This window comes from Oncorhynchus gorbuscha, linkage group LG10 (assembly GCF_021184085.1).
Source record: "Oncorhynchus gorbuscha isolate QuinsamMale2020 ecotype Even-year linkage group LG10, OgorEven_v1.0, whole genome shotgun sequence".
Classification (NCBI taxonomy): Eukaryota; Metazoa; Chordata; class Actinopteri; order Salmoniformes; family Salmonidae; genus Oncorhynchus; species Oncorhynchus gorbuscha.
In genome coordinates this window covers 59,364,801-59,436,889 of record NC_060182.1, presented here as the reverse complement: position 1 = coordinate 59,436,889, position 72,089 = coordinate 59,364,801, and the positions used below count along the sequence as shown (strand labels likewise).

Sequence of the window (72,089 nt, the reverse complement as noted above, 5' to 3'; positions counted from 1 at the left end):
TACATTACACCCTTATTGTTAAAACTGTATAATATATATATATAGATTTTTCAAATCTATCTACACACAATATCCCATAATGACAAAGCAAAAAACTTATGAAATAAAAAATACCTTATTTACATAAGCAAATCAAATCCAATTTTATTTATATAGCCCTTCGTACATCAGCTGATATCTCAAAGTGCTGTACAGAAACCCAGCCTAAAACCCCAAACAGCAAGCAATGCAGGTGAAGAAGCACGGTGGCTCGGAAAAACTCCCTAGAAAGGCCAAAACCTAGGAAGAAACCTAGAGAGGAACCAGGCTATGTGGGGTGGCCAGTCCTCTTCTGGCTGTGCCGGGTGGAGATTATAAGCATTCAAACCCTTTTATATGAGACTCAAAATTGAGCTCAGGTACATCCTGTTTCCATTGATCATCCTTGAGATGTTTCTACAACTTGATTGGAGTCCAGCTGTGGTAAATTCAAATGATTGGACATGATTTGGAAAGGCACACACCTGTCTATATAAGGTCCCACAGTTGACCGTGCATGTCAGAGCAAAAACGAAGCGAGGAGGTCGAAGGTATTGTCCGTAGATCTCAGAGACAGGATTGTGTGTATGACTTTGGCAAGTTCAAGGTTGAGATATAAAATGATGCTTTTATTTTCCTGACATTCCATTTCACACATTCTATTTTCATACAACTGTGAGATGTACTGTGTGATAATCATCAAAAATCAAACTTCTCCCATCTTTCCATATTATGAGGAACACAAAATGAGCAAACTGCAAAATGTGGCTTGAATGAGCTGCAGGTGGGGCGGAAAAAACATGGAAAAAGCTGACACGTTAATACAGGATCCAAAAGGAGAGCGCAACCTGGCAGTCACTCAAATTCTGCACCTGCACCTATCCAAAACAAGCTCTCCTGTGTGATTCTCTGGCTCCCTTTCCCATTTCCATTCGCTTCCGTGTTCGAAGGCTAGGGAAATTGTCATATTTTATGTGTGTTTTTTTGGGGGGCGTTGCACTCCATGTGTGTTAATTGTGCCCTCCCTTATGAAGAGGACATGTTCGAGAGCAGTCGTGCCAGGTTCTATCGATGACACAGCATGGAGCTACAGACACCTGGTCTGCCTGAAGGGCAAGCGGAAGACTTCCTCCCTCTCCTCTCCTCTCTTGCTCTCTATTCTCTCCCTTTCTCACTCCTGCTCTCTTTCACTCTTTTCGCTTGGAGAAAACAGCTGCTGTTCAGCCGCTCACACACAGCTATTCCACCATACCAGCCTAACCCATCCCATCAATCACCACACCGCTGTGTAGAATGGGTGTGTGTGTGAGAGAGAGTATGTGTACCCCGCGCTTTGTGTCAGATCAAATAAAACTTGGGTGAAAAGTTAATCCATTAACTAATATACAGAGAACTATTCCAGTACATTCAATTATTTTTGTGTTCGAAGTTGAAAAGCCATGAGCAGATAGGTACAGTGGTGAGTATTCATGAACGCCAAGGGAATCCAGGCTACCCCCAAAAATTGACCAAGAAAAAAAAAACATACTAAATTTGTCATCTCTCTGTGTTTCATACATTCAGCCTTTTGCAAACTCAAGGAAATGTATCTCTTGCATATTGCCTCGTTATTGTTATGTTATTGTGTCACTATTTTCCTTTAGTTTATTGAGCACATTTTTATTACTTTTTAAAACTCTTCATTGTTGGCTATGGGCTCTTAAGTAAGCATTTCACAGTAAGGTTGTATTCGGTGCACGTGACAAATAAAATGTGATTTGATTTGATTGATTTGATCTCCCCGGAGAAAGTATCCAAGAGAACTAAACAGCGCCCCTCTGTCTCAGAATGTGCGGTGTATCTATCTGATGCTATCTGGTCAAAAAGCGCATGACATTGTTTTTGCCCGTGGCATTGAATGCAAGGGAAGCCAGCGAGCTTTGGCCTTCCTTTAATTAAAAAAAATAAAAAAATAAAACAGTAGCAAATAAGCATTGAGCTAAACTGAGTGAGCTCAGCTGTGAATGGTCCTGGGTGCACTGAAGAAAAAAACATCTCAAGGGAAGCCAGTTTGGATTTGGCTTAAGACCAATCACATCAGAAGCTAAACGTTATTGACATACTTTTTTTAATGGTTGCTTCTCGTTGTGTCATTGTCCTCTGGTGGCTAGCTATCTAGCTAAAATCAGCCCTTTCCTAGATTAGCCATGGATGGAGATGGAGATAGAGATTTGGACTTCTGGTTTTACGTAATGTTCCATACTGGCCAGTGATTATAATGGGGATTCGGATTCAAAAAACTGTACTGTATGACAGAGTCCTAGGCCATTTAGGTAACATGAAAAAGAGGATGATGGCATTGGTGTTTCTCTACAAGCGGTATGATTCAACATGTTTTTTTCTACTTGCGCGCACACACACACACACAAAAGTCTCTCTCTCTCACACACACACACACACACACACACACACACACACACACACACACACACACACACACACACACACACACACACACACACACACACACACACACACACACACACACACACACACACACACACACACACACACACACACACATCATACTTAGTTTACGTTGATTGGACTAAATACGTTTAGTTGTAACCGTATTAGACTAATCCTAGGTGATTTGGTGATGTTGACTGTTTTAAGATGAAATGGTGCTGGAAGAGTGGAGGGATGTGGTTCAAACACAATAGTTGTTTAGTGGTCCGTCCGGAGATATTGGAAACATTTCCATGTTTGACCGTGCTGTTGGTCATGCAACTGTTTGTTACATGCAATATGCTTTGTGGACTTCACCGGACGGATGTTGCTCTCCTGTTTTGTAATGAAACAAAAGGAGTGGTTGAATTTATTCTGCCACCGTCTACTTACGGTCTTACTGTCTCGGCCTTAGGCCTATACAGAAATCACAGTATGAACTAACAGGTTATGGAGCAAACAAAGTCATTATCAAAACAAATACAGTATGGTAGATTGTAATATGGCAGTTTGCTTCCCCATATTTCAAATCTAATTTTACTGGTCATGATTAGTAGATTGTAATGCAGTAATATCTTATTTTTATACTGGCCCTTTGCTTCCCCAGTGAAAATAGTATAGAAAAGAGTACATACACATGAGAGGAGTAATGCCAGACATGTAAACAGTAAGTGACTAAGATACAGTAGCATAGTATAGAATACAGTATAAACAGTTGACATCGGAAGTTTACATACACCTTAGCCAAATACATGTAAACTCAGTTTTCACATTTCCTGACATTTAACCCTGTTTAATCCATTTAATTCCCTGTTTTAAGTCATTTAGGATCACCACTTTATTTTAAGAATGTGAAATGTCAGAATAATAGTAGAGAGAATGATTTATTTCAGCTTTTATTTCTTTCATCACATTCCCAGTGGGTCAGAAGTTTACATACACTCAATTAGTATTTGGTAGTATTGCCTTACAATTGTTTAACTTGGGTCAAACGTTTTGGGAAGCCTTCCAAAATACCCACAATAAGTTGGGTGAATGTTGGCCCATTCCTCCTGACAGAACTGGTGTAACTGAGTCAGGTTTGTAGGCCTCCTTGCTCGCACACGCTTTTCACTTCTGCCCACACATTTTCTATAGAATTGAGGTCAGGGCTTTGTGATGGCCACTCCAATACCTTGACTTTGTTTTACTTAAGCCATTTTGCCATAACTTTGGAAGTATGCTTGGGGTCATTGTTCATTTGGGCCATGCTTTAACTTCCCGACTGATGTCTTGAGATGTTGCTTCAATATATCCACATAATATTCTCCCCTCATGATGCCATCTATTTTGTGAAGTGCACCAGTCCCTCCTGCAGCAAAGCACCCCCACAACATGATGATGCCACCCCCGTGCTTCACGGTTGGGATGGTGTTCTTTGGCTTGCAAGCCTCCCCCTTTTTCCTCCAAACATAACGATGGTCATTATTTTTATTTTTTTTAAATTTATTTTACCTTTATTTTACTAGGCAAGTCAGTTAAGAACAAATTCTTATATTCAATGACGGCCTAGGAACAGTGGGTTAACTGCCTGTTCAGGGGAAGAACGACAGATTTGTACCTTGTCAGCTCGGGGATTTGAACTTGCAACCTTTCGGTTACTAGTCCAACGCTCTAACCACTAGGCTACCCTGCCGCCCCATTATGGCCAAACAGTTATATTTTTGTTTCATCAGACCAGAGGACATTTCTCCAAAAAGTACGATCTTTGTCCCTATGTGCAGTTGCAAACCATAGTCTGACTTTTTTATGGCGGTTTTGGAGCAGTGGCTTGTTTCTTGCTAAGTGGTCGATATAAGACTCATTTTACTGTGGATATAGATACTTTTGTACCTGTTTCCTCCAGCATCTTCACAAGGTCCTTTGCTGTTGTTCTGGGATTGATTTGCACTTTTCGCACCATAGTACATTCATCTCTAGGAGACAGAACGTGTCTCCTTCCTGAGCGGCATGACGGCTGCGTCGTCCCATGGTGTTTATACTTGCGTACTATTGTTTGTACAGATGAACATGGTACCGTCAGACGTTTGGAAATTGCTCCCAAGGATGAACCAGACATGTGGAGGTCTGGAGACTTGTCTGAGTCCTTGAAATACATCCACAGGTACACCTCCAATTGACTCAAATTATGTCAATTAGCTTATCAGAAGCTTCTAAAGCCATTACACCATTTTCTGGAATTTTCCAAGCTGTTTAAAGGCACAGTCAACTTAGTGCATGTAAACTTCTGAACCACTGGAATTGTGATACAGTGAATTATAAGTGAAATAATCTCTGTAAACAATTGTTGGAAAAATTCTTTGTCATGCACAAAGTAGATATCCTAACCGACTAACAAGAAATGTGTCGAGTGGTTGAAAAACAAGTTAATGATTCCAACCCAATTTTATGTAAACTTCTGACTTCAACTGCACATACGAGATGAGTAATGCAAGATATGTAAACATTATGAAGTGACTAAGATAATGTAGAACAGTACAGAATACAGTATATACATATGAGATGAGATGAGTAATGCCAGATATGTAAACATTATTAAAATGGGGTGGCAGATAGACTAGTGTTTCGAGTATTGAGCCAGTAACCAAAAGGTTGCTAGATCGAATCCCCGAGCTGACAAGGTAAAAATCTGTCATTCTGCCCCTGAACAAGACAGTTAACCCACAGTTCCTAGTTTGTCATTGTAAATAAGAATCTGTTCTTAACTGACTGGTCTAGTTAAATAAAGGATAAAACAAATGTAAGTGACTAGTCTTCCATTCCTTAAAGTGGCCAGTGATGCCTAGTCTATGCCTATAGGCAGCAGCCTCTAATGTGCTAGTGATGGCTGTTTAACAGTCTGATGGCCTTTATAGAAGCTGTTTTTCAGTCTCTCGGTCCCTGCTTGGGTGCTTGATGTCCTTGATGTTCTTTTTGGCGGTAGGTGCTGTAGGTATCCTGTAGGGTGGGTAGTTTGCCCCCTGTGATGCGTTGTGCAGACCGGACCACCCTCTGGAGAGCCTTGCGGTTGCGGGCGTTGCAGTTGCTATACCAGGCGGTGATACAGCCCGACAGGATGCTTTTAATTGTGCATCTGTAAAAATGTGTGGCAGTTTCAGGTGACAGGCCAAATTTCTTTAGCCTCTGTTGTGCCTTCATCACCACACTGTCTGTGTGGGTGGTCCATTTCAGTTTGTCAGTGATTTGTACGCCACGGAACTTGAAGCTTTCCATCTTCTCCACTCCGGTCCCGTCGATGTAGATAGACGGGTGCATCCTCTGTTGTTTCCCGAAGTCCACGATCTTCTCCTTTGTTTTGTTGACGTTGAGTGAGTGGTTGTTTTCCAGGCACCACACTCCCAGAGCCCTCACCTCCTCCCTGTATGCCGTCTCGTCATCGTTGGTAATGAAGTCTACTACGGTTGTGTCGTCTGCAAACTTGATGAGAGCTAGTGTGGAGGTAGTGGCGGAAGGACAGTGCATAGTCGTCATAACCGTCTCATCTGAACTGAGGCAGGTGTGTCTCTTCCCATCATCCCAGATCACCGAATCTAGGATCAGCCATCCTTCCCCATATCCCAACCACAACCATTAGGTGAAAAGACTCTAAACTGACCTAAGATCAGTGTCTCAAGGCAACTTCATCCAACCTCATCAGACAAACATTCAGACTCAAGTCAAACGCAACAGCTTGTCTCCTACTTTCAACTCCTACCTATTTTCCTCCAAAGCACATGGCCTTTCCAGATCAACTCCCGCCCATATGTGCACATGGAGGTTGAGCTCTGAGGAAAGTTGGACGTTACATATTCTGACATATTGAATAATGAAAAGTTGCTTGTGGAGTACTTGTGGGCAGAGCCAGTGACATACGGGCACAGGCACGTACACACACACACAACTTGGTCAGCACAGATGAGTTCTGGGAAAACAAGCAGCTGCAGGAGGAAGAATGGACCATAAGGCTGGACCGCTTGCCAAATTCCATCATCTATTATGGATTGCCTGAGAAGCACACTCCTCTGCGACCGGGGGCATGTTTCTGAATCACATGCAATCTCAAATTTGCATACTTCACGCAGACACCAAACCTTTTTGGAACAAAATAATCCATTTTATTGTATTGCATTTCATGTTGTGTTGTTTTATAAAGGAAGTATTATGATGGATAAGTGGATTGCCAATCAAAAAGAAATGACAGGGTATAAAACTGTGATAAAATTCGACCATTATAATCATAATGGGACGATGAATCACAAATGTCAATTGGAGTGTATCATATTGAAAAAATAACAATCATAATGAGACCACGAATTCCCAACACAGATCACTTACAACACAATGCCAATTCAGGAATGAACACCATTTCCGAGCCTAATATCAGGAGAAAGTTCATGGTCGACTCGGCGATAGGCAGAAAGCAAAAAACGGCAGAGTGCGTCAATTACGGCGAGGCTCAACTTCTCCTCCGTTTTGGTGACCTGGCTTACAACGCTGTGAACAGCGTGACGCGAACCCGTGCACACGAGCAGATACTGTGTGTGCCTGTGTGATGGTGGCCTTTGTACTGGGTGTACCTTCACGATGGAAAAAGACGTCGAAAAGTAGGTCCCAGGTAAGAAAAAAACGCCAGAAGTGATACCTCTTATGTCCAGGATGACGACACTCCAGCTATGATACAGTAGATTCAAAGCATTCTTCTGAATAGGAGCAGAAGACAAACCCCAGTGTTTCTTGGGTTTGTAACATGTTTTCGGAGGAGAGCCTCTTTGGCAGGCACCATTACCACTCAGCAGTCAATTGCCTTGTAAATTACAGGGCCCGGGTAATAAAACCAGATTTGTACATCACCAGGAGTGGAGACTGTGTCTGTCTTGTAAATTTAATTAAACAGCAGGTGCAAAAATCAGGTCATATGGCTTTGATGTGCCCCATGTGAGAATGACAAGCAGACAAAGATTCTAATATGGGCAGCATTTACATATTTTTGCATGCACACGCTTGTACGTGGGGAGCTGCTATCACCTTGTAGAGTATTCAATTGCACCCAAATTAAAAGATGATTCAAATTAGCTGTCACCTTCAATTTTAATAGATTGGCGCCAAAATAAACGGTTAAGCTCTTCAAAAACAACCCCTGCTCGTTTAATGTGGCGTAAACGCCCCTATTACCAACAGCTTGCGGAGACGGGAAGGTTCGCACTAATTGCGTCTTAGCAATGTGCCCGTCTACTGTACATGACAAAACCTACCTCTAAAATGCATTCAGAGTACTCCTTCAAAGTCCCGTAGACAACACTTGTCAACTAATGCCTACAGTACAGTATAATCACATTCCATATTTTCGAAGCTATTACAGTCAGCCCTTAATATAGACTTCCACTGGGGAAGGAAGTGATGCGCAGTGAAGCTAGAAATCATCCTCTTACGGACGCGCATGACCCGTGACACCATTCGCTCGCCATCTCCGCGCGGCAGAAGGCCGCCATCGATTGGAGTTGACTAGCGAAATGTGTCAACCACCTGACCTGATGGCAACACCTTCACTTGTTTTTGGAAGGAAGTGGTTGATAATTACCACCTAGGATGTAGCCATCTGTGCTGCTCTTTCACGGCCTGTTAAACTTGCTTTTCAAAAAGTTTACTGGCGACAGAGGGCACGCCGTCGAAAAAGAAAGAGTGTACACTCAAGCATTATTAAAGCCAGAGCTAAGGAGCTCGTAGAAACATGGATTTACTGTAGTGGCTATATACAGTAGACTGCTCTGAGAAACGTGAAATTACTCATAGGGAAATAGGAAGGCTGAAGAGAAAACATGTTACTTCTTAAAAAGGTGAATATTAATTTAGAGTAAAATGCTTACAAGTATAAGGATCTAATTTGCTTGAACAGAACAAAGTACTCACCCAAAGCCAACAACCTCGTGTCACCATGACATGACAACAAGAGTTCATCATTGTTTCCTTCATACGTCTCCCACGCATTGCCATTAGATTGACATCTACCCTGATTCCAGAAAAACAGGCAGTGACTATCAGCGTTGTCAATTTACATCTGAGATTTTTGTCCCTAGCCTGAGACACCGGTGTTTTCACAATAAGGCACCAGCTACCAACAGCAAGCTGCTGGGTGTCATCTGTCTGTCAGTTTGAGAGTCTTTGTGGGAAGCGTCACTCGTCGGGAACTATTTCGGTCAACTTTCGTCAGAGTTTTTAATGAGAAGCGTCGAGCAAAATCCACAAGCAACACGAGAGCAGGAGGAAGGAACAGGTGCATGGCTGAGAGCGCTGGTATAACTGAACATCCATCGGAGAGCTGTGCCTACACATCTCTTCTGATTCCTGCCACATCCAATCACACGAGTCAAACACACATAAAAGAGAAGAAGTGATACAGATGTAGGATCTTACTTGGAGCCAGTTCGCTACAGCAGGAAAACAATCATCGCAGCAACAGGAAATGTGAATTATTATGTGGGTTATAATTATTGGACATGTTTGTAGGGGTTGATACATTTTTCCGAACGGGAAAATCAAGACATTTCAAATTGGAAATGACAAACTTTAGAAGCCTTTTCAAACCTCAAATAAACCCCAAGGTTTCGTGTTTCCTGCAATTCCACGACAATTCTCCTGCAACAGGGTGATCCTACAACTGCAGAGAGATGACTGAGTGACACAACTTAAAGACGGGTGCGGTTGCGAAATCTGCCAAGTCTATAGCCCTGGTGGTTTCAAAACAATGTGCCAAACTCATGTGAATCCAGGTTCTCTCTACTTCTGCCCAAGAGCTGTGCAGCAGTTTGAAGTCTAAAGACAAAATGGTACACTTTGAACACTTGCAAATTCTTGGCAAACTGGAGGCCAATCTACTTAGATCCATAACCAGGGGTGGGGTATTGTGGAGTTCAGGGAAAGTGGAAGGCAGATAAATCCAATTAGCTTTTTTGTGCCTATGAACCTCAATATGTAATTGAGCTCGAAACTGTCATTTGACACCTATATAAAGGAAAACTATGCAAAGAATGAGAACTTAAGTCACACAAAATTCTCATCATGTCAGTCATTTCCCCTTATGACACATCCCGTCGCGTGTCCTGTGTTCTTACATAATCAATCTTCCCGAGACATAGATACGGGCGTTTGCAGATTGACTCGGTGCACTCCATTTCAAACATGTTTGTGCATCTGCATTTGCCTGCATTCACCACCAACAAATTCCTCTGGCATGCTCCGATCTGAGGGCGCGTCAGAACAGACACAGAGAAACAGGGCTGTTTGCCCGCGCGGCACGGAACAACATTTCCACGGAAGCCGGCAGATATGTCAAAGAGAGAGAACGGCTGAGAAGTCTCAGGTGAATGACTGCAGGCGGCCTCAGAGGGAGGAGGAGGAGGAGGGTGGAGCCCTGACGGAGAAGAGACATGCCAACACTATTGGCAGTTGTTACATAACAGCTTCTACTGTAGGTCCTACCTTTGGTATCATAACATTCACTGGAATGATTCTTCAATAAACACACTGTAAAACAATACTTACTGTATGTTGATATGAGGTTATTTGGGTGATTCGGTGCAATAAACTCGTAGGAAAAAGGGTTCCAAAAGGATTATGCGGCTGAGAACCCTTTTCGGAGTCAGGTAGAACCCTTTTCGGAGTCAGGTAGAACCCTTTTCGGAGTCAGGTAGAACCCTTTTCGGAGTCAGGTAGAACCCTTTTCGGAGTCAGGTAGAACCCTTTTTGTTTCCAGCTCTTTTGGGTTCCCTGTGTGGAAAGGGTTCTACATTGAACCCAAAAGAGTTCTTATGTGGAACCAAAAGGAGTTATTCAAAGGGTTCTCCTATGGGGACAGAGTGTACATAAAGCAATGACTTGGAATGAAATGTATTCTGCCCTGGTATCCGAATGTTTATGGTCATCAATCAATCAAATGTATTTATAAAGCCCTTCTCACATCAGCTGATGTCACAAAGTGCTGTAAAAGAAACTCAGCCTAAAACCCCAAACAGCAAGCAATGCAGGTGTGGAAGCACAGTGGCTAGGAAAATCTACCTAGAAAGGCCAGGACCTAGGAAGAAACCTAGAGAGGAACCAGGCTATGAGGGGTGGCCAGTCCTCTTCTGGCTGTGCCGTCAGGAATATGGTGAGTTTAGAATGACTTCCATCTGTCAGAATTACTTCCATTGGAGTACGATGGTAATTTGCCTTATGCTATTCATTGATCTCAGAATGGATTTTATTGCCTCCCATATGTGTGACATCATGGGCAGAAAATCTTGTCAAAGGCGCGAGAAGACCTTTGGAAAGCCACCAATAAGGGCATCCTTTGTTGGTCGGAGGCCAACAAGCCTTTTCTTCTTCTGCTAATGTCACACAGCGCGAGAGGACCAAGGCCACGCCGAACCACAGGAAGTTAATAGGTGTCATGGGTGACATGGACAAAGAGCAGCACTGTAGCATGCTGGGAGAAAACTGATCAACATGTCATCTGATGGCAGTCACATGGCCTCCGGTCACAGCTTGAGTCACATCACCCTGCTCATTATTAACCTTTGACCTTTCGGGGGCGTGCCCAATGGCAACCTGTGTTTACTCCATTCATCTGTGTGTGGGAAACAAACAACCCCTGTCAACAGATCATAGCAGGCATGTGTGCCTTCACTGACCTCACAACAATCAACACTGTCAGCTATGGATATGATGCAATATATGGGCTACATTCAGGAAGGTTGAAGCGTTACATAATGTTTAAGAAAAAGAGGAATATGGTATAGAAAAGACAGCACTGTCATGCAACCTATACGTTCCTGGTCCATATGCAACACTACATGTTGTTAAACTCTACTAAATAATTCACTTGAAGCACAACTTGTCATCATGTTGTGGCCAGAATGTGACATACTCTAGGTTAGGTTAGCTCTATATTCAGGTTATCAGTCACATAATGTGTGTGTGTGTGTGTGGGGGGGGGGGGGGGGGGGCATGCCGTCTGTGTTGTAGATGTTAGCACTCTAGTTCCCTCTTCTGGCAAACTGATCTATAGCATTCACCTTGGCATTCTACATGGCATCCCTTACACTGCTCATATCCCTTGAATTAAGCCCCCCAAAGATCATAGAAGCAAAGACATTCGCAAAAAAAAAGTACAGTATTTACTGATTTAGTTAACATCCTAGCACATTTATGAGGACTCGTGAGTTTAAAGGAAATAACAGGAGATTAATATCGCACATTTAAATCCGGGTAGATAAAAACAACCAGGTCACTGGGCCAGTAAAATTGTGAAATTCAACACCATACATTTTCCAGGTGATTGCGCGACACAGTTGATCAACAGGAAGTGATAATCATATTCTATTCATATTGTATGCATTCCTTACAAATCACTGCTGTGAATCTAATGTGTTGTAGGTGGTGGTAAGAAGAACAGATACATGCTAACTGAAGCAAATTAGTTGGTGATAATGATACTATTCAAAGTTGAATACTTGAACTAAAAGGACTTTTAATTGCCACAGTGCTGCACTCCTTCCATGTTTTTAAGTGAAAGTAGGAAGGACCAAAATAACCGCTTGCTACGTGTTAATCATATTATCATCTCAATTCAACACACATTATTGACAATTAACAAAAACTAAGAGCCAAAAATGGAACACCACCGACACCTTAAAAAGTTTGAACTTTTCAATATTGGCTAATTCATCTAACCATATGTGCCGTGTATATGAGGTGTGTGAAATGATTAACTACTTACATTGCAAAAGGTTAAGTCGGAGCTTTACTGACACTGAAACAGAAACCACTACATGAAGTTAAGGCATGAGAAAGTAATGAAACCAATAAACTGTGGTCTGTGTCACTCATCACTGAAATACATTGTGTGACACTGGGTTGAACTGGCATTTGTCGATATCAATGCCACACACTTATCTCAAGTTCCAACACAACTCCATCACTGATGGACCAAAAAGAGCTCTTCGCTTGCAGCATTATCAAAGCAAAGATGTGCATTTTCCCGTAACGCGAATCAACGAAGCCCCGTTCATTTTCAATGGAGGGGAGTGAAGTGGGCGGGACCAAACTTGGGGAAAGCTGAACTTTATGCAAGTACACAGAAATATCGCGACGCTACTGATCAGTCGAAGCTCACTATAGCTCACTGAATTAGCTGTTGATACCGAGCCCTCCCTAGCCTGCTTGCTATCTCGCTTAGCACCCACATGAGGGAAAAGGTGTGTGGCTATCCAAATGATTGTGTTATGTGGATAGGATCGGTCCAATACCGGCTGGGCCGCACCTGGGGCCTATTTTACAGTACCAAAATCGCTTTGAGACATTTTATGGGCTATCCATCAAGTTGCCACTTAGAGATGATGAGAAATTCTAACCACATACCATCACCAGTCCAGTCCAGCCCAGTCTCTCCACAGCCAAGTTTACAGCTGCCTCCCAGCTCCTAGAAGCTTGTTACAAACCACAGAGACAGGAAGAGGACCTCTGAAAGAACAGGTAGGGTCTGCAGATATAGAACAGAGCAGAGTCCTATCTAAGGTAATACACAATTGTGACATTTTATCTACAGTACCAGTCTAAAGTTTGGACACACCTACTCATTTCAGGGTTTTTCTTTATTTAAAAAATATATATGTTTTTTCTACATTGTAGAATAATACTAAAGACATCAAAACTATGAGATAACCGATGGTATCATGTAACCAAAAAAGTGATCAACAAATTCAAATATATGTTAGGTTCTTCAACGTAACCACCCTTTGCCTTGATGACAGCTTTGCACACTGGCATTTCAATTAACTGGTGTGCCTTGATAATTTGTGGAATTTCTTTCCTTCTTAAAGCATTTGAGCCAATCAGCTGTGTTGTGACAAGGTAGGGTTGGTATACAGAAGATAGCCCTATTTGGTAAGAGACCAACTCCATATTATGGCAAGAACAGCTCAAATAATCAAAGCGAAATGACAGTCCGTCATTACTTTAAGACATGAAGGTCAGTCAATACGGAAAATGTCAAGAACTTTGAAAGTTTCTTCAAGTGCAGTCGCAAAAAAAATCAAGCGCTATGATGAAACTGGCTCTCATGAGGACCGCCACAGGACAGGAAGACCCAGACCTCTGCTGCAGAGGATGCAGAGGATACGTTCATTATCCTCTGCACCTCAGATTGCAGCCCAAATAAATGCTTCACAGAGATCAAGTAACAGACACATCTCAACATCAACTGTTCAGAGGAGACAACGTGAAGCAGGCCTTCAGGGTCGAATTGCTGCAAAGAAACCACGACTAAAGGACACCAATAATAATAAGAGACTTGCTTGGGCCAAGAAACACGAGCAATTGACATTAGGCTGGTGGAAATCTGTGGTCTAATGAGTCCAAATTTGAGATTTTTGGTTCCAACCGCCGTGTCTTTGTGAGACAAAGAGTAGGTGAACGGATGATCTCTACATGTGTGGTTCCCACGTGAAGCATGGAGGAGGAGGTGTGATGGTGCTTTGCTGGTGACACTGATTTATTTAGAATTCAAGGCACACTTAACCAGCATGGTTACCACAGCATTCTGCAATGATACTCCATCCCATCTGGTTTGCACTTAGTGAGACTATCATTTGTTTTTCAACAGGACAATGACCCCAAAACACACCTCCATGTTGTGTAAGGGCTATTTGACCAAGAAGGAGAGTAATGGAGTGCTGTATCAGATGACATGGCCTCCTCAATCAGTCAACCTCAACACAATTGAGACGGTTTGAGATGAGTTGGAACGTAGAGTGAAGGAAAAGCAGACAACAAATGCTCAGCATATGTGGAAACTCCTTCAAGACGGTTGGAAAAGCATTCCGCATGAAGCTGGTTGAGAGAATGCCAAGAGTGTGCAAAGCTGTCAGCAAGGCAAAGGGTGGCTACTTTGAAGAAACTCAAATATATTTTGATGTTTAACACTTTTTTGTTTAATACATGATTCCGTGTTATTTCATAGTTTTAATGTCTTCACTATTATTGTACATTGTAGAAAATAGTACAAAATAAAGAAAAACCCTTGAATGAGTAGGTGTGTCCAAACTTTTGACTGGTACTGTGTGTATATCATGCGTATGAAGAGGGCGTGTTTGGGTAAGTACAGATAGACCTAAATCATGTGTGTACATGAAAGATCAACCTAAAAGAAATGATGACCTCCTCATGAACCTGTATATTTGCACAATCCAATTACTATGCAGGTCCACTCTAGAGACAGTACAGCAATTAGTGTGTGTAACACTTCACAGAAATACACCCTGGAAGACACAAGGAGAAAGAAGTAACCAAAGTATAAAGTACACTCTTTAACCCAATGGGTAAAGTACACGAGAGAGCAAAGGAAGGATTTGGCAGAGCAGTGGGTAAACCCAGCCCTGCGGCCGGGCACCCACACACACGTGTGATTTCAGGACTTTGTGTACCCTACAGTGCAGGTGTGAGGGCCTGGTGCTGGCTTCCTATCCACTCTCCTTGCTTAATTCGCTCCAGATAACCCATCAGCCTCAGCACCCGCAACCCTGTCGCCATGGCGCCCACAGATGGCGCTTTCTGCGGCCGGGCCCTGCGATTGGTGGGGGCCTTCCAAACAGAGAACAGCTGCTGGGGGATGATATATCACGGAGTTGTTATTTGGCGTTAGCAATTGCATTTCAGGCTCGTCTGCTTGACACTTCCAGACCCACATCTGGCAGGAAATAGAAGCACAATGAAAGAAAGAGGGAGAGAAAAGAGAGAGTGATTAACAAAGGGCTGAAGAGCAGGTGTTGGTTTGACAGGGCCACACAGGACTACAATGTATGAGGAGAAATGGAGGTTGCTCGCAGAAGGCTTTTCAATAGCTTTAGTGAGCATGTATTCTATAGCTTCTTGATACTCAAAAATGACTAGAGCTGCTACAGAGAGCACCCTGAACGGTTGCATCGCCGCCTGGTATGGCAACTGCTCGGCATCTGACCAGAAGGCGCTACAGAGGGTGGTGCGTATGGCCCAGTACATCACTGGGGCCAAGCTTCCTACCATCCAGGACCTATATACTAGGCGGTGTCAGAGGAAGGCCCAAAACATTGTCAAAGACTCCAGTCACCCTAGTCATAGACTGTTCTCTCTGCTACCACACGGGAATCGGTACCAGAGCACCAAGTCTAGGACCAAAAGACCCCTTAACAGCTTCTACCCCCAAGCCATAAAACTGTTGAGCAATTAATCAAATGCCCCCCCCCCTTTGTTTTTACACTGCTGCTATTGAATTGCTGAATTTGTACATTTGCCCACTGACAAAGAAATTAACAGTCTATAATATTAAATGGTAGGTTTATTTGAAGTGAGAGACAGAATAACAAAAAAATCCAGAAAAACACATGTCAAAAATGTTATAAATTGATTTGCATTTTAATGAGGGAAATAAGTATTTGATCCCCTCTGCAAAACATGAGTTAGTACTTGGTGGCAAAACCCTTGTTGGCAATCAGAGGTCAGACGTTTCTTGTAGTTGGCCACCAGGTTTGCACACATCTCAGGAGGGATTTTGTCCCACTCCTCTTTGCAGATCTTCTCCAAGTCATTCAGGTTTCGAGGCTGACGTTTGGCAACTCGAACCTTCAGCTCCCTCCACAAATTTTCTATGGGATTAAGGTCTGGAGACTGGCTAGGCCACTCCAGGACCTTAATGTGCTTCTTTTGAGCTACTCCTTTGATGCCTTGGCTGTGTGTTTTGGGTCATTGTCATGCCGGGATACCCATCACGTCCCATTTTCAATGCCCTGGCTGAGGGAAGGAGGTTCTCACTCAAGATTTGACGGTACATGGCCCCGTCCATCGTCCCTTTGATGCGGTGAAGTTGTCCTGTCCTCTTAGCAGAAAAACACCCTTAAAGCATAATGTTTCCACCTCCATGTTTGACGGTGGGGATGGTGTTCTTGGGGTCATAGGCAGCATTCCTCCTCATCCAAACACGGTGAGTTGAGTTGATGCCAAAGAGCTCCATGTTGGTCTCATCTGACCGCAACACTTTCACCCAGTTGTCCTATGAATCATTCAGATGTTCATTGGCAAACTTCAGACGGGCATGTATGTGTGCTTTCTTGAACAGGGGGACCTTGCGGGCGCTGCAGGATTTCAGTCCTTCATGGCGTAGTGTGTTACCAATTGTTTTCTTGGTGACTATGGTCTCAGCTGCCTTGAGATCATTGACAAGATCCTCTCGTGTAGTTCTGGGCTGATTCCTCACCGTTCTCATGATCATTGCAACTCCACGAGGTGAGATCTTAATAATCTTGTCACTGACATCCTTGGAGAGCTCTTTGGTCTTGGCCATGGTGGAGAGTTTGGAATCTGATTGATTGTTTGCTTCTGTGGACAGGTTTCTTTTATACAGGTAACAAACTGAGATTAGGAGCACTCCCTTTAAGAGTGTGCTCCTAATCTCAGCTCGTTACCTGCATAAAAAGACACCTGGGAGCCAGAAATCTTTCTGATTGAGAGGGGGTCAAATACTTATTTCCCTGATTAAAATGCAAATCAATTAATAGCATTTTTGACATGGATGTTTTTGTTATTCTGTCTCTCACTGTTCAAATACCATTAAAATTATAGACGGATCATTTCTTTGTCAGTGGGCAAACGTACAAAATCAGCAGGGGATCAAATACTCCCCCCCCCCTCACTGTATGTAGTCACTTTACCCCTACCTACATGTACAAAATACTGTAACCTGACTAACCAGTACCCCCATACATTGACTACCACCTGTATATAACCTCGTTATTTCCATTTGTACTTTTTAGTCTTTGCTTATTCTGAGAATCTGTCTCTGTGCAAAGATGATAACAGGAAGAAAAGAAAGGTCATCAGCTACACTATAAATAGACTTGAATGTCTCCATTTCTTTCTCGCTCTCAAAAAAAGATCCGTTGGAAGCGTAGCAACATTTGATTAGAGCCCCGACCGATATGATCTACCTATATATTTGCCTTTTAACACTACATCGGTATCGGCCGATAACTCCACTGATAACCGATATTCCAAAAATAGGAGGGGGAAAAAAAAGGGAATTGTTCTCATGGTGTCATTGTCACAATGTAGGAAATCGACATTTGAAGCAATTTATGAGAATTCAGTGTGGAAAAATGTCACTTTAGCGATTTCACTTTAACGTGTTGGTAGGCATGCCTTCAAATAAGACAAGTACATTGATGGCTCTTGCTCACCTACTCAAAACGAATCTATATTCAGTGGCCTTTACATGACCCGAGCGCTGACTGGAAAGACAATGAGATATGATGAGATATGAACATACCATCTTCCAACACCAGAGGGCGCACTTGAACACAAGACTGCCAATGTGTTTGGAACTGATGACGGGGACCAGTGAGACATGTATTCCCTTATTCACGCCATACGGCGAAATCAGAGCCAAGCTGTACTGGGTCTGGTTACACATCCACCATAGTTGCTGGGAAACGTGCCGGAGAGGACAAAGCGAAAAGAAAACCTGCGCCAGCACGGTACGATTCAGCTCGACCGATAGCGTGAACTAATGTCAATATGCTTGCAGCGTTTATGTCCAGAGGAGAGGCAAGTCACAAAAAAAAACACATTTATTCCATTTCACAGTGTCAGTGGAACAGTAGATACATGGGAGAAGCACAATGTGTTTATCCAATGCTGTCCACACATGCCAATTTACAAGGTTACATCTTTTGAAAAGTTGGAAATATGAATCCTTCCACAGTTAACACAAATACAAGTCATTACAGTTACAGCTTTACGGCATCAAAGCCAACGGAACAAGTATAACACAAAAGGCAAGTACGGTACGTGTGACAGTCAAACTTAAAATCCAGGATAAAGGGTACGTCATGACCGAAACCGTGGAACGTTCTGTGTTGTTTCGGACTCCCTAAAATTAAGAGGCAGAGTTTGACCTCTTTTAAAAAATATATATATATATATAGCAAATGGTAGAGAGTAGAACATGCAATGTTAAAAACAAGAGCTGTGTCATCATCTGATATAACAGGTTGAAATATAGTTTAGAAGCCCAAAAGTGTGAACAAAGAGAAAAATAGGTTTGAAGCCAAAGAATATAATTGTGCAACAGGCTTTGGTCTCACCTCGAGGTGAATGGGATTTATTCAATGTTTTGTGTCCCTTTGCTGCATAATGCCGAAAGAAACCAGATGATAACACTAATGACTGTACGAGTCATCGGCGTTTGATTGGCATACTGGAAAAATCTCTTGAGTCAGAGGACTTTGTGACAAGCCTTCAAGATTCTCTCAGCTCAAAGCCCCTCTAAACCAAATTGGATGACGAGAACTTGTTTCCACTTCCCTTGAATGTACATTCTCCTATAGTCACGCAATGCCATCCTCCCAAGTCTCGGAGTTATGAGGAAGCCTGAAAATAGAGGCTACAATTTCTTAAAATTACAATCCCCGAACCCCTTTAATAAGGACATCAAAAAGTGTCTGTGACAGCTTTACACATTTCTAGAGAGAACGGCAATATTTAATGAACATACTGCATCTTGAAAACAAAAACAATAGTACACCGTCATACTGTACAGTATTCAAAAACTTCCAACATTAACATCCCCCTGCCATCGGCAGGGACGGCTCTAGCCGTTTGGGGCCCTAAACGAGATTTGGTTGAGGGACCAAATCCACCAAGCGGAAAAAAACAAACATTTTAGTGGCCCCCATCTTGACGATGGGGAATTTCCTGCAGTTCTATACATTTTCCAAGGGGTGTAGAATTGCCCAGTGCAGTCAACAACAAAAAAATCCTCTCTGCACGCAGCTTTGAGCAACAATTGAAGGATACCGTACAGAAAGTCGAACTATACACACATCACCAAGGCGTTTTTCTTTTAGATAACAGTTGTTCCCGTTATGCTAATGTTAGCTAGCAAGCTGAATGCCTGTGACTGAATACCTCGATATAACTGCCGATTAATCACCATTCATTATCTTCATTGTTTGACAGACCTCATTTCCACACTATGGAGGTTAGAATAACACTGTGAAATTGTGAACATGATAATTCCCTTTTAGTGTTTAAGCTGTTTGAAAAGACTGACTGAACTTTCATCCTGTTTTCATGGAATGTTGTTCTGGCCTTCCATGGTGACAACACCAGACGGTAAATTAGTTAATAGACCAACAAGACAGAGAGTTACAAACCTTTTTGACAATAACAGCTACTTTTCAGTTTCCCCTCTCCCCACTCAGACTACTCCCGAACAAAAAGTGTTGCCTGAGACATTGCTCTTAGCTAAGCCATCTCTGTTTATTTTTTACTATTTTAATTTAAAACAAAATCACATAAATTATTTGATCTTGAGATTAAAATGGCTGCATTGGACCTTTAAAGCATGTGTTTTTTTTCTTCAGCAATTCTACATACTTTGCCATGAGGTGGAGATAAAAACATTTTACAGCCAATTTACTGCAATTCTACACATTTTCTAATGACTTATGCCATGTTTATATGATATCGGAGTGAGAATGACCAACAAAATAAAAAACGGGGGCCCCCTGGAGGTCAGGGCCCCTGGGCACGTGCCATGCATGCCCGGTCGGTATGCGGCCATGAACACTACGAGTTCAGATAGATGGCTAGACTAACTACCACTCTGAAAATTGTTAACTGACATCGCTAATTGACTGTCAGTGAGTGACATGAAGAGAAAAACTGCTAATGCACAACCAAATTCCAAAATGGCACCTTGGTGTACTCTACTATTCTTACTCTCAATAGTAGGTTGAGACCCTGATTGGATTATGCCTGCAACTGGCACTGGCCATACAGACATAAGATATATATATATATATATCTCCACTTTTACTTTACAAACCTTAAAATGCTTGAAACTAGTCACTTACTCTCTAATCGCCACCCACAAGACTTGCTTGGCATGATTGTCACACAAAGACACGGTCAGCTCAGTGGTCCACATGTTCAGTTGGGACCTTCGTATTCCCTACTGCCAGAAAATGAGGGTAAATTAGCTCAGCTGAAATGTTGATTTTATTTTTTTACTCAAGTCTTTGACAACTTGCATGCATCAAGGGTTAGCAAAAAAGTATGAGGCTAAAAGGTACGAGGTACTTACAAGTTAAGGCTAATGTTTTCTTTGTGTGTGGTGGCTACCATGAGCTAGAGGTGGATGGCTAATGCTAGTTCCAGTAACTGCCATACCCACTCTTTGAATGCTACGTGGAGCCCAATATGGAAGAGCAAAATGTAAAAAAAATCTGGGATTTCTGAGAAGAGTATCTCAGTATTCTGCATGTTGTCTACAGTAGTCCCGGTTTTGTTTGTGCTTTCCCCTAATCCATTGTCAAGACAGTTTTGCATGACAATTTCATACGGAGTTGGCAAGAGAGCAGAAACAGACTGGCACCCAGGATTTCCTGTATGTGTTCCAAAGTGGCTTATTGATGGCGGAACGCCAATGACTGATCTCTTGAGTTTAAATGTGTTTCAGAGTGAGAAATGGTGTAGCTACAGTAAATGCCCCCTCACCACAAGTTCTGAGGGAACAACTTAAGGGAAAATAATGATAGATTTAAACACATTTTTTTTTTTAAAATCACACACAAAAAAAAAAGAAACTATCAGTACGTCTGATGTAAGTCAACCACCCTTTTGTGAAATTCTACTGTGTGACGTGATAATGGCACATGGAATCTGGTATAACATACTGGACCACTTGACATGACCACACTGTTAGCAAGACTAAGATACTAAAAGATAGGAAATGTACAAACTTGCATAGATACAGTCATGTGTAGAGCAGTCTTCAGATGTGTCTAAAACAGTCCAGTGAAGTTCTTGACATGTTATATCCCTGCAAAGGTTGCAGTAGCTGCAGGTAGTGAGAGCTCTCGACTTGCTCCCAACAAAAACGCTGACAACAATACCACTAACATTATGCAAGTTTGCCACGGACTCACACCATTAAAAAAAATAATAAACATTGTATAGGATTATTGTTCATTACAGTTCATTGGATATATGACCAACATCAGTGTAATATAGATCATATGAAGGGACATCTTTGTATCAGAGAGACAATTTCATTTCCTATGTTCCACCTGAAAATAGACAGATTTCAATGAATGACTGACGCATTGAACAAATTCATTATTTAAGTGTGCTTTCACGAGGACGGAATTGGACAATGGCCATGTGTTTTTCCCCCCTTCATCAGAATACTGGGAGGTGGCTTTTTTGGCTTCGTTTCTTATTCATTTAAGGCCATTTGTTGCTATGTGGCTAAATAGGATTCTTATTTGAGTTGAGAGGAACTCAGAATGAACACCATGACATCTATATTAATGTATTCCATTCGACAACACAAGTCAGAACCAGTTCCAGACGGTTTGTTCACGTCTGTGTGGACGGGGAGACGAATGTTCAGGGCCCATGTTCACAAAGTGTCTTGAAGTAGGAGTACTGATATTGGATCAGTTTTGTCTTGGCTAGATGAGCACTCCTACTCTGAGACTCTTTGTAAACACAGGACCAGGAGTCCTCTTTTTGGGCTGTGAGAAGAGGTTTGGGACACCCTCTCAAAAAGACACGTAGACCTCCCGGGTGACGCAGTGGTCTAAGGTCACCAGAGACTGTGGGTTCGAGCCCAGGCACTGTCGCAGCAGGCCGCGACCGGGAGGTCCATCGGGCGACGCACAATTGGGCTAGCGTCGTCCGGGTAAGGGAGGGTTTGGTCAGTAGGGATATCCTTGTCTCATCGTGCCGTAGCGACTCCTGTGGCGGGCCGGGCACAGTGCACACTGATCAGGTCGCTAGGTGTACGGCGTTTCCTCCGACACATTGGTGCGGCTGGCTTCCCGGGTCGGATGCGCGCTGTGTTAAAGAAGCAGTGCAGCTTGGTTGGGTTGTGTTTCAGAGGATGCATGGCTCTCGACCTTCGTCTCTCCGAGTCCGTACGGAATTTGTAGTGATGAGACAAGACAGTATCTACTAACAATTGGATACTACGAAATTGGGGAGTAAAAGGGGGTAAGAATATATATATATATATACTTTTTTTAAAGACAGAAATAAGAGTTCAAATCGATTTTGTAAAAACAATAACTTCTTGCTGATAGTGGGAACAGAGCAAAAGATGACAGAAACACAGACATCACCAAGAGAACGTGCTGTACAGGGGAGTGAGAGACAGAAAACATCCCAACTCCCGCCCTGGTTCTTAAAGCGACAAACGGAGGGTCTTTAATGTGCAAACAGAGTAAACACAAAACGTTTGTAAAAACGTAACTCCAGTGGTATTTCCTGTATGTTGAGAGATAAAAAGCGAGAATAGAGGGGTGGGGGGAAAGCTTTGTGTTTGACAAACCAACAAAAACAAGAAACTCGACTGAAACGAGTTAAGGTGAAGGTCCTCCGATAGTAGCAGCTCCTGCATGAAACTGTCTCCAACAAGAGGATCCAGACATCACGTCTTTATCCCTCTTCTCTTGATAAAACATCCTCTTCGGTTCTGTACTACACCACTGCCTGTAGCTCACCTCAAGGCCTCAGCGTGGCCCTGCTACAGTAAACGGACACATGGCCCCCAAGCCCACAGAGAGGCACGTCGTTGTCGTCCACAAAGTCTGACCTCTGTGAACCCATCTTCCACCAGGCCAGGGAGCACAGGGTCAACACAACTCCTCCTCTCCCACCATGACACTGCGAGCGAGATGGATCGGGACGCGGCTGGGCCGAGACGGTGCAGCTCGGCCCCAGACCCGTTAAATGAAGCACCGCCAGAAGCGTGGAGGGAGAAAACGGAAGGGACGAAAAATAAATATGGCCGCCTGCTTAGCGAGGCGGGGTTTAGGTGGGCAGGGGGTCGTCGTCCCCTTTGCTGCACTTGCACTTACAGCAGAGGACAAAGGGCGTGGCCAGGAGGAGAAAGGGAGAGGCCACCAGCAGGAGAAGGCCGAAGCCAGCGAAGATCCCCACCACCTTGGAGAAAGAGAGAGAGGAGAGAATGTAAGAGACTGCAAACAAGGCAGAGGCACCAGCAAATAAGACACCGTTTGTTTAGCTACACTGCAAAAATATATCAGGAAGAACACAATTGGCACTATATAGAAAATACTTTGAAAAAAACAAGACTAGCTTCTCAAAACGTGCTCTCTTGTTTGACGTGGTCATAACCCACCATGCAAGTTATTAATTTCAATCTTTGTAGTGCAAGTCTCCCATCTCACCACATGGGGGCATCAGATACGAGCAGAAACATCTCCTCAGCTACAAAACGGCCTTCGAAAGTAGCAATTACACGCAAACCTGCCTTCTTAGAATAGCCTAATGGACTTCTGCCGGTGTCAGAGTAGGAGAGACATTTTGAGGATCACCCAGGGCGGGCCAATGAAGGACAAGACAGCAGAGAGTGGCACCCTATGACAAAGACCTTTCGATAAAATAGCTCCATGCGTGTATATACATTGCTGTTGCGATCCCTTCTCGTGTATTTCTCTCCACTTCCCTCTTTTCGGAGGTCTCCGTAATCACATTATTTACCCAGACGAGCACCCCCACGAACCTATAGTTACACCGGCATACCGGTGTTAACGTGATATCCTATTCGCTCAGATCAACCAAACCCTTGACAAAGCTACCGTATACAATAGACCATGTCGGGTCTGAGAACAGTAAGCGTCGAGAGAGGTGACCTTCATTCCTTCTATGGCGTCCCTAGCGGATGCAACACCCTCAGCTCAAATCTCAAAACGGATTTGAAAATCAGACACAGAGGCGAAAGCAGAGAGGCTGATCTTTCTTTATAAAAAAAGGCAGGATATATTAGGGCCTTAATTCGGAAAATGTCTGAGTAGGAGTGCTGATCTAGGATCTGTTTTTGCCATAATGAATAAGATGACATTGACAGGGAGGACCTCATCCTAGATCAGCACTTCTTTTGTGAATAAGGGCCCCCGGGGTCCTTTCTGTATGTGTTACGCGTTCATGAGGAGCTAAAGAGAGAGACTGGGCTTGGGGAGCAGTGAGGTTGCATGGGCTGGGTAAAGGAGGTGCAGTACCACAAGCTGTAATCATGCTCAAATGACTCAGCCTGTCCTACTGGGCAACAGATGTCAGTGTGTGCGCTAGCGTTCACAACGCTCTGTCAAACCCGGGAAATGTGCTCGTCTATGACGAGATATGTGCTGGATGATAGCGAGAGCTGAACGTCGACTGGGTGAACAGGAAAATATAGAACGTCTACTCAATATTCTCATTCGACATTAGAATCAGAGTTCTAAAAAGGATGTGTTGCCTTTTATTTCATAATGTGCGGCGAGCATTATGTATGTTGTAACTGAACAGCTTAACAGTACCATCACATAATATTGAGCAACCAGTGTTACATTTTTACCAGGGGCGCAACTTTGGTTTTACTGAATATCATTTTTTATCCAGTCAACTCGGAGGCGTCCGCATGGTCCTAAAGCACACCGTTGCCTCGTTTTGGATCACATTCCAATGATACAAGTGGGGGTGGGGGGGGCAAAAATTTAATTTCAGAATATGCAGTGAAAGTTGCGCCCCTGCTTTTTACTTTAGAGACTGTGCCAGAGTAAAAGCATTACTCTAACCCATAAGTGACGTGCAAATGTCCACATATTATACACAGAAAAAAATCAACTGTAGGAAAGCAATGCTGGAGACGTGTTGACACAAACAACAACGGGCCAACACACAGAGCACAACGACCAAGCTGTGCTCTCCTACCGACTAGTGTTTTCACAGAGCACCATCCATGATTATTCACGTTAAACATGTGTGCGCGTGGAAGTGTTTGTGTGAGGGGAAAAGTGTGTTGCATGTGCCCTGCCACATGCTGCAGACATAGGGGGAAGTCCAGTGTGTGTGAGAGACAGAGAGAGACAAAAGGAGGAAAGTGGGCGCACTAACTTTACTCACCTGTGTTCTGTGCCAGATGACAGACGCCCTGGAGTGGCCCAGTTTGTTTCGACAGGGCCCTTTGTCATAGTGGATCAGGAGGAAGTCATCCTGTGTGTCACACACACACACACACACACACACACACACACACACACACACACACACACACACACACACACACACACACACACACACACACACACACACACACACACACACACACACACACACACACACACAGAGAGAGAAAGAGAAGAAAAGAATGATCTATCATTAGTACTGAGAGGTAGGGGCAGCTGCTTGGAGAAAATTGCTTTTAAATTACCAGTGTGGTGTAAAATCGCCTATGGTCTGCAATTAGAATAGACTTAAGCCACTGCCAGTAAAGCCTCCTACAAGCCCAGATAAAATCCCTCCGTTTCAGTTCCATTGTCTTGTATCAAACGTCATAAAAACGGGTTTTGGATTTGGAAATCCATCCGCCTGCAGCCTTATCACACCTCCTGCAGTGCTGTTATTCCCTGATAACACATTGGATCACTGCTCACACCAGACATGCGAAATATACACAGAGTGAATTCTATGCACATTTCAGACTGCTGTATTGAAGTCAGGACCAACATGCTGAAAGGGGAAATTACAACTCATTTGCAAAGATACGTGTGTATTATTCTATACGAACATGTTGCAGCAGCACAGATGTGGGGAGGTGTTTTGGGGAGACATTGGGACAAGGTTCTACTCATATCCAGAGGCTCCAGAAAGTACCATTAGAAAGGGTGTGTGTTCGCGTGCGACAAGGTTCTCTACTCACGTCCAGTGACTCCAGACAGTACCAGCAGAAGGCGTGTTTACAGTTCTTGCACATCATCTGGGCACAGCCCTCGTCCCTCTCGATGTACACCTTACACTTGGGACAGCGCTTGATGGGACCATCGTCATCGTCACTCTTGTAGAAGGAGCTGAGGACACGGTGAGCGCGCGCGAGAGAGAGAGAGCGAAAGCAATGTTCAGTGTGTTACGTTTCTTAAACAAATGTTGGTTGAAACAATTGTTTTTGCTGAATGACGCTAAAGAACAAAGACCATGATACCTCAGAGATCCAGAATGCCACGAGAGATTACCCACTCATACAGTTTATCATGCCACAGATGTTGAACAGCCTTTGTTAATGTACAACAGATCTAAGCTTGCAATAAACATCAACAGAATTTTCACCTGAACACCTGAAATGCAAACTAAATGAGAGAATGTAAAGTGTGCTCGTCTCAGCCTTTCTTTCTCCGACTCCTTTCAGGCTTTTCTTTCTTCTATTCATCTTAAAAGCAGGTCTTTTGTGTCCTTTCCCCACCTGAGTGCTGCTGACTCTTGAAGGCCAGAAAGGAGAGCAGGTGATGCTGTCGGCTGTCCTCTCAAGTGTCAGGGAGGCGGACAGGGAACAAGCACATTCGTTTTCTGAGCCAATTCTCCGGCTATTGATCGCATCTGGCCAGAGTGAATTAATGCACACCTTTCATGTCCTACTTCATTTGACACCCTGGCAGTCATTTTGTAACTAATCAGGACTTTCGGATTCTAGCTTTTACTCTGGAAGGAACGGGATTCCATTCCTGAATGTAATGGAATACAGGCTAAAGATCGGAAGGTAAAATACCTGGATCAGTGTGAGGATTAAGGAGAGAGTGTCCTTCTCCTGAATGCTGGCTGTTATGTCAGAGGAATGTCATGGGAGAAATGTAAAAAAAAAAAAAAAAAAAAAATGGTATCAGCAAAAGGCAGCAAGATCCAGGCAAAATGGGAAAGATCCACAGAGGAATACATTTGCCCTTTGCGGTAATTGCTGCATATGTCAGCTGGGTGCAGATCGGGCTAATAGTGTACGTGGAGTCCATTCGAATTAGGACACTAATTTCCCACACTCTTGAAAGGCGAGAGAGGAGAAGAACGTACTCCAGAGCTCATTGTTTAGATAAGTGCAGTATGTACAGTAATCACAGTAAGAGCCATACAAGCCATACTTAGAGTCCTGACAGGGGGTAGAGAGAGAGAGAGGAGGCGGCAGAGTTTAAAGGGGAAGTTCGGGATTTTACAACTTGATGTTAGATGGTTCCGCCAGCTAAAAGTAGTCTATGGGCCTGGAAAAACTGAAATCCATGGCTCAAGTTAGATGAAGTTTGTTGTGGCTGTTTAGAGAGAACTATGGATTACAGTTTCTTCTGGCCCATAGACTTCTTTTTCAGGGTGAGGAACCATCTAACATTAAGTTGTAAAGTCCAAAACCTTCCCTTTAAACCACTGTGGCCTTTCGTGACATCTGAGGACAACTCCACAACCCTCTCTCTCGCTTTATTTTTTGTTATACTATCTATCTATCTATCTATCTATCTATCTATCTATCTATCTATCTATATATATATATATCTATATATATATATATATATATATATATATATATATATATATACATACACATACATACACATACATACATACATATACACACACACACACACACACACACACACACACACACACACACACACACACACACACACACACACACACACACACACACACACACACACACACACACACACACACACACACACACCTGTACACCCCCCCTTCAAATGAGTGGATTTGGCCATTTTCAGCCACACCCGTTGCTGACAGGTGTACAAAATCGAGCACAAAGTCATGCAATCTCCATAGACAAACACTGACGGTAGAATGGCCTTACTGAAGAGCTCAGGGACTTTCAACGTGGAACCGTCATAGGATGCCACCTTTCCAACAAGTCATTTTGTCAAACTTCTGCTGTTATTGTGAAGTGGAAATGTCTCGGAGCAACAACAGCTCAGCCACCAAGTGGCAGGCCATTCACAGAACACAGAACGGGACTGCGGAGTGCTAAAGCGCATGGCGCATAGAAACAGTCTGTCTTCGGTTGCCATGCTCACTACCATTCCAAATTGCCCCTGGAAGCAACGTCAGCACAATAACTGTTCGCCTGGAGCTTCATGAAATGGGTTTCCGTGGCCGAGCAGCCGCACACTAGCCTAAGATCGCCATGCGCAATGCCAAACGTCTGCTGGAGTGGTGTAAAGCTCGGCGCCATTGGACTCTGGAGTCGACAGACAAATCTCGGTTTGACTCGTGGCTAAATGGAAGCCGGTCCCCGCAGCAATGTTTCAACATCTAAGTGGAAAGTCTTCCCAGAAGAGTGGAGGCTGTTGTAGCAGCAGAGCCCATGAATTATGAACGAGACGTTCAACGAGCAGATGTTGAACGTAGTCACGTAGTGTAGCTTTACCACTGGGCCACCATATTCTAGAGTTTTAATTAGACAAATAGTCCAAATGCAGGTTGGCTAAGAGTTACCGCCTTGACTCCTTATATTGACACATTATGACTTCCTCTGTGACCTTGGTCAACCCCGGCTAGCCTTTTCTGAGCCCATGGGTCCCAGCACTATCACCAGGCAACCTGCTCCAGCCAATACACTCAGTCATATTAAATATGCACTAGAAGGCACTAGATGACTAGCGCCTGGATGGTTATGCATGAGAGCAGCTGGCTTCATGGAGACATCAACACAGCGGTAGCTAGGCTGGTATCCAGGGTGGTAAATACAGGTTCCCACGGGGACCAGAGGCTGTGTCCTCACAGTGTCCTCAGTAGAGGGGTGAGAGCAGGTGAGGGCAGATCATCAACCACATTAGGAGAAAACAACTACGAGCCGTTTGTGTGTGTGTCGGCGCGCGAGCGTGTGAGTGTACGTGTGTGTGGATAATGGGACCAGGGTTTCCGGGATAAGGACATTATTCCTGTCAAACGTACGACTTTACGGTCTCAACAACGCAGTGTTTACAGTGTGGCTCATTGCGGAAAGCCAGTTACAATGACTGATAGAATGAGAACCTATGCTTCTTGGGGCGAAATGTCATTCAAACGGTCACGGAGTCTAACCTCTGTCACCTAGCTCGAGGAGGTGATGGGGAGGAGAGTGCGATTGAGATGGTGAAGACAAGAGGAGGAAGAAGAGGAAAACCTCCAGCTCCATCTATTCCTGGTCTCTACGGATATCAAAGAATTGATGAGGTGGAGAGGAAGTGATTGATATGATGAAGGAAGAGGAGACGGTTCAGTTCCATACCTGGTCTCTCCGGGTAGGAAAGCGGTGATGGGCAGGTTGTTCTCCTGGGGTGGGCAGACCTGCCCGGGGTGCCAGTTAGCCTTGCAGGCCGAGCAGAACTCCAGGGTGCACACGGCACACTTCACCAGCTGGGGCTGCGCCACCTCCATCTCCTTCAGCTGGCACACTGCCTGGCACGACGACGATGGGCACCACGTCCGGCACGGGTCCAGAAGCACCTCTGTGGTGGCACAAAACCAGGTGTCACCACCAACAGTACTGCATACAGTGACTGCTTCCAAAGCATGGTGACAGGTAATGAGGAGACAGGAGGTCACGAGGTGATTGTAGCGCCTCTGTCTCTGTGTTCACACACACACACTTTCAGATGGATATCCATCAGTAATCTGTGCAAAAAGCCATTGCAAATCAGAAAGTGTGTGTGTGTGTGTTAACACAGAGACATAGGTAAAGTAAAAACACAAACCGGTTCGCGCATCAATACCGGTCTACAGTGCATTTAGGTATACCGCCCAGCCATACGCCATTCACAGCAGAAAGGCACCCCCTAACACTCCTCAGTGAGACTTTTACGACCTTATTAAATATACAAACAGACAACCACAGATGATGAATTCATAACCGAACACAGGGACTAAATATTAAAGGCTTTGAATTAGGACATTTAGACAGACATACTGTATTCCCCAGCCAGACACAGTGTAGGTCATGATATAGCACTACCTGTCCGATTAACATCACTTTAAATGTACCTGAAAAGGCTTTCCCCTCATGCATCTTTGATGGTGGCCCGTGTTAAACTTTGATACAGAATGTAGCCTAAATCAGAACACAATAAGAAAAGGTAGAGGGCCGTCATTGTCCTCCAGGTCAAATTGATATTGGACTCCAGGAAGAGTCGTTTCTGCCTTGGCAGCAGCTAATGGGGATCCCTAATAAATACTAAGTGGTGTGGGGAGACAAGGGAGCCAGGTGGGAGCTCAATTACCTACACTCCCCACACGTCTATGAGCAGTGATGCAGTCAGTGCGGTTACTCTCCCACTTACCCCTCTCAAACTGCAGCTTCTTGTATCTCTGCATAATCGCTGTAGCCACTATGCACTCAATCTGCAGGAGAAAGACGAGGGAGAGTTAGGAACATAATGCCCTTGTGATAGCTTACCAAACGAATACAGGACACGATGCTTTCAGCCACACTACAGTCTGAAGATGATCAATTACAAAACCCCACTCAATTTCAGCATAATTAGGACGAGCCCACCGGTTTTATTCACATGTTCCGTGAGAGGTATATTTGCATACTGGCTACATATACTAAAAGGTTAAATGTAGTCATTATGCAATGATGAAAATAACATTCGGGGTGGGGGGGTGAGGGGGGGGTGAGTGTGAGAACAGTCAATTATGAGTCAAAGACTTATCTGTCACAGCGGCTGGATGAGAGACGCCTCGTCTCTGACTGGTGTGACAAGCCGGGGTCCCAGTAAAAGGCCAGTGACTTTGATTGATTGGAAACATACGGCCATGCCGCCGGCCTCCGAAAACAGAGAGTGAGAGGTGAGGCGCAGTGACCTCGGATTGACCTCAAATCGGGGGAAGGACACAGGCGAGCGGGGCCCGTCCACTCTGTATGAAACACGCCGACACGTCTCGAATGTGGGCCAGAGCTGAGACGGAGCGAAGGCAGACTGGTTTGTGCAGGTGGGTTTGGAAAAGACGGAGAGCGATATTCACAGAGAGGGCTAATGTCTGCTCGGCAAGGGACCCCAATTAAAAACACGGCCCTTCTGCAACCTCAGAGGCCTCTGGAATGGATGTGGAGGTCTTTGAGGCCGTGTTAGGAGATTTCTGCTCTGGATAAGAGCGTCTGCTAAATGACTTAAATGTAAATGTAAATGTAAAGCACATACATTACCTATATGTTCATAGTCATTGAACATGTTCAAAAGGTCTAAATATCAATAAAAAGTCAATAAGTATATTGGGCCAGGAAAGACACTAATCCCTGATATATTTTTTTTATGTCTTTCAAATCCATGGCGGCCACTTGAAATTCATTGGTTTTGGTCATCAATGCTAATATTAGCAGTTGATAGCAGCGGCTTAGTAAATAAATCTGAAGAGTGAATTAATCTAAATTAATCTTGGCCCATACAAGTTTAAAGGTAAGGAGACTAACTATTTCTGGAACTATCCCTTTAAATTGGAATGTTCCACTTCCCCCGCATGTGTAAATAACTACCGTACTAACTGTAAATATGGAGGAAAAGAAAATACTTAAATATGTATTATTTTTACCTAAAGTACATTCTAAGAGTATTCAGACCCCATGACTTTTTCCCCTATTATATAACGTTACAGCTGTATTCTAAAACAAATCAAATGTAAAAAAAAATATATCAATCAACACACGATACCTCATAATGACAGTGAATTTTATTTTTTATTGTTTTTAGAAATGCTTGAAAATGTATTAATTTTTAAACAGAAATACCTTATTGACATAGGCATTCAAACTCTTTGCTATGAGACTGAAACTTGAGCTCCGGTGTATCCTGTTTCCATTGATCATCCTTGAGATGTTTCTACAACATGATTGGCGTCCACCTGTGGTATATTCAATTGATTGAACATGATTTGGAAAGGCACACACCTGCCTATACAAGGTCCCATAGTTGACAGCGCATGTCAGGGAAAAAAACAAGGTCGAAGGATTGTCCGTAGAGCTGTCTACAGAAATGAAGGTCTCCAAGAATACAGTGGCCTCCATCATTCTTAAATAGAAGAAGTATGCAACCACCAAGACTATTCCTAGAGCTGGCCGACCCAGCAAAACTAAGCAATCGGGGGAGAAGGGCATTGGTCAGGGAAGTGACCAAGAACCCAAATGGTCACTCAGACAGAGCTCCAGAGTTCCTCTGTTGAGATAGGAGAACCTTCCAGAAGAACCATCTCTGCAGCACTCCACCAATCAGGCCTTTATGGTAGAGTGGACAGACGGAAGCCACTCCTCAGTAAAAGGCAAGACAGCCCGCTTGGAGTTTGCCAAAAGGCACCTAAAATAGTCTCAGATCATGAGAAACAAGATTCTCTGGGTCTCATGAAACCAAGATTAAACTCATTGGCCTGAATGCCAAGGGTCACGTCTGGAGAAAACCTGGCATTATCCCTACAGTGAAGCATGGTGGTGGCAGCATCATGCTGTGGGGGTGTTTTTCAGCGGGAGGTACTGGGAGACTAGTCAGGATTGTTGAGATAAATTGAGCAAAGTACTAGGAGATCCTAAATGAAAATCTGCTCCAGAATGCTTAAGACCTCAGAATGGGGCAAAGGTTCACCTTCCAACAGGACAACAACCCTAAGCACACAGCCAAGACAACGCAGGAGTGGCTTCGGGACAAGTCTCTGAATGTCCTTGAGTGGTCAGAGCCCGAACTTGAACCCGATCGAATATCTATGGAGAGACCTGAACATAACTGTTAAGCGACGCTCCCCATCCAACCTGACAGAGGTTGAGATGATCTGCAGAGAAGACTGGGAGAAATTCCCCAAACACAGGTGTGCCAAGCTTGTAACATCATACCCAAGACTCAAGGCTGTAATCTCTGCCAAAGGTGCTTCAACAACGTTGTAGTAAAGGGTCTGTATACTTATGCAAATGTGATATTTAATTGGACTTTTTCCTAAAAGAACAGTTTTTGCTTTGTCATTATGGGGTATTGTCTGTAGATGGAAGAGGATCATCTGTCTGTGCTGAACAAAGGGGGAGCCCCATACGCACTGAGGCTGGCCAACCATCTGTATGGCGAGCAGTCTTATCAGTTTGCTGAGGCTTTCCTCAGTGAAAGCAAGAAGTACTACGGCGCCGAGTTGGAGGCCCAGTGCAGAGGCTGCAAGGGGGGGTGCGTATAAAGCTGGGTGGAGAAATAGAGTGTAAAATGAATTACCTGACGGGAGGGGACTTTCAACTATTTAACAAAACTAGTGTTGGTGACTGCAATCTACTTCAAGGGCAAGTGGAGAGAGGCATTTGAAGAGTCCATTGACGGAGAAGATCAGGTTCAGAGTGAGCAAGATTTAGAGACTGCCTGTGGAAAATATGAAAATTTTGTCTAAGACGGGCATAGTTGACACCTTAGACTGGTCTAGCGACTTCTCAGGCACGTCGCCCGCTGACGACCTGCAGTTGGCTGGAGTGGTGAAAAAGGCCTTTGTAGACGTGAACGAGCAGTGCAGAAAGGCCGGCTGCCATCACCACTAGCTTGTTTGAATAATATTACTTATTTTCTTCTTTTTGGAAACCTAAAGTACACACCTTCAAAGCCGACCGCCCCTTTTTGTTCTTCATCCACCACAACGACACACAGAAAATCCTCTTCTGTGGCGACTAGTGTTCCCTTAAGGCTTTACCAAAGAATGGTGAAGTTGAGGGGCTTTGGTCACATGGTTGTCCTTGATGATCTAATGGTACACATGCAATGCATTGTGCCTCACTATGAAATAGTCAGAGGCAGGTCCCAGATCTGTTTGTTCTTGCCAACTCCATTGCTCAATGTCAAGCCGATCAATGGCATGACAAGGAATGACAAGAAGTTGATGTGATAGCACAAACCAGACTGGCCCTCAGGCTAGTTTCCCCATCCTCTATCATGACTGTTGTGTTGTGTCTGTGTAACCTCCCTGTTGTAGTCTTGATACGAACACATTTTATGAAAGAAACGTCTGTCAATTCTGCATGGATTCTGTTTTGTTGCTGTAAAATGCAAGCATCAAGTCCAGTAAAATCATATGCAATTATCCTCCAACTTGCCACAACTTTGTGTATTGTGATCATGAATTCACTCAAATGAATTATGAAGATGTGTATGTGCGTGTTTGGATGGAAGAAAGGTTTTACTACAATTAAGCAACTGTTCACTGGAAATAAGCGCCAGCTGAAGTGTGAGGGTACTGTTTCTCGTTCAATGTATCAATATCATAATTATATCTTCCCCTCAAATCAAAGGATTAACAGTAAAATACCTCATTTTCCAACAAGTGTCCTCGTTTTGGACAGGCAGAGTCTGGACAGCTAATTGCAGTTTCAAGGCCCTCTTTGATCAGGAGTTCCACATACTGCTTCAGGCACTGAAAGAAAAAGGAGGGGGGGGAGCATAACATTGACCTCATTCTATGGCCATGCAGTCAATCAGAAAATGTGTAGGCATATTGCGTGGTGCGATGACAAACTCCACTGTGCCTCTCCCTCTCTGAAACACAGTAGATGTTCTCTGCTTTTGGCATTGACTATTCATTCTGCTATCCATTTCTTTATGTACAGTGTCTGCTTAGCTGAAGAGAAGCATGCTAACCACATAACATCCTAATGAAAGTTTTTTTTTTTTTAAATGAATGAGGTAACGATAGAGGGACTTGTAAACTAAGGCTCCTCTCAGCTACAAGATGTAGGCTTGCATTGTGGTACAAATCCTGTCCATTCCCTATAAGCAACTGCAGTGAACATTAGTTTACTCCCAAACTAAAAGCCATTGCTCTTTTCATAGCTATGACTGAGCTCCAGTGAACAGGAACGGTATAATCAGAATGTGTTAATGGCGCGATGCTTCCCTGTTCAAATAGGCCATTGTCGTAATACAAGTACAGCACACCTGATATTTATCACTGAGTTATTGACTTTTTATGACTCGTTATTTTTATGGTTCGGGAAAACAAATGGTTTTTCATGTTTTGTATTTCTCCCACTCTCCAAACACTGAGAGGCGAGAAAAATAGCATGATTCATATTCAGGCGGAGGGATAAGAGGGGCTGAGTTTTCAAACATGTTTAGACATTTCCCATGCTGGCAGAGTCATGGCTGTGGTACCAGCTTGCTTGTCAGGTCAAATGTCCATTTGCCTCTCTGAATTTATGCAACCGGACATCAGTCCAGATTGACTGCAGGAGAAATGGTAGTTCAGTGTCATTTAATGACATGTAAACACTGGAAGATACAAGTTATATTTCTGTCCATGCAATGCGAACAAAATAGCAAGATCAGGAAGTCGAGAAGGGATTTAAAGTTGCAGTGAGATTTCAGATTTACTCTGGTAGGCGGACCATGCACTTACGTGTGTAGGAGTTGCTCACTCCCAATAGGTCCTAGATCTAAGTATTGACTAAGTATGTGAGGTACAGTGGGGTCCGGAATGATTGGATCCCTTGATAAAGATGAGCAAAAAAAAGACTGCATAAAATAAATAATACTAATACTGAGATGCATTGTATTGTATGCACATTATTTTATACTAATACAATTGCTCAGAGAAAGAGATTGTTTAAAAAGTATTATCAAAATGATTGGATCGCCTGTTTCTCATACTCCAGCAGCCTCACCCTGTGAGGATAAAGACACTGAGCCTTGAATATATTTTATATGACATACATGATTTTTGTTAACTAGTAAATAGTAGCCTACAGCAAAGTGTGTTTAAATCATTTCTAACTTGTTAACAATGTCTGCTAATTATTTTTTGCTACCATGTGGGTTTTAGCTTGCTTGAGCCTGCGAACTGAGGAGTGTTAATTGGACCTGTTTCCATACATGTTTTTTTTCTTCTAATCTTAACATGAAAATGCCACGGGCACCATCTGATGTGTGGAGACATTTCACTGCAGCTAATGTAGAAGGAAAAGCTTTGTACATTTGCAAATACTGTGCCAAATCATGTGAAGAATGGAACAAAGCTGCAGAATCATCTGGCCAAGTGCATAAAGTTGCCTCAGCGGTCACAACTAGCAACCTCTGACAAAAGTCCCTCTACTTCTATTCGAGGTGAAAAGGATGAATCAGACACCTTATCGACAGCAACAGCTCATGGTCCTCCTGGAATCAGAAGTTATTTTGACTCAATGGAGGAACGCAGTCAGAGAAATGCTGATGAATGTCTTACTCGAGCTGTGTATGCAACTGGTTCACCTCTGATGCTCACAGGCAATGTGTATTGGTAGAGATTTCTGAATGTTCTTCGCCCAGCATACACCCCTCCAACCAGACATGCTTTATCTACTCATTTGCTGGATGCAGAGTTCAAGTGAAGGTCAAGAAAACCATAGAGAAAGTAGACTATTGCAGTCATCTCTGACGGGTGGGCAAGGAATAATTAACTACATAATTCCCACCCCTCAACCAGTATTCTACAAGAGCACAGTCACAAGGGACAACAGACACACCAGTCTCTACATTGCAGATGAGCTGAAGGCAGTCATCAATGACCTTGGACCACAGAAGGTATTTGTACTGGTGACAGACAATGCTGCGAACATGAAGGCTGCTTGGTCTCAAGTGAAAGAGTCCTACTCTCACATCACATCCATTGGCTGTGCTGTTCATGCATTGACTCTGCTCCTCAGGGACACCATGGCAATGAAAACAATGGCTACACTCTACAAGAGAGCCAAGGAAATGGTTAGGTATATGAAGGGTCATCAAGTTATAGCAGCAATCTACCCCACCAAGCAAAGTGAGAAGAATAAGAGCACCACATTGAAGCTGCCCAGCAACACCTGTTGGGGTGGTGTTGTCGTCATGTTTGACAGTCTCCTGGAGGGGAAGGAGTCTCTCGAAGAAATGACCATATCACAGTCTGCCGATATGGACAGCCCCATCAAGAGGATTCACTGAGCCAGCCCTAATGCATACAGAGGACATTTTGACAAGATGGGTAAAAGACAATGAAAGGGCACTCACTAGTGTACAGAAGACACACTGGCACTGAGTAATGGTGGTCATCTGCTCCAGCGGGAACTCTCCAAGGCAGAGTTTGCAGGAGACCAGCGGGTCTAGTGCCAGGTCCCAGGTGGGCCGATACCTGGCTGTGGTCATCTTGCCTGGCACAGAGCTGACACAGACACAGAGAGAGACAGAGACAGAGACAGAGACAGAGACAGAGAGAGAGAGAGAGAGAGAGAGAGAGAGAGAGCGAGAACGAGGGGAGTTAAAGATGTAGGTTGGCTAATGTTTGTTGTTTCACAGACAACAAAAAGGACACGGACATGATATTCACGAGGTGTGAATGAAGCTAGCTCAATATGAGTATGTATACATGATCTCTCCCTAATCCAAGGCATGCACATATTTTGCTGTGATAATATGCATTGGCCAAAAAGGCTTACTGAGTTGTGTCCAAGTGAGGACACATTAGAGACACAGGCCAATGCAGAGTGACACCAGCTCTTTGCCTAAATGTCCCTGGTCAGTAACTATCATTTCCATTCTGTTCTGGTTGCTCACAGACGGAGAATCCATTTAGGGCCCTTTAAAATGTGTGATGCGGAGAACACGGACAGAATCCAGACATTAAAACGGAATTCAACAATAGCATTGAACTTAGTAGGGAATCAACTAAATGCTTTGAAAATGTAGGCAAACGGGGATACCTAGTCAGTTGTACAACTGAACGCATTCAACTGAAATGTGTTTCCGCAAAAATGTATTACATTTGCCCAAGTTTATCATAAAATATGAACAGTGATTCAAATTTCCTGCAACTTTCTGAAGAGGCAATGAGAATCCCCCCCCCCCGGGGCTGTGTATGTAAGAACGCACATCTACCACTTTGTGTAGCCGTTAGCGATAATGCTAATGAAAATTATTCTGGTAGATGGAAAGGCTTTTTGAATGTTAACTATAAAGTAGACTATGCCTACCTAGCATAATAATATCATGATTATTTGGTATTTTGTTTTGAAAAGTCTACCATCACATACAAAACATCAAAACAACAGCCCCTTGCTAGGGAATTAAAGGGTAACTACATCCAAAAATCTAAATTTCTCAGTTCTCCTAGACCTCAAAAGTGTTCTCCTGAAGTGGTTTAAGCTTGGTTGTAGACTTTTCTAATTAACAATTGTGATTTTCAGAAAACAGAAACCTGGGAAAACGAAATGGAGAAATTAGAATTTTGGGAAAAAACTAAACGGAATCAGTAAAAAAAAAAGCAACATTTTATAGAGCCCTAAATAAATACATCTCAATACAAACAGTCCTGCAGCAAGCGTCTTGTTCCCCCATACGATAAAAGCATTCATATTAAAATAACACTTTCCCTTTCCAGTCATGTCCTTTCTATTTGGAGAAAGGGGTTTATTTTGGGCCACCTCAACTCTGACTCCCACTGCTTTTCTTCCACCGTGGATGAGAGCGGAGGCGGCGAGATAGAGAGACACAGAAAGAGAGAGAGAGAGAGAGCACAGAGTGGCTTAATGTCTCTGAGTGTTTACAGGAAGTGCCCCCATGCAGGCAACGTCAACACTGTCAAACTCTCCCATTGCTGCTAGGCAACTGGGGGGGAGAGACGAGGGAGATTAGGAGGGGCCGACCAAATAAATAGTAGTTACTGCTTAGGCAAGTGAAAGCTAACAGAATAGTGTCCCTCTCAGAAACCTAAAAGGGGAAGGAGGTGGAGGAGGAGGGAAAGGGGGAGGGGCTTCTGTGGGGGATGGGAATGAGGAAAGACAGCCCAACGCTGTCTACATGTGCTGCGGGGAGATAACCTGTCCTGACCTGTGCTAGGGGCTGACTGACAACACACTGGCCAGTGTGAGTTGCCCACAGGGACAGTGTGCTGGTATTGTAAGTGTGTGCCAACAAGGTCAACACACTGCATGGGAAGTCACCAAAACCACCCTGTGTCTACTAGGCAAAAACATGGAGACAACACAGACAAGATGAAGAGTTGTGGGAATCATTATGTGATAAATTATTATACTAATGATATAGCAAGCAACTGAAATGGGCACTTCCTAATTAAAAAGTGATTCCCCTTGATTTGTGGACTCTGGTCTTCCCTTCAGCTCAGTGGAGGCAACCAGGTTGTGTGTGCGTATGTGTGTGAGAGAGTGTGAGTGTGTGAGAGGGAAAGAGAGCTTGAGGAGAGCCTCCCCTCTATCCATTAGCGTAGTACACTGGGCCTGCTTTCATCAGGACAGGCAGCGAGGCTAGCCAGGAGCTCTAAAAGCCAGTACTCTACATAGAATCAGACCGGCGGTGTCAAGAGAAGACCCACTGGCTGCTCAGTGAATACCTGCCAGGGCCAGCTGAGACGGCAGCAAGTGGGAGCGGAATCCCATTAGCACTATAGATAGCCATATCATTGACGAAATGCTACGTGCATTTATACGGCAGTCTTTACAGCGAGAGCCTCATTGAAGAGGTTGTGTGGTCTGTTACGGTAGTACCAGGTAGATGGACGGCCATAATACAGTACTATAAATCACAGTGTACCATAAAGCTTCCTCCTCCGTTGTTTCCACCACCGTCTCTGTATTGCTTAGGCAAAGGTTCACAACGAGAGTCAAGAAGGACAAAGGAGCGTTTCCTAAGGCGAGCCAGACGAGTGGAAAAGAGCAGGATTTTCTTGACAAAAAAGGTGGTGCAATGCGAAAGGGAGCACTCCCACCGCTGCATTATTTACAAGGAGGTCCATTATCGCTCAGTGAGAAGCGAAAACACACACACACACACACACACACACACACACACACACACACACACACACACACACACACACACACACACACACACACACACACACACACACACACACACACACACCAAAATGCATGATCTCGGCTCCCTGCTTTAGGAAACGCATGTCTGGCAGGTCACATGTCGGCACCGAATCGATACGCAGGGTGCCGTAAGTGAACATGGTGAACCACTGCTAGACGAGGAAGTTACCAGTCTTATCATATAGATGAAATAAACAGAGTGGGAGTGAAGAGTCCGGTGTAGCAGTCTAAGCTTCCAACCACATCTGCCCCCTGGCAACAGGGGTTAGCGCCTGCAAAAAAATAACACTAATATATAAGGGGGGGAGGGTCAGAATTCTGACAACAGAGTGTGATTTTGTGCGTGTGTCTACATTTTGTAGTGTCCCAGGGGGGGTTTGAGGGAAGTTCTATCATTCTGTTACTATTACTGCACAGAATGTGTATCTCTGTCTCTGTCAGCGTTGAACTCTTCCATAACATATTACGTGAGCAGCCTAGATAGTGAATGTGTACAGTAGAGAGGAGGGCTGTACGGAAAGTGGAGCAGTGGGCCTTTCTGAGATGAGCGAGCCAAGTAGGCCATCTATAAGTGGACGTATCCTGTATAGTTCATAATTAGCTACAGTATCCCTACGGTCTCTACACAATTCACCTTCCGTCAGAGGAAAATGGGTCATCTTCAAAATGGATAGTCCATGACCCGGGTTATGATATGCAGAAGCACATGACACTTCATCAAATAGGCCTCGTCGAACCTCCCTTTCGTTCTCAACCCGTCTGTCACTGCCCTCTACCATTGAGACCACGGAATAGCCGAGCTCTGCATTAGAATCGATGCGATACGGCGCAGCCATCGCTCGTTAATATCAATATTAAAACGCCTACTCGGCCGCGATGCAGATGGAGACAGGTCAAGAACGGCTCTCATGTGAACCGAGCAGCTTTCTCTGTAATTACATAATGTCATATCAAACTGGGTTGCGTAAGGTCTATTTATACTCTACCTAGGCTAATGTGAGAGAATGCTTATGACTGCAGCCTCCCAGAGCGGATGCACTCTGTGCTCCACACTCCAAACGCAGGTTCACTTTTGTGGAACGGCCAAGCCACAAGCCGCCGTCGTCGTGCGTTTGTGCAAAATGCAGGGGCTTTGATGGTGGATAGGGGTACTTTCTCAAAGAGACCAAAGTGCTGTTAAACAACTGATGACCTGCCCCTGGTCAATTCAACATTTGAAGGACAAAAATCAATAAAACAAACATAAAAAAAAAAACACATGCAAAAAATTCTTAGAGATGGAATCAAATTATTTGTCACATGCACTGAATACAACAGGTGTAGACCCCCTAATAAAGTTTAAACATATATATATATATTTTAAATCACAAATAAGTAACACAATAAAATAACAATGAGGCTATATACAGGGAGTACAGGTACTGGGTCAATGTGCAGGGGTACAGGTTAGTCTAAGTAATTGAGTTAATATGTACATGTAGGTAGAGGTAAAGCAACAATGCATAGATGTTAAAATTTGTGTAGCAGTAGCATAAAAACAATCTATATAGTCTGGGTAGCCATTTGATTACCTGTTCAGTTCAGCAGGCTTATGGCTTGGGGGTAGAAGCTTTTAAGGAGCCTTTTGGACCTAGACTTGACACTCTGGTACCGCTTGCCGTGTGGTAGCAGAGAAAACAGTCTATGACTAGGGTGGCTGAAGTCTTTGACCATATTTAGGGCCTTCCTCTGACACTGCTTGGCATAGAGGTCCTGGATGGTCCAGGAAGCTTGGCCCCAGTGATGTACTGGACCGTACAACCTACCCTCTGTAGCACCTTTCGGCGGAGCAGTTGCCATACCAGGAGATAATGCAACCAGTCAGGATGCTCTCGATGGTGGAGTTGAAGAACTTTGAGGATCTCCTGAGGTCTCCTGAGGGGGAATAGGTGTTGTCGTGCCCTCTTCACAACTGTCTTGGTGTATGATAGTTTGATGGTGATGTGGACACCAAGGAACTTGAAGCTCTCAACCTGCTCCACTACAGCCCCGTCAATGTGAATGGGGATGTGCTCTGCAATCCTTTTCCTGTAGTCCACGATCAGCTCTTTTGTCTTCATCACGTTGAGGGAGAGGATGTTGTCCTGGCAACACACTGCCAGCTCTCTGACCTCCTCCCCATAGGCGGTCTCATTGTTGTCAGTGATCAGGACTACCAACGTTGTGTCATCTGCAAACTTGATGGTGTTGGAGTCGTGCTTGGTCACACAGTTGTGGGTGAACAAGGAGTATAGGAGGGGACTAAGTACACACGCCTGAGAGGCCACCATGTTGAGGATCAGCCTGTCAGACGTGTTGTTGCCTACCCTTACCAGCTGGGGGCGGCCCGCCAGGAAGTTCAGGATTACGTTGCAGAGGGAGATATTTAGTCCCATGGTCCTTAGCTTTGAGGGCACTATGGTGTTGAATGCTGAGCTTTAGTCAAAGAACAGCATTCTCATGTAGGTGTTCCTTTGGTCCAGGTAGGAAAGGGCAGTGTGGAGTGCAATAAAGATTGCATCATCTGTGGATCTGTTGGGGCGGTATGCGAATTGGCGTACACGTCCTGGTAATCCGTCTGGTGAATGTTGACCTGTTTAAAGGTTCTTACTCACATAGGGTACGGAGAGTATGATCACACAGTTGTCCGGAACAGCTGGTGCTCTGATGCATGCTTCAGTGTTGCATGCCTCGAAGCACGTATAGAAGTAATTTAGCTCGTCTAGTAGGCTCGTGCACTGGGCAGCTTGCGTCTGGGCTTCCCTTTTTAGTCCATAATAGTTTGCAAGCCCTGCCACATCCGACGAGCATCAGAGCAGGTTTAGTTGGAGTCAGTCTTAATCCTGTATTGACGCGATGCCTGTTTCATCGGAGAGCATAGTGGAATTTCTTAAATGTCCGGGTTAGTGTCCCACTCCATGAAAGCGGCAGCTCTACCCTTTAGATCAATGCCGATTTTGCCTGTAATTCATGGCTTCTGGTTGGGGTATGCATGTGCGGACACTGTGGGGACGACGTCATCGATGCACTTATTGATGAAGCTGGGGAACGATGTGGTGTACTCCTCAATGCCATCAGATGAATCCAGGAACATATTCCAGTCTGTGCTAGCAAAACAGTCCTTAGCTTAGAATCTGCCCAGTTCCGTATTGAACGAGTCACTGGTACTCCCTTCTTTAGTTTTTGCCTGTAAGTAGGAATCAGGAGGATAGAATTATGGTCAGATTTGCCAAATGGAGGGCGAGGGAGAGCTTTGTACGGGTCTCAGTTTTTTCCTTTGGTTGCACGTGACATGCTGGTAGAAATGAGGTCAAACGCATGTAAGCTTTCCTGTATTAAAGTCCCTAGCCACTAGGAGTGCCACCTCTGGATGAGCATTTTCTAGTTTGCTTATGGCCTACAGCTCATTGAGTGCAGTCTTAGTGCCAACATCGGTTGGTTGTGGTAGACAGCGACAAAAAATATATAGATGTGATAGAATTACTGCTGGAAGTGCTTGTTTCCTACTGAAGTGAACACTCTGGAGCAGTGCATGAAAGGAAAGCTGTCATTCTGAGGAGAGTTATCCATCGTCTTCCACTGCGGATGGAATGTGAAAAGAAGCAACAAGGTTGGTGTGCATTCAGCCAGAGGGGGAATGAATGGCAGTTGAGATGGTTGGAACCATGCTTATGATGTAACCTTCAGGGAAATGGTTTCTGGGTTTATCACGCAGTGAAATGAAAAGTATGTTTTTGCTCTCGCAAATGGCCGTATCAATGAAGTGCAGATAGGAACATAGAGGCTGCCACTAATCTCATTGAACATTTAGCCTCTGTAAGCTCCCACTTACTGGAAGAACCTCAACACCAAACACATATTAGGTCGTAATCATAGTGAGAGTCCAAAACTCGTTCGAGTCCTAACCACAAAACTAAAATGACAAACAGGCTTGGTTCATTCTTAAAAGTCTAAACTGACATATGGAATTGTTTGAAGATGGTCATACTATGGATCTTAGGACCCCTTTAGGTATCAAAAATGTTTCATCAGTCGCCATCGACAAAGGTCAGTGGGGAATAAGTTGTGATGGTGTCACGACTTCGAACGAAGGTGGCGGACACCTGCTAAATGAATATCTCACTCCAAAATCATGAGCATTAATATGGAGATGGGTCCCACCTTTTCTGCTATAACAGCCTCCACTCTTCTGGAAAGGCTTTCCATGAGAGATGTTGGAAAATTGTTGCGGGTACTGATGTTGGGCAATTAGGCCAGGTCGCTGTCTGCGTTCCAATTCATCCAAAGATGTTCCATGGGGTTGAGGTTAAGGCTCTGTGCAGGCCAGTCAAGTTCTTTCATACACCGGTCTCAACAAACCATTTCTGTATGGACCTCGCTTTGTGCACAGGGGCATTGTCATGTTGAAACAGGAAAGGTTATTCTCCAAACTGTTGCCACAAAGTTGGAAGCACAGAATCATCTAGAATGTCATTGTATACTGTAGCGTTAAGACTTCTCTTCACCGGAACTAAGGGGACATAGCCCGAACCATGAGAAAAACAGTCCCAGACCCTTATTCCTCCCACCAAATGTTATAATTGAAACTACACAGGTAGCGTTCTCCTGGCAAACCCAGATTAGTCTGTCGGACTGCCAGATGGTGGAACGTGATTCATCACTCCAGAGAAGGCGTTTCCACTGCTCAAGTCCAACGGCAGCGAGCTTTACACCACTCCAGCCGACGCTTGGCATTGCTCATGCTGAGCTTGTGTGGCCTACGAATTTTCTGCTCCTAGATGTTCACACTTCACAGTAACAGCACTTGCAATTGACCGGGGCAGCTCTAGCAGGGCAGACATTTGACGAACTGGCCATGTAGTGTATCATATAAAAAACTGCAAACATTTGTCTGGCAAAATCTGCTGCAAAACCCGAGTATTTCTTTCTCCGCCCAATGGCAAAATGAGTAGAATTGCGGAAAACTTGCTTTAAAACGGCAAAATGTTCTCTACGCTCCATGGCAAAATGTGTAGAACTGCAGGAAATTTACAATAAAATCATTCCGCTTTCAAGACGGGGGGCCACTAAAAATGTTTGGCTCGCAAGGTATGGCCCCCACTTATGGCCCCAAAAGGACTAAGCCCGGCTCTGACTGCATGCGTGCTTATGGATGTGGGTATGCAGACCCACGAGCCACTGCAGCCCCTAATGATGAGTTAAGATTTTGTGGCCCCCACCCCATCAAAGTTGCCCATTCCTGCTCTAGACAGATAAGGAGAAACTTTGGTGTTCATTGTGTGTCAAATTGTCCTCTAAAATCATCTTTGATTGATCTTATTTTAAATTAACACCCCACATCGTTTTAATGCATGTGTTGCTTTTGCTAATTATACAAGTGATCAATATGCAGTTTCTTGTGTAAGGGATGGTACAATTCCTAAACTACCTCCACGTACCATCATGAAGAGAAACTGGAGGCACTTTGATACTCATTTCCTTGAATAGAGTTGAATTCATCCCTGATGTTGAATTAGCATTTTCTTACTTCCGTAAAGCATTCCAGGATATATACAACAAGCATGCCCCTTTCAAACAACACAGAGTTAAGGACAACACTTAACATGTTGTCTAGACTGGACACGTGCATGTTGATTTTTGTACATCCCACACCAGAAGGCAATGCAAGACAGACACGCAGGTTGAAATATCAAAAACGAACTCTGAATCAACTATATTACATTTGGGGACAGGTCAAAACACATGAAACATTCATGGACATTTAGCTAGCTTGCTGTTGCTAGCTAATTTGTCCTGGGATATAAAACATTGGGTTGTTGTTTTTAGCTGAACTGCACAAGGTCATTTCTTTCTGGATCTTTGAGGAATTTTGTTCTCTACTCTGACATTTAATCCACAGATAACAGGGGGAACCTAGTTAGTTTCTAGTACTGTAATCTCTCCTTCAGTAGTAGTCGTCGTCTTCTTCTGTAGACTTTATATGTCGGTTGACAACCAACTTTAAGGTGCATTACCACTACGAACTGGACTGGAGTGTGGACCTCAGTTCATCTTTCAATAACCCACATGGGTATATGCTCATAAAAACCAATGAGATGGGAGAGGCGGGACTTGCAACACGCCAAGCATCCAAAATACAACTGTTTTACTTTAGTGCCTGGCTATGCAGACGCTCGTTGTCGCACGAGAGCAGTTTAGATGAAATGATTGAATAAAAATGTGTCAATGTATTTAGCAACGCAAGCGGTGTGATCAGCACGCCATTCTCAGATGAACTAGCTGAAGTCATAAGGAAACGGAATGCTACGTGGGCTAAAGCAGGAAGGTCTGACTCAGCTGGTGATTGGATGGAATCATGGTGTGGCTATGACCCGAAAGCAGACCACTACCTCAAATCAAATTGTATGTATCACATGCGCCGAATACAACAGGTGTACACTTTACAGTGAAACGCTTGCACACAAACCTTTCCCAACAATTCAGCTAAAAATAACACAAAATAGTAACTAACACAAGAATACAATAAAATACACAAGAACGGAGCTTTAATACAGGGAGTACCAGTACCAGACCTCGAATCTTCTGCTGATAATCTGAATAATCCTTCAACATTTTGAGCCACATGTAGTGCCCAAAACATATGCACAGCTCCCTAAACAACTGTGGGTTGACGTCAGGTGGAAACTGGGAAACCTCTATTCTGAACATCTTTAACCTTTTACCATAGAATCGAATGAGATCCCCATGTGGTAGAAATCAGCATTTGCCCTACTGTACCTCTTTTGAAAGGAAGTGATCCCACTCTACTGAATAACTAAAATCGGCCAAACTAAGTGGTCTATCCTGGCAAAGGCATTGGAGTCCCTAGTCAATAAGCAGGGCCTACCTCCAGGAAAACAATAGTTTGAGTGGTATACAATCAGGTTTCAGGTCAGCACTGTCACAGCAACTTTAAAAGGATTTGAATGATGTTGACTGAGCCCTGGACAGGAAGCTGCATCGTGTATCTGTTTTCATGGACACGTCAAAGGCGTTTGACACGGTCTTGGTGCAGAGATTGAAGTGTGTTGGGAATACTGGTCGAGCGTCCGGGTGGTTTGTGTGAATTACCTGTCAAATCGAACGTAGTGTGTTAAGGCAGGTGGGTGCCTCAAGGATACATTTTAGGCCTCCTGTTGATTATTATCTATATCATCAACATTGGGAGACAAGAGTGAGACAGCTGATGTACATTTTTATGAGGATGACACTGTTCTCCATTCAAGTGGCAGCAGTTTGACTTTGGCCTATGAAAAAGCTCAGGCAGCATTTTAATGTCATTCAACAGAATCTGTATGATTTAAAGCCTGTTCAGAATACCTCTAAAAACAAAACGTATGGTCTTTTCCAATATTAAAACACACTGAAAACCATGTAATTACTACATTGGAAAACGTAAAAATATATCTTGGAGTTTGGGTGGATGACAAGTTGAGCTTCACCACCCATGTAGAGAACCTTATCAAGAAACGCAAGCCTGCGTATTGGGTTTTATTACCGGCACAAAGCTCGTTCTTTCTTTGCCGCCAGAAAATAGTTAATTCATTGTACTTATCTCTATTGGAATATAGTGATACTACATACAGCATGTGCAAGCGACAAGCTCTACATTGAAGGTTCTTGTCTCTATATCACGCAGCCCTTCGTTTTGTCACCAATCAGATGTGTAACCGACCATTTATCTCCACAGTGCTGTCAGGTAGATATCCCTAGCAACACGCAGGCTCAAACACTGGTACAGCGTTATTTATAAAGCCATTTTAGGAAAACTACCATTTTATCCATCTTCTCTTCTAGCTCAAAATGAAAACATATACACGCTCAGATCTCAAGGTTGTTTTATGCTACGAGTCCTGCAAATTAAAACCGAGCATGGAAAAAGGTATTTTCATTTCTCAGCCCCCTGCTCTTGTCCTTTTGTCTCTTCCCGTCATTGTAAATACGAATTTGTTCTTAATTGACTTTTTCCTGGTTCAATAACATTTTAAGAATTCATCCTTAGTGTCCAGTTTTTACGTCTCGTCCTGGCCACCTGCCAATATCCTCAGTCTCCCGGGTCACCTGGTTTTCGGCAGCGCTGCCTGTTTTCCGGGACACCTTGCTGTGTAGCTCTCACTGGGCATACATTGTACAACACGAGCACAGACATACCTCTGTTGGCGGGCAAGCCCTTCAAGCAAGGGGAGGGAGTCTATCTAGTTGTGAAGTCAGACAGTGCATCTATCTACAAACGAATTAAACCAACAGAGGATTTGAAGCCTGCATGTACTTCAACGTGTGGCTGTGAACATTTCCTGTGAGTTTTCCTGTCGTTTATAAGACTGAAATAGCCATAAATGACATATTGTATTGTATAGAAGGTATTGGAATAGGGAAAGGATACAACAACTCACTGCAATCTCTTGGAATCATAAAAGAGAACGAGACGACAACAGCGTTGACATGTTGAAGTGGAACGACGCCACCTCTGAGAGGCAGTCGGAGTACGACATCCTTGATCTTGCAAGCCAGACAAAAAAGGACAAGTCAATGCTATTTCATTGTCTTTGCCAAGGGTTGTATTATATGCAGAGATCAGGGATTTAAAGCATAATCCCAACGGGACATGAGAAACATGTCTCTTCATTTCAAGCCTGGTTGTACTCCAAAAGAAAATGCGGAATCGTCGCTCAACTACATCAACCGCAATACATTTTGACAGGAACCACAAGTTGCACCACAAACCAAAGAAAGGACACAGTATATTTGCAGATGGTGATCTGGTGCATCCCACTTGTGCTTACCGTGCTCCATGCTATATTAACTCGTTCATCAGTACAAGCAGATAAAGATGAACTCAAATCCGGATAGCATTCAATCAAATGCACCACAACATAGAGGCCTTATTCCCATCCAGCCTGCATGTTTGACTGTGTGTGTGTGTGTGTGTGTGTGTGTGTGTGTGTGTGTGTGTGTGTGTGTGTGTGTGTGTGTGTGTGTGTGTGTGTGTGTGTGTGTGTGTGTGTGTGTGTGTGTGTGTGTGTGTGTGTGTGTGTGTGTGTGTGTGTGTGTGTGTGTGTGTGTGTGTGTGTGTCAGGCTGGTCTGAGGGCCGCCGATATGGTGGACTCGGTGTGGAGTCAACCTGCTCCTAATTTGTCCGTCTCTGTAAAAAGGTCACCCCTGGCCCTGTGCCAAGAACACGACGACTCATTAACTTCTGGTTGCCATGGAAGTCATGCTTTCACCGTTTCAAAAGGAGTGGAAGACTGTGGGTAGGAGCAGGTGCACGTTGCAATGTGCGACAGTAACACCGCTGTGACAGTTTCGGTTCTAAATGCAGCTGGGCTTTAGATAGACGTTCTCATTATTCCTGAAGCGGTCACTGATTTGCGAATTGAGGAAAATAGGTGCTGTGGTTGTAAGTCAATCCCTCGACCCATCTCACCCTCCTCTAAACATAGGCTCAAGGCACACACAAATGGCACACATTATTCAACACAGAACATTATGAAAACAATAAGAGAATTCAAAGAATAGAACACTGTTTTTGCTATAGCGATATATGAATTCAGCATAATACATTTGAATGTGCTGGGCCTGGCCATTATCGTAAGAAAATGCTGTGACTGAAATGTTTCAAGCCGCATACTTAATGTCTCACACACACACACACACACACACACACACACACACACACACACACACACACACACACACACACACACACACACACACACACACACACACACACACACACACACACACACACACACACACACACACACACACACACACACACACACACACACACACACACACACCGCCCCAGCCAACTGACCCAAATGTATTGCCCAGAGGGATCCAGGGGTCCTTTATTTTTGCTTCTCTCTTTTTTCCCTTAATGAGGATCTCGGAGTTGACATGACATGCATGCAGAGTGTAGTATAGTACCGGGTGGGCCCAGACATTGAGCAATTGGCTTTCTGTCCTTGATGAGGTGGGGGGACTGAACCAACTTAGTTGAGTATGACAGTAGAGGTCTATTTATTCCATAGCTGGAGGAGTTAGGTACACATCAGACCACCGTCCAAATGTAGAGTTGTAGATTTGATGGAAGGGTATATACAGTGTTGTGCTGTTTGGGATTGAGGTATTCATTCAGACAGGCCAATGGACAGACAGTGGCCATGTCTGGGTAACTAGGACACAACCATTCTCATGCCTATTGGGCACATCACCATCCCAGTGCAGGCCTTGTGCTGCTTTCTCTAATTCTGAGGAGAGGAGGGAGGGATGGCAGGAGGAAAGGGGTGGCGGTAATGAATGCTGCCGTAGGCCCCAGTCCACTTTCTACACCTTGATAAGTCTCCTAATGTGCCATTAGCCAAACGACCCAGGGTTTAGGTAGAGCTTAATGAATCAGCGTAAATATTCATGAGATTTTGTGCTGCTTTAAGTGGGGCTCCATGTATTCCTTTCCGATCCACAAAAACGCAGAGGCAGGGACAAGACCCATCTTTCATCTGCTGTGTCTGATTGAAATCCCCCCCCCCACCCCCATTCCCTGTGGCTTACTAAGCGCACACACACAAGCTAGAAGGCACTGTTAACGTCAGTGCTAGTCTTGAACTCATCCATACTACTATGTCAACAACAGTCAGCTTGTTGCCACAGAGGCATTTTGAATGCTGTACACATACAGCATTGGACATAAAGAATTCTAAATGGCTTCACACAGCCCGAAAGAGAATGACAACCACAGACTAAACAAAAGCCTGGGTTGTTTTGATTTTGAGTAGGACGAGGTCACCCTAAGACGAGATGACTCATTTCAAAGCAACGTTTGAAGAGCCACAATGACGAATTGGCTTGAAAGAAAAAAAAGTGATCTGGCTTACTACAGTTTCTTCATTGTGTCGACCCAAACACAGTAACACACTGACATTGGTCCACACTGAGTAGCAATGGTCATGAAAACGGATTAACAAAAAAAAAGTACAAAATAGAGTTCAGATAAATGTAACAGCTGGATAATGGAGTAATATACTCAACTCTTTTAGAATTTTGTTTTTAATCCACCAAATATACTGCATACTCTAGCACAAAGCATGAGACAGAAAAACAAGAGAATCCCGACATTTTGGAAGAACGTCTGGTATTCAATGGAATGTCAAATTTGTTCTTCTTTGAAAATACATATGCCAAGCTTTTTAATCCACATATGCCCTTGTTATATTTTTTGTTAATATGCTGCAGAACAAATAACATTAATTAGCATTTAAATACGGGCATAATTAAATACATTTACATTCAATTATTCTATCCAACCAGCTCTTTCTAAGGTACCGCCAAGTGATGAGGGAAAACATCAAGTTACATATCGAGATATTATTTTTGACGATACATCGTATTGACAATATTGGCAGTAGTATTTTTGCGCTAGTTGGCTGTACCTGCAACAAAACTCCAGCATTCTTCTTTTAAATAGGGAGCCAATTTGTTTACAGCACTTTTATTTCCATGATTGATCAAAATGTGTTCTCACAATTGCCCTCTCACAATCTCCAGTCAACTTTCGCCTTGGCTTTTACTCAAACACGTGTGGCATTACTAATTCATGATTGACATCATCTGGAATATAAAACACGAGGTGGAAATGTTCCGTACCAAATTAGCATAGACCTGTTGTGAACATCAATATACACTGCTCCAAAAAATAAAGGGAACACTAAAATAACACATCCTAGATCTGAATGAATGAAATATTCTTATTAAAATACTTTTTTTCTTTACATAGTTGAATGTGCTGACAACAAAATCTCACAAAAATGATCAATGAAAATCAAATGTATCAACCCATGGAGGTCTGGATTTGGAGTCACACTCAAAATTAAAAGTGGAAAACCACACTACAGGCTGATCCAACTTTGATGTAATGTCCTTAAAACAAGTCAAAATGAGGCTCAATAGTGTGTGTGGCCTCCACGTGCCGGATGGTCTCCTGAGGGATCTCCTCCCAGACCTGGACTAAAGCATCCGCCAACTCCTGGACAGTCTGTGGTGCAATGTGGCGTTGGTGGATGGAGCGAGACATGATGTCCCAAATGTGCTCAATTGGATTCAGGTCTGGGGAACGGGCGGGCCAGTCCATAGCATCAATGCCTTCCTCTTGCAGGAACTGCTGACACACTCCAGCCACATGAGGTCTAGCATTGTCTTGCATTAGGAGGAACCCAGGGCCAACCGCACCAGCATATGGTCTCACAAGGGGTCTGAGGATCTCATCTCGGTACCTAATGGCAGTCAGGCTACCTCTGGCAAGCACAGGGAGGGCTGTGCGGCCCCCCAAAGAAATGCCACCCCACACCATGACTGACCCACCGCCAAACCGGTCATGCTGGAGGATGTTGCAGGCAGCAGAACGTTCTCAGCGGCGTCTCCAGACTCTGTCACATGTGCTCAGTGTGAACCTGCTTTCATCTGTGAAGAGCACAGGGCGCCAGTGGCAAATTTGCCAATCTTGGTGTTCTCTGGCAAAGGCCAAACGTCCTGCATGGTGTTGGGCTGTAAGCACAACCCCCACCTGTGGACGTCGGGCCCTCATACCACCCTCACGGAGCCTGTTTCTGACCGTTTGAGCAGACACATGCACATTTGTGGCCTGCTGGAGGTAATTTTGCAGGGCTCTGGCAGTGCTCCTCCTGCTCCTCCTTGCACAAAGGCAGAGGTCCTGCTGCTGGGTTGTTGCCCTCCTACGGCCTCCTCCACATCTCCTGATGTACTGGCCTGTCTCCTGGTAGCGCCTCCATGCTCTGGACACTATGCTGACAGACACAGCAAATCTTCTTGCCACAGCTCGCATTGATTTTCCATCCTGGATGAGCTGCACTACCTGAGCCACTTGTGTGGGTTGTAGACTCAGTCTACTGCTACCACTAGAGTGAAAGCACCGCCAGCATTCAAAAGTGACCAAAACATCAGCCAGGAAGCATAGGAACTGAGAAGTGGTCTGTGGTTATCACCTGCAGAACCACTCCTTTATTGGGGGTGTCTTGCTAATTGCTTATAATTTCCACCTGTTATCTATTCCATTTGCACCGGACGTGCCTATTTAAATAAATAAAAATGGAAAATCATGTAGTTGACGTGTCAGTGCGTTTAAAAATCGGTAACTATTTACTTGACACAGGAATAACCACGTCAAAATACTGACCCATATATTTACACCGGTTGTGACAAATTGCATTATTTTATGGCTGGTTAAAACATCTACATAAGTGTCAAAACCCACTTTTATACAAATTTGTTATTTCCCTGCCAGGAAATTTCCTTTCTTTTGAAAGTTTGTTTCTTAAGTAAATTGTTATAAAACATTATTTAGTCATCTTTTTTTCATATTTTAAATAACATTGTCAAGAAGCATTATGACCATCCTGTGTCACTCAGCAAAAAAAGAAACGTCCTCTCACTGTCAACTGAGTTTATTTTCAGCAAACTTAACATGTATGAACATAACAAGATTCAACAGATATAAACTGAACAAGTTCTACAGACATGTGACGAACAGAAATAGAATAATGTGTCCCTGAACAAGGGGGGGGGGTCAAAAGTAAACAGTTAGTATCTGGTGTGGCCACCAGCTGCGTTAAAGCACTGCAGCGCATCTCCACCTCATGGGCTGAACCAGACTTGCCAGTTCTTTCTGTGAGATGTTACCCCACTCTTCCACCAAGGCACCTGCAAGTTCCCGGACATTTCTGGGGGGAATGGCCCTAGCCCTCACCCGCCGATCCAACAGGTTACAGATGTGCTCAATGGGAGCACATCTTCAGACGGGCCTTATTCTGACATTTCACATTCTTAAAATAAAGTGGTGATCCTAACTGACCTAAGACAGGGAATTTTTACTAAGATTAAATGTCAGGAATTGTGAAAAACTGAGTTCAAATGTATTTGGCTAAGGTGTATGTAAACTTCCGACGTAAACTGCACATACAAGCATACTGTTGACATGTAGGCTATGGTGTAGAGATCGACTGATTAATCGGAATGGCCGATTAATTGGGGCCGATTTCGCGTTTTCATTACAATCGGAAATCAGTATTTTTGGGCGCCGATTTCCGATTATTATTAAAAAAAAAAAAAACATTTTTTATACCTTTTATTAAACTAGGCAGGTCAGTTAAGAACACATTCTTATTTTCAATGACTGCCTAGGAACTGTGGGTTAACTGCATTGTTCAGGGGCAGGACGACAGATTTTCACCTTGTCAGCTCAGGGGTTCCAATCTTGCAACCGCACAGTTAACTAGTCCAACGCTCTAACCATTGCAGTCCACGAGTAGCCTGCCTATTACGCAAATGTAGCAGAGGCCAAGGTAAATTGCTAGCTAGCATTAAACTTATCTTATAAAAAACAATCAATCATAATCATTAGTTATAACTACTGATCCAGTTTAGCAGGCAATATTAACCAGGTGAAATTGTGTCATTTCTTTTGCATTCATTGCACGCAGAGTCAGGGTATATGCAACAGTTTGGGATGCTTGGCTCATTGCGAACTAATTTGCCAGAATTTTACGTAATTATGACATACATTGAAGGTTGTGCAATGTAACACAAATATTTAGACTTAGGGATGCCACCCGTTAGATAAAATACAGAACGGTTCCGTATTTCACTGAAATAATAAACGTTTTGTTTTCGAAATTATATTTTCCCGGATTCGATCATATTAATGACCAAAGGCTCGTATGTCTGTGTGTTATTATGTTATAATTAAGTCCGATTTGATAGAGCAGTCTGACTGAGCAGCAGCAGGCCCGTAATCATTCATTCAAACAGCACTTTTGTGCGTTTTGCCAGCAGCTCTTTGCAAGCACAGCGCTGTTTATGACTTCAAGCCTATCAGCCTAATGGCTGGTGTAACCAATGTGAAATGGCTAGCTAGTTAGCTGGGTGTGCGCTAATACTGTTTCAAACGTCACTCGCTTTTAGATTTGGAGTAGTTGCGCTGCAAGGGCCGTGACTTTTGTGGAGCGCTGGGTAACGATGCTTCGAGTGTGGCTGTTGTCCATGTGTTCCTGGTTCGAGCCCAGGTAGGGGCAAGGAGGGGGACGGAAGCTATACTGTTACACTGGCAATACTATAGTGCCTATAAGAACATCCAATAGTCAAAGGTATATGAAATACAAATGGTATAGAGAGAAATAGTCCTATAAATAATATATTAACTACAACCTAAAACATCTTACCTTGGAATATTGAAGTCTCATGTTAAAAGGAACCACCAACTTTCATATGTTCTGATGTTCTGAGCAAGGAACTTAAAAGTTAGCTTTTTTACATGGCACATATTTTACATGGCACATATTACTTTCTTCTCCAACACTTTGTTTTTGCATTATTTAAACCAAATTGAACATGTTTATTTATTTGAGGCCAAATTGATTTTATTGATGTTTTATATTAAGTTCAAATAAGTGTTAATTCAGTATTGTTGTAATTGTCATTATTACAAATATATATATATAAGTTTTTTTATGTATTTTTAAATCGGACGATTAAATCGGTATCAGCTTTATTGGTCCTCCAATAATCGGTATCAGTATCGGCGTTGAAAAATCATAGCCGGTCGACCTCTACTATGGTGTAATGGAATGTTTTGCCTTGTGTAGTAGGTTTTGTGGGTTTTAACACTTATGTACAGTAGGTCGCATAACCAGCCATAAAGTAATGCAACAGGTGTAAATATACTGTATGTGTCATGATAGTGTTATGACCTTATTATAACAGCTTATGTCAGCTGTTATGACATACATGGTCATGACCATGTCATAACATGTTGTGGAGCTGGGTGTCAAGTAAAGTAAAGTCCGTTTACCGTTTAATCCCCATCGATATATCAATTTTGATAAACACGTGGGTCTGTTTGTCCCCTGTCTACAATTTCCGACGAAACTCCAATCCTTCTGAGACTGTTCCCCAACAGCAAAGTCCAGGAGAAAAGGTGGTGTGCACCTTTTAACCGTATGAACATTGTCAGTTTCTGTTTTGAAAGCAAAATCGGTGACATGACAATTAGTAGACAAATAGATTATCCACTTCTCAAACACAGCCAAATGACAACTGAACAGAGGTGTAATCTCAAGGGGGCATGACTTGAGCCTTACACGCACATACAGAGAGAGCGCGAGAGAGAAGAAAGCATTTGCTGTGCCGTCTTTCCACAGAGTGTCACGCCTTGGTCATTGTATTTTGTGTTTTTGTTATATGTTTGGGTAGGCCAGGGTGTGACATGGGTTTATATGTTGTTTTCATATTGGGGTTTGTAGTATTTGGGATCGCGGCTAATTAGGGGTGTTGTATAGGCTTGGCTGCCTGAGGCGATTCTCAATTAGAGTCAGGTGCTTATCGTTATCTCTGATTGGGAACCGTATTTAGGCAGCCTGAGTTTCGCTTTGTATTTCATGGGTGTTTGTTCCTGTCTTTGTGTAATAGTCACCAGATAGGCTGTAATTAGTTTCACGTTCCGTTCTGTTGTTTTTGTATTTAGTTTCAGTTATTTCATGTACCGCAATTCTTTCATTAAAGTCATGAGTAACCTACACGCTGCATTTCGGTCCGACTCTCTTCAACAGATGAACGCGTTACAGAAACACCCACCTCTCACAGACCGAGCAGAGTGTTTAACTGGCAATGACGTTGATAACTGGTAGGAGCTAAAGGAGGACGTTATGGAAGGTAAAGGCATGGAGTATACGACGTGGGAAGAAATCGACAGGTGGGCGGCCGACCCAGAGAGAGTGCAGGCGCCCGCCTGGGATTCGCTTCAACAGTGCGAAGAGGGCTACAGGCTAATGGAGTCAAAAAGGAAACACGGCGACGCAGAGCGAAAACCGGTAACCCCCAATTATTTATTGGGGAGGCGCAGAGAGAGAGTGGCTGAGTCAGGGTTCAGACCTGAGCCAACTCTCCCTGTTAATCGTGAAGAGCAGTTGCAGTGGGAGAGGCTGCACCACTTGGAGAATTGGACATGGGAGGAGGAATTAGACGGTAAAGGACCTTGGGCTCAGCCTGGAGAATATCGCCGTCCCAAGGAAGAAATAGATGCGGCTAAAGCGGAGAGGCGCTGGTATGAGGAGGCAGCACGGCGACGTGGTTGGAAGCCAGAAAAGCAGCCCCAAAAAATGATTGGGGGGGCTAGAAGGGAGAATAGTTATGCCAGGTAGGAGACCTGTGCAAACTCCCTGTGCTCACCGTTGGGCTAGAGAGACCGGGCAGGCACCGTGTTATGCTATGGAGCGCACGGTGTTTCCAGTGCGGGTGCAGAGCCAGGTGCGGCACATACCAGCCCTTCCTATTGGCCGGGCTAGAGTGGGCATCGAGCCAGGTAAGCTTGGGCAGGCTCGGTGCTCAAGAGCTCCAGTGCGCCTGCACGGTCCGGTCTATCCAGAGCCACCTCTACACACCAGTCCTCCGGTAGCAGCTCCCCGCACCAGGCTTCCTGTGCGTGTCCTCGATCTAGTACCACCAGTTCCAGCACCACGCACCAGGCCTCCAGTGCGCCTCGCCTGTTCAGCGCAGCCAGCGCTTTTCTCCTCTCCTGCGCTGTCGGAGTCTCCCGCCTGTTTAGCGCAGCCAGAGCCTTTCTCCTCTCCCTCCTGCGTTGCCGGAGTCTCCAGTCTGCCCAGCGCCGCCAGTGCTCCCAGTCTGCTCAACGCCGCCAGTGCTCCCAGTCTGCCCAGCGCCGCCAGTGCTCCCAGTCTGCCCAGCGCCGCCAGTGCTCCCAGTCTGCCCAGCGCCACCAGTGCTCCCAGTCTGCCCAGCGCCGCCAGTGCTCCCAGTCTGCCCAGCACCGCCAGACAACCAGTCTCTTCCAGATCTGCCAGACAACCAGTCTCTTCCAGATCTGCCAGACAACCTGACTCTTCCAGATCTGCCAGACAACCTGACTCTTCCAGTTCCGCCAGCCAGCCAGGATTTACCGGAGCCTACTACCTGCCTGAGCTTCCTCTCAGTACTGGGCTTCCCCTCGGTACCGAGCTGCCCCTCTGTCCCGAGCTGCCGTATTGCCATATTGGGTTTTGTAGTTTTTGGGATCGCGGCTAATTAGGGGTGTTGTATAGGCTTGGCTGCCTGAGGCGATTCTCAATTAGAGTCAGGTGCTTATTGTTGTCCCTGATTGGGAACCGTATTTAGGCAGCCTGAGTTTCGCTTTGTATTTCATGGGTGTTTGTTCCTGTCTTTGTGTAGTATTCACCAGATAGGCTGTAATTAGTTTCACGTTCCGTTCTGTTGTTTTTGTATTTAGTTTCAGTTATTTCATGTACCGCGATTCTTTCATTAAAGTCATGAGTAACCTACACGCTGCATTTCGGTCCGACTCTCTTTCTTCAACAGACGAACGCCGTTACACAGAGGACAAACTGCCACAGTGAATAATGAGATCTTAGAAACAAACCAGAGAAGGCAACATTTGTGTCTTGCTAAACTGCATCAGGATAAATAAAATCAGTTTTGCCACAATCTTTAAAAAACGGAGTGCAGAGCAGCTAGAGGAGATGTCCTCTCCCCCCAAAAAAGCCTCTTGGCAAATATGAATGTCTGAAAAGCTAAGAGGAGACGACGTGTGCGCTCCAACGTGCATATCCTTATTGACAGACACAGAGAGCAAAGGCCCCGGGTTGAATGTGTCCACAATCTGTTGTCTCTCACGCCTCTCTGTGCTCGACTTCTTATAACGGCTCAAGTCACATCACAATATATTCACAGTCATCAGACAGAGAAAGTGCTTTATAGTGTAATTCCGGTTCAAAATATTAAAGGTAGGTAGATAGAACACAGATGATGTCGGAAGTTTACATACACCTTAGCCAAATACATTTAAACTCAGTTTTCACAATTCCTGACATTTCCCTTTCTTTCACTTTCACTTTATTTTAAGAATGTGAAATGTCAGAATAATAGTAGAGAGAATGATTTATTTCATTTTTTATTTCTTTCATCACATTCCCAGTGGGTCAGAAGTTTTACATACACTCCATGAGGATTTGGTAGCATTGCCTTTAAATTGTGTAACTTGGGTAAAACGTGTCAGGTAGCCGTCCACAAGCTTCCGACAATAAGTTGGGTGAATTTTGGCCCATTCCTCCTGACAGAGCTGGTGTAACTGAGTCAGGTTTGTAGGCCTCCTTGCTTGCACACGCTTTTTCAGTTCTGCCCACAAATTTTCTATAGGATTGAGGTCAGGACTTTGTGATGGCCATTTGGAAGACCAATTTGCGACCAGGCTTTAACTTCCTGAATGATGTCTTAAGATGTTGCTTCACTATATCCACATAATTCCCCTCCTCATGATGCCATCTATTTTGTGAAGAGCACCAGTCCCCCCAGGAGCAAAGCACCCCCACAACATGATGCTGCTACCCCCATTCTTCACGGTTGGGATGGTGTTCTTCGGCTTGCAAGCATCACCTCTTTTCCTCCAAACATAACGATGGTCATTATGGCCAAACAGTTCTATTTTTGTTTCATCAGACTGGAGGACATTTCTCTAAAAAGTACGATCTTTGTCACCATCTGAAGTTGCAAAACCGTCATCTGGCTTTTTTATGGCGGTTTTGGAACAGTGGCTTCTTCCTTGCCAAGAGGCCTTTCAGGTTAAGTCGATATGGGACTTGTTTTACTGTGGATATAGATACTTTTGTAACGGTTTACTCCCATCATCTTCACAAGGTCCTTTGCTGTTGTTCTGGGATTGATTTGCACTTCTTGCACCAAAGTACGTTAATCTCTAGGAGACAGATGGAGTCTCCTTCCTGAGCGGTATGACGGCTGCGTGGTCCCATGGTGTTTATACTTGCACACTATTGTTTGTACAGATGAACGTGGTACCTTCAGGCATTTGGAAATTGCTCCCAAGGATGAACCAGACTTGTGGAGGTCAACAATTTTTTTTCTGAGGTCTTAGCTGATTTCTTTTGATTTTCCTATGATGTCAAGCAAAGAGGCACTGAGTTTGAAGGTAGGCCTTGAAATACATCCACAGGTACACCTCGACTCAAATGATGTCAATTGGCCTGTCAGAAGCTTCTAAAGCCATGACATTTTCTGGAATTCTCCAAGCTGTTTAAAGGCACAGTCAACTTAGTGTATATAAACATCTGACCCACTGGAATTGTGATACAGTGAATTATAAGTGAAATGATATGTCTGTAAACAATTGTCTGAAAAATTACTATTGTCATGCACAAAGTAGATGTCCAAACCAACTTGCCAAAACTATAGTTCGTTGACAAGAAATTTGTGGAGTGGTTGAAAAACGAATTTTAACGACTCCAACCTCAGTGTATGTAAACTTCTGACTTCAACGGTGTATAACTTCACTGTAATGTCAGGAGACGTGACCGCATTTTCAAATCCTTTCAAAAACACTCCACAAGGATACATTCTAAGTACATGTATACAAAATAGGTTCACTTCCTTTCTTTTGGGGGGCCTTTTGTAACCAGATGTTGTTTTCCATTACATGACTCAATCAGAGAGCCTGCCATAACTGCTAACTCGTTCTTAATGCACATTTAACCCTGTGGGCACAGTCACAATGCTTCTGCCCCGAGTGCCTACTCACCCCCGTTGTGTTGACTTGTGCGTGCCTTGTCGGTCATCACCCACACCGGCTAGCACATAGTATGTTCACACACAGCGCTCAATGCTCTCACACACAGAAGCTCACTCACAGTACTGCACACACTCCACGGACCAGAGGATCCAGCGTGTGACTGGCCTTGCTTCCCCTTTGCCTCCAGACTCCGTGTCCTCAACGCCCTCACAGACGTCAGCCGATTCACACTCTCCTAGAGCCCTGGGACGGACGCACGCACGCACACACACACAGCAGCTGGAAGAGCCAATACACCACAGCTACGCTAGGCCACATGTTGATGCTAGGGACAAGAGCTGGATGAGACCGGATCTACAAGGGTAAAAATACATAAAAGCATCATTCAAGATAACATACCATATATGTGTGAAGACAAAATGTACTGAAATATAGAATGGAAATGTAAAACCTAAACATACTTGGTCCAGCTAAGTCAGAACCTCCACATTTGAGATGAAAGTGGAGGTCAAATCTAACTCATTCTAACACCAATGTCAACACTAAAGCAGATTGCGTGCATTCTCTCCCATTGCACCAAAAAAAACAGGGCATAAATGGTACAGCAGATTGTCCACACCATTACTGTTTTGCCAGACATGACACCCTTATTCTTTTCACTTTAAAATGTATTTCAAACAAAAAGCAAATGATTGCCAAGTAAAACAAACCACACACATCTATGCACAATAACTACTATTAACAATTTCCACTGAACATTTCACAGAAACACATTTACTTGAAGAACAGTGCAGATGCAAAGTTGGGTAACAGAATGACAGTTAATGCTGTTTGTGCCGTCATTCTGTAAAACTCGTCACACCGGAACCATTTCTGCCTGCTTGAACGGTGAATAGTTCAGATACACATGAACATATGAAAAACATGAATCTCTGAGCGATGGACAAAATAAAACAAACCAATATAACATTCAAAATCGTTTAATATTTCCTTTCAGCGGCTCCCAAGAGGGAGGCTCTCATCCTAACTGGACTCAGAGACCGAGACAGTTACATCATCAGCACCTGCATTCCACAAGTGCCTGGGCAGGCGGGACACCATGCCATTTTACCACAGAGAGAGATATATAGGGGGGAGACAGAGAGGTGCAGATAAAGTGGGAATAAGAGAGAGAGAGACATATGTATAGATACACACAGAGACAAAAACAGAGACAAAGAGAAACAGAGAGAGAGCGAGAGAGAAACAGAGAGCGACAGATATATATAGTGAGAGAGAGACAAGGAGAAACAGAGAGAGACAGAGACAAAGAGAGAGAGTGTGACTGTGTGTGAGAGAGACAGACACACACAGCGAGAGAGAGAGAGAGAAAAAGAGAGAAACAGAGAAAGAGGGAGAGGAAAAAGAGAGAAACAGAGAAAGAGTTAGAGAGAGGAAAAAGAGACAGAAACAGAGGGAGAGAGACACAGATATAGAGAGAGAAACAGAGAGATTATTGTGTTAATTATCTACTTCACTTGCTTTGGCAATGTTAACATATGTTTCCCATGCCAATAAAGCCCTTAAATTGAATGACACACAGGAGGGGAGACAGGGGGAGACAGGGGGAGGAGAGACAGAGGGGAGGGGGAGAGACAGGAGGGGAGGGGGAGAGACAGGGGGAGGGGGAGAGACAGAGACAGTTTAATCCAAAGGACATGGCACAGGGTTATTTTCTCATGCGTAATGCAGTTTGGTAAATCGACAGGAATTTCAAAACTTCTAACCATTTAAAAAAAATATGCAGTGACAGTGAAAGCTCTCTTTAAGTTACAGATAAAAGACGTCCTTTGTGTCATCCCGGCAGCCGTACCACGGGACTGACACGTTTACGGCACTCTCTGATTCTCCCAACACAGCACTTCACGGATAATCAAGTGGGAAGACTGACTGAGTGGGCACTGAGTCTCACTGAGCCGCCACCCCCCCAATCCATCCTGCTTATAACCCTTCCACGTGGCTTGAATGAGCTCCAGCAAGGCCACACCGGGCCATCCCAACAACAACCTAGCAGTTCACCACACAGTAAATGCAACAGCAGAGTAAAAGGTCTTTCAGATGGAATGCAATCTCTATTTGCATACTATTGTCCATTAAAACGGATGCTCGCTCTATTGATAATGTTGTACATACTGAAAGGCCTTTATGACATACTGGTAAATACAATGCTGCTAAACATGCTCCCCTAGTCTGTGAAAACACATTTGCTGTTGTCTGACATTGATAAAAATGTACTTCTCCTTAACTCTCTCACTATGGGGCTAGACAGCCTTACGCAGCATTTTGGCTCACATCTCCCCACACCCTATTTCAGAATCCAAGTCCGGGACAAAATGATGAACCAGCACATTGTACTTCTCATCTCCCCCTTTGCCCAGACTAGTTCTGCGGGGCCCTCTCTGGTGTCGCCCGCAGACTGACTTAACGGCCTGGGTCATAATCATTCGGCACCAAACGGAAGAAAAAAAACTGACTGAAACACGGAGGGCTGGAGAAGGGAGAGGAAGTGAAACGTACCTAAGGAAACACAATTGAGCCTGTAGATAGACAGAATACACTCGCTTCAAGTAAGGAACACTCAAAAGAGCAAGGTCTCTGACTTACCATGTCAAAAAAAGGGAGAGACAAAACACCATGGTGACTGACTTAATAGGGAGGGAGTGTGGGCTCTAAGCGCTGTTACGACTAAGGCAATCATTTACCTGATCAAAGCATATATACTGCTCACTCTAACGGTCCTTTATCGTAGCCTACCGAGCAAGCCTTTTTCCTTTTCCTTTAAACATCGCACACGAATCAAAGCCCAGGCATAAGGGGCATCATTTTCGAAAGGTTCAGGTTTGTAGTTCTCCTGAAAATGTGTGAAGTGTGTATCCATTGTAAGGGTGTACTACTACTTTAAACTCCACCGCAGCAGTGTAAGTGTACACTCCACTACGTATTTATTTGGACACTAAAGCTCGATCTTTTGATTTGGGTTTATACCCCAGTATTTTGGATTTGAGCTCCAATGTGTCAAATGAGGTGACAGTACAGAATGTCACCTTTTATTTTAAGGTATTTTCATACATATCTGTTTTACCGTTTGAAATGAAAGCACTTCATGAATCTAGTCCCCCATTTGAAGGTGTCATAAATATTTGGACAAAGTCACTTCTGGTGTATTAAAGTAGTCAAAAGTTTTTGGTCGTATATTCCTAGCATGTGACTGACTACATCTAGCTTGTGACTGACTACATCTAGCTTGTGACTGACTACATCTACATTTACATTTAAGTAATTTAGCAGACGCTCTTATCCAGAGCGACTTACAAACTAGCTTGTGACTGACTGCATCTAGCTTGTGACTGACTGCATCTAGCTTGTGACTGACTGCATCTAGCTTGTGACTGACTGCATCTAGCTAGTGACTGACTGCATCTAGCTAGTGACTGACTGCATCTAGCTAGTGACTGACTGCATCTAGCTAGTGACTGACTACATCTAGCTTGTGACTGACTACATCTAGCTTGTGACTGACTACATCTAGCTTGTGACTCTACAAACTTGTTGGATATATTTGTGGTTTGTTTTGGTTGTGTTTCAGATTATGTTGTGCCCAATAGAAATTAATGGTAAATAATGTAGGGTCATTTTGGAGTAACTTTCATTGTAGATAAGAACAGAATATGTTTAACACTTCCACATTAAATGTGGATCCTACAATGATTATGAATAATCATGAATGAATTGTGAATAGTGATGAGTGAGAAAGTTACAGAGGCAAAGATAATACCGCCAAAACATGCTAACCTCTCACCATTACCAATAACAATAACAAAAATGCTAATAAGGTTAGCATTTTTTTGGGGGGTGTGATAGTTATGCCTCTAACTTTCTCTCCCAGCCGGCCTAAAAGCGTTTACAAGATAATGGCCTAAAATTAGGCCCTGCTCAAAAAGTGCTAACCTCCTGTTATTGCTAATGGTGAGAGGTTAGCATGAATGTAAGAATGTCTAATTCACCAGCCATGTTGCAGGGTGGTCTACAGTGCAAACATTTCTTTCTTTCTTTTTTTAACTGTCAAAACTCAAGTATAAGCAGTCACGTGCAAGTTGTGACTATTAGCAAAATAATTGCTGCAGTAGCAATGTCTTCCATTTTGTTTCATGTTTCATGTCTGGGAATGCATAAAGAAATACACATCCTAACATTATATCCCACCTTGTGTAGCAACACAACACACAAAAACTCAGTTTTAGGCCCTGGTAATGAACATCGGAAGGTAATTAGGCATTTATTAGCCGGTAAATGCTTCTGTTTAAACTGAACGTGTGTCACATTTCTGGAATGCATGCCGTCATGCATTCCAGTATTTCAAGCAAATACTTTTAACAATTGCCACTTGAGGAACAGTGCAGATAAAGTTCGGTAACAGAAAGACAGAAAAATCTCGGGCAGTTTTTTAGGTCGACCGCGTTTTCCAAAAACTCCAATTTGCATACCGCCCCAACAGATCTACAAACGACGCAATCTCTATTCAACTCCATACATCCCTCTCCCACCTGGACAAGAGGAACACCTACGTGAGAATGCTGTTCATTGACTATAGCTCAGTGTTCAACTGACTCAATCTGGACCCCTGGGACTGAACACCTACATCTGCAACTAAATCCTGGACCACCCTAGGTGGTGAGAGTAGGAAAACAACCTATTCGCCACACTAACCCTCAACACGGAGGCCACCCATGACTGCATGGCCGCGCACGACTCTAACACCATCATTAAGTTTACCGACGACACGATGGTGGTTGGCCTGACCACCGATGACGATGAGACAGCCTACAGAGAGGAGGTCAGTGACCTGGCAGTGTGGTGCTAACCTCTCCCTCAATGTCAGCAAGACAAAGGAGCTGATCGTGGACTACAGGAAACAGAGGGCTGAGCACGCCTCCATCCACGCCGACGGGCCTGTAGTGGATCGGGACGAGAGCCTCAAGTTCTTCGGTGTCCACATCACTAAGGAATTATCATGGTACTCACACACACCAGAGTCGTGAAGAAGGCATGACAACGCCTCTTCCCCCACAGGTGGCAGGGAATAATATTGCTATTGGCCCCCAGGTCCTAAAGGTCTCTGAACAGCTTCTACGCCCAAGCCACAAGACTACTAAACAGTTAGTGAAATATTTGTTACATTTACAGCAGGCAAATCATTTCTGCAAAACTAAATATAACATGTTGATATTAGTTGGCAGGGGGCTTTACTTAAACATGACTGATTGCGTTTTGATTTCTTACACCTTTTTAGACGTTTTCTAGTAGATGTTTTTTTTAAAGACCCCTTTTTCGTCTGTGTGACAAGAAATCAAAGCTGCTTATTCAAAATGTTTAGGATGACAATTGGTTGAAAAACGGATCTATGCCTTAATTTCACCAACAGATAGACTCTTAGCTTTGATTTGACACTAACTGTGATATGTTCCTTTAAACTTCATGTTGGTGCTCATGGGTCCTTTCACATGGAAATTTACGTCATCATTCACAAGTCTTCTAAAAACGACAGCTGTTCACGTTTACATGCCAAGCCAAGGTCAACGGCCATGAAATGCTTGGACGCACATTGCGAAATGCCCATGTACTTTACTACTGAAAAGGAGGCTTGTGCTGTTTGAAGCCAACATAACACACACCACCACACCCAGGTACACATGCAGTGCCTGTTTAAATGAAAAGGAATACACAAGGCTGCAGTCAGTCAGCATCATTCACCTGGGCTTTCTGCTGGTAGAGGTGGATGCTTGAGGCAGGACTCACAGTTCTGAGGGATTGGGGAGTGCAATGTTGACTGTGTTCCCAAGAGTCTGGCAGGTACAGTGGGTTCTCAGCCTGCCTCTCATAACCAGCATATCGCATCCATTGAAAAACACATCCATCTTCCTCTCATGCAAATCCAGGTCCACCCTCCCCCCACACCCCAACCATTCTTCTCAGAACAATCATTTTTCTTAATGAGAAAAACCTTTGGCCTTGGGAGTTGGATGTGTTTTGTTCCCTAATGGGAATGCCTGCCTCATTCGACTAGGAATAAGAAAAATAGAAACTCCATCACCTTGCACGCCTGTCTGCGAGGCTGTATTTACTTAGCCTTTGAAGTGTTTGATACAACACAGAATCATTTAAGGGAAACATAATCAATTGTAGAGCATTGGGCCAGATAAGAGCAGTGCCGGTGAGAGAGAAATGGGCATGTACAGTATAAGAATGTGTTCTCAGCCTCGACTGTGACTGTGCAGACATGCTTTTTGTTCAGTAGCAGGATTTCATGTCTAGGCCTAATCTTGACCACTGAGGTTATCTAGCTGATTTTAAAGATGCACTATGCATAAATCACACCACTATTTCCTGGTTGCTAAAATTCTAATAGTTTGCCTAATTTCCGTTTCTGTGACAAAACAAGCAGTCATTGCGTACCATTGTACCATCTAAACTAAACCACTGTAAAATATATTTTCCATAAACAAAAATAATGTATATTCAGCTGCTTGAAGCTGGTCTACAAAACCTGAGAGAAAAAGATGCAAATATTTAACTTCTAAACATGAAGCATAGAAATGACACACAAAACAGATCTACAGTGCCTTGTGAAAGTATTCGGCCCCCTTGAACTTTGCGACCTTTTGCCACATTTCAGGCTTCAAACATAAAGATATAAAACCATATTTTGTTGTGAAGAATCAACAACAAGTGGGACACAATCATGAAGTGGAACGACATTTATTTGATATTTCAAACTTTTTTAACAAATCAAAAACTGAAAAATTGGGCATGCAAAATAATTCAGCCCCTTTACTTTCAGTGCAGCAAAATCTCTCCAGAATTTCAGTGAGGATCTCTGAATGATCCAATGTTGACCTAAATGACTAATGATGATAAATACAATCCACCTGTGTGTAATCAAGACTCCGTATAAATGCACCTGCACTGTGATAGTCTCAGAGGTCCATTAAAAGCGCAGAGAGCATCATGAAGAACAAGGAACATACCAGGCAGGTCCGAGATACTGTTGTGAAGAAGTTTAAAGCCGGATTTGGATACAAAAAGATTTCCCAAGCTTTAAACATCCCAAGGAGCACTGCGCAAGCAATAATATTGAAATGGAAGGAATATCAGACCACTGAAAATCTACCAAGACCTGGACGTCCCTCTAAACTTTCAGCTCATACAAGGAGAAGACTGATCAGAGATGCAGCCAAGACACCCATGATCACCCTGGATGAACTGCAGAGATCTACAGCTGAGGTGGGAGACTCTGTCCATTGGACAACAATCAGTCGTATATTGCACAAATCTGGCCTTTATGGAAGAGTGGCAAGAAGAAAGCCATTTCTTAAAGATATCCATAAAAAGTGTTGTTCAAAGTTTGCCACAAGCCACCTGGGAGACACACCAAACATGTAGAAGAAGGTGCTCTGGTCAGATGAAACCAAAATTTAACTTTTTGGCAACAATGCAAAAGGTTGTGTTTGGCGTAAAAGCAACACAGCTCATCACCCTGAACACACCATCCCCACTGTCAAACATGGTGGTGGCAGCATCATGGTTTGGGCCTGCTTTTCCTCGGCAGGGACAGGGAAGATGGTTCAAATTGATGGGAAGATGGATGGAGCCAAATACAGGACCATTCTGGAAGAAAACCTGATGGAGTCTGCAAAAGAACTGAGACTGGGACGGAGATTTGTCTTCCAACAAGACAATGATCCAAAACATAAAGCAAAATCTACAATGGAATGGTTCAAAAATAAACATATCCAGGTGTTAGAATGGCCAAGTCAAAGTCCAGACCTGAATCCAATTGAGAATCTGTGGAAAGAACTGAAAACTGCTGTTCACAAATGCTCTCCATCCAACCTCACTGAGCTCGAGCTGTTTTGCAAGGAGGAATGGGAAAAAATGTCAGTCTCTCGATGTGCAAAACTGATAGAGACATACCCCAAGCGACTTACACCTGTAATCGCAGCCAAAGGTGGCGCTACAAAGTATTAACTTAAGGGGGCTGAATAATTTTGCATGCCCAATTTTTCAGTTTTTGATTTGTTAAAAAAGTTTGAAATATCCAATAAATGTCGTTCCACTTCATGATTGTGTCCCACTTGTTGTCGATTCTTCACAAAAAAATACAGTTTTATATCTTTATGTTTGAAGCCTGAAATGTGGCAAAAGGTCGCACAGTTCAAGGGGGCCGAATACTTTCGCAAGGCACTGTACCTCTTCTTAGACTTGCTTTCAAAAGGAATGAAAGATCTATAACTCATATTTCTATGTGAATTTGGTCAGGTAGTCCAAAAAGTTAGATATTGTACATTTGAATGGAAATGCCATGGCAAGGCACAATAGGACATTTTGGTGCCCACAAAGTCTAAACAACACAGGTTGAGATTAATATTGAAATGAACCTCTGCGGTGTTACTGTGTCATCAATGGTCTTTTGTGTTTCAATATGTTTACCTTGAAGAATATCACGGATTAACTTTATCTAGAATCTTTGATATTCATTTTTATAGTATCACTATATAGCATTTCATGTTACCTTATTCTGGGTGATGACACTCACTAGAACAATAACCCAGGGGGATATTAGACTCAAAAAAATGTTTTAAGGTGGGGCGTACGTACGTTCAACTAGCTGTGCATCATATTCAACAAAAACTAGCAGCCTATCGGATATCAGCACTGTATCGATCTCATGGTTGCTGAGGAGCGCTGTGCTTGGATAATGATAATGTGGCTGCAGTGTCAACAACAGAGAGCAGCAGCTCGTAAAATCATAACAGTTGTCACCACCTGAGTGGATCAACATATAGAGTAGAGTCTTGGCTAAATGAATTGGAGAGCTCAGAGTATAGACAAGACTAGCAAATGCCAAATGCAAAAGAGCTTCCTAAACAACAGGTCATTGCAGAACAAAAGCCAATCCTAATGTTGGCACCCTCTCAGTTCATTTTCAATAGGCCTGATTTTATAACAAAAAAGGACTACAATAGGCTGCAACACTATTTTACTGCACCAAGAGTATCCCACTGGGCACATATGTCAATTCAACGTCTAGTTTTGTTGTCAACTAGTGTGAATTCAACAACAACAAAAATGTACCACGTCATTGGAGTTGTTGATGACTTTTTGGAAATCAAATCAGTCTTCCACGTTGATTCAACGTCATCAATGAAATGACCTGGAAACAACGTTGATTCAAGCAGTTTTTGCCCAGTGGGATGCTACTTTAATCTACCTGTACAGTGTAAAAGGTGAGGGATATTTCAGCTGGAATTGCGATGACAATGTAAGCCGTTATTTATTACAAGTTAATGTTACAAAAACAGCGTAGCCTCGCCTGTACGAGAAAAACCGCGCAGGCAGAACTGTCGTGTGAACATTACATCTCGGTGCACATGTTGGAAATAAACCAATATTACCTGGCCTTTTGTGACAGCGCAGTCTTCTTGGTCAGGAAATTACTTCAGGGGCGATGAAAGCAGAACTTCAATGGTTATCTCCTGGAAAGATGTCGGTGGCTTGAAAGGCAGGTTACAGAGTATCGTTTTTGGTGGTGACTGACATTCTAAATAAATCCATGAAGGTATCTGAAAGATTTGACCGCGTATCACCTGGAAAGGAACGAATGTGATATTCAATGCAACCAACGAGTACCGTTATGTGGGTAACGAAAGCGGCACCACAGATGACAAGCTCTATCGACTGACAGCTACAGTATAGTAGCTGCATGGGGAAAATACTGAGGACTCATTTGCAACGTCCAGTACGTCCTCCTTACCCGCCTCGAAACCGTTTGCTCACATAACACAAACCGAGCCTATCTCTGCACATAATATTGTGAATGTCACAAGGTGATGTGCCTACCTTGAAAATGCCCTGCAGCACTACACAAATCGTTACCAAAGCCATAAACCCCGCCCAATTCTACAATTTATATTCTAAAAATATGATTTTGAACCTAACAATAACCACACTGCTAACCTCATACCTATCACTAAACTGTATTAGATTATTGCCAAAAAGCTAATTGTTGTCTTCGAGATTTTCGCGGCCGACACACTGGAATGACAGTAAATGTCTGTGAATGTGAATGTGACGGTTCTGTTGACTTCTTCGTGTGTCTTTCATGCAGACTAGACGCTGTGTTGCGTATAGCTTGCAGCCTTTCACAGATCGTGCGCATTGCACGTTTCGGGAAACAACACATATGGAATCATATAGTAACCAAAAAAGTGATAAACAAATCAAAATATATTTTATATTTGAGATTCTTCAATGTAGCCACCCTTTGCCTTGATGACCCCTTCGTACACTCTTGGCATTCTCTCAACCAGCTTTCCCTGGAATACTTTTTCAACAGTCTTGGTGGCCTACAAACCTGACTCAGTTACACCAGCTCTTTCAGGAGGAATGGGCCAAAATTCACCCAACTTATTGTGGGACACTTGTCGAAGGCTACCCGAAATGTTTGACCCAAGGTAAAAAAAAATGTAAAGGCAATGCTACCAAATACTAATTGAGTGTATGTAAACTTCTGATCCATTGGGAATGTGATGAAATACATTAAAGCTGAAATAAATCATTCGCTCTACTATTATTCTGACATTTCACATTCTTAAAATAAAGTGATGATCCTAACTGACCTAAAACCTAAGGAATTTCTACTGGGATTAAATGTAAGGAATTGTGAAAAAACAAAGTTTAAATGTATTTGGTTAAGGTGTATGTAAACTTCCCACTTCAACTGTATAGAATGACATTTCAATATAAATGTCAAACAAAATGCCGATAGTTTGCAGTCTTTCCAGCTTCAGTTTGAAGCTATTGTGTTAGCTGTATTAATGGCTAGCTTCTCTGAAAAACAGTGAGCAGAATTTCTATACCAGGCCAAAAAAAATTGCATCGTTAGCGCATTGTTATGGATGTATCCAAATAAATGTCACTAAAAAAACGGCTTAACCAAATGCAAATGCGGCAGCTTTGATGTTATTCTGGCTGCACTGTTTGACGTAACTGTAAGTTGGCTAGCTAGCAAGAAGGGGATAAGAACGTTCCCAGCCAATTTGGCAATGGAACATTTAGAACGAACAACTGGGTCGCGGTCATGCATACTGTGTAGAACAAAAAAGACTTAATGACTGGGCTGCGTCTCGATAGAACGAACGACC

At 43.6% G+C, this 72,089-nt stretch overlaps 1 protein-coding gene across 2 annotated transcripts; it reads right to left on the bottom strand.

Moving 5' to 3' along the window:
* Nucleotides 1-22,500: 22,500 nt before the first annotated feature.
* On the bottom strand, nucleotides 22,501-71,003 carry rnf144aa (ring finger protein 144aa). 2 transcript variants are annotated; one of them, XM_046366492.1, is made up of 9 exons: nucleotides 70,786-71,003; nucleotides 70,341-70,532; nucleotides 37,368-37,518; nucleotides 34,663-34,767; nucleotides 30,687-30,747; nucleotides 29,639-29,858; nucleotides 26,297-26,444; nucleotides 25,501-25,590; nucleotides 22,501-23,538 (listed from the first exon to the last, which is right to left on the bottom strand). In XM_046366492.1, the coding sequence occupies exons 3-9, from the start codon at nucleotides 37,500-37,502 to the stop codon at nucleotides 23,407-23,409; spliced, it is 891 nt and encodes a 296-aa protein (XP_046222448.1). In that variant the 5' UTR covers nucleotides 37,503-37,518; nucleotides 70,341-70,532; nucleotides 70,786-71,003; the 3' UTR covers nucleotides 22,501-23,406. The 2 variants fall into 2 exon arrangements, with proteins under 2 accessions (XP_046222448.1, XP_046222449.1); XM_046366493.1 differs by lacking the exons at nucleotides 70,341-70,532; nucleotides 70,786-71,003 and adding an exon at nucleotides 60,968-61,056.
* Between the last annotated feature and the right edge of the window lie 1,086 nt (nucleotides 71,004-72,089).

Bases quoted from the DNA above. Each gene is read 5' to 3' on its own strand.
- rnf144aa (XM_046366492.1), bottom strand. From the start codon at position 37,502: ATGACCACAGCCAGGTATCGGCCCACCTGGGACCTGGCACTAGACCCG. The intron at 29,859-30,686 runs GTAAGTGGGAGA...GTGCCACCACAG, and splicing joins GAAGCTGCAGTTTGAGAGGG to AGGTGCTTCTGGACCCGTGC. The intron at 26,445-29,638 runs GTATGGAACTGA...CCGTGTCCTCAG, and splicing joins TTCCTACCCGGAGAGACCAG to CTCCTTCTACAAGAGTGACG.